At 39.4% G+C, this 72089-nt stretch overlaps 1 protein-coding gene across 2 annotated transcripts; it reads left to right on the forward strand.

Annotated features, from left to right (window-relative positions):
• The first annotated feature begins 22650 nt into the window (after positions 1-22650).
• On the forward strand, positions 22651-52031 carry TES (testin LIM domain protein). 2 transcript variants are annotated; one of them, XM_064656032.1, is made up of 7 exons: positions 22651-22726; positions 34659-34744; positions 43548-43800; positions 44957-45292; positions 48544-48759; positions 49268-49426; positions 50673-52031. In XM_064656032.1, the coding sequence occupies exons 1-7, from the start codon at positions 22700-22702 to the stop codon at positions 50862-50864; spliced, it is 1269 nt and encodes a 422-aa protein (XP_064512102.1). In that variant the 5' UTR covers positions 22651-22699; the 3' UTR covers positions 50865-52031. The 2 variants fall into 2 exon arrangements, with proteins under 2 accessions (XP_064512102.1, XP_064512103.1); XM_064656033.1 differs by lacking the exon at positions 22651-22726 and adding an exon at positions 23296-23318.
• Positions 52032-72089: the final 20058 nt, after the last annotated feature.

Below are 72089 nucleotides of genomic sequence, written 5' to 3' on the forward strand. Positions count from 1 at the left end.
GAGAAGAAAAAGGTATAAGGGAAGAAATAGTCACTTTGTACTCAGGCAATCTTTGGTCATGTATTAACAAGGAAGTTTTTAATGACAAATAATAAATTACATCACAAATAAGTTTTTCCTTTCTGGTAAATAACTGGGTGTCAAGCTAGAACAGGAACAGTAATTATTTCTTTAAAAATTGTTGGAGTGAAAGCTATACAGTGACATACATGTTATCCCGTTTTGGCTTGCAGAGTTATTCATGAGGCTTATCATGTGACATACATACTCCTAAACTCCCTGAAAGGAAAAACCCTGATTTTTGCAATTCATACTGCTGAAGTATAGCTGCATACAAACCACCCTAACACCACTGTCTTCAACAAGCACAACCTGCCGCAATGAAGAAAACAGTAAAAATGCTGGGTGAAAAGGCTTAAGGTTCTGGCTTCACGCAGGGAATAAGGTGTGATGCAGTGTGCATTGGTCCAAGCACCGCCAGCAGCCCGCCCTACCCCGCAGTCTGCCACTAGAGGGAACATGGACATGCTAGAATTAGGAGTGTAGGAAAATCAGACATTTGAATTTTCTTGTTCATATCCCTTTTAGAATTCTCTTATCAAAATCGTCACTTACATAAAGTTTCTGAAATATGCTCTACTGGGCCATTTCAATTCCAAGAAAGTACAGTATTAAGGTTTAAGTGAAAGTGAAAGGGAAATCTTTTGAAGTGAAAAATACTTACCTGAAATTCAGCTTTCTGCAAGCCAATCTGCCCCATTTTCTTTCAGACTTGCAGAAAAACTCAACAATATCACTGAGTTCTTTGTAAGTAAATCTGAGTGAGAACTTTTCAAGGAAAACAGCCCAACAGAAAATACAGACTCACTAAAGAAATTTGTAGCTTTTAGTTTAATCTAAGACAGTACAGATAATTTTAAGATCACAAATTTCTGTATAACAGAAAATCTTTGCCATATTCAGATCTGAATATGGCAGTCACAACAATGTCATGTTTTGGGGTCGTCTTCTTTAATGGGAAGCATACTTATAGAAATACAAGAATTCGATTCTGCTTGTAGTTGATCTTCCCTTGGATTTAAAAAGTAGGCAGTTTTAAGTCTGAGATTATTTTACTCATGGTTTCAACTGGACCAGCTACTTCTATGTTAAAGAGTATGGGAAAACCTTATTATTTAATATGAGTATTTGTTAATAATGTGAAAGAAGTTTTACACAGTCTTGATCTCTGGTGAGAGAGAAGGGCATTCACTATGTATGGCACTCCAGAGTACAGGGCAAGACCAACATATCTTCAGTAGACATAGAAGCCATCAACAGGTAAGCCTATGAATGTAAAGCAGTAAGAGAGTAGAAAGTTAAATGTCTGTTATCCAGACTTCTAACTGGGTTTTTAAGTAGTAATTTAAGATCTTAAAATAATTTCCACAAAATAATAAATAGGTTATATAATAGACAAAAATATACATTATCTGCAATTAATAAAATATAAAAATGTGTATTGGGGGTGTGAATATCTGCTGAGAAGACTGAGCTTTAAAGAACTAAATGAGGCAGTGAAATAGGGAAAAATATGGCAGGTTTTTGATTTTTTTTTTTTTAACTGAAAAGCAATTAGTAGTTAGAATAAAAAATTTAGACTCGAGACAGGACAGGCTCCCCCAAGATCATCTACGGATTAAGGAAAATAATTTTAAGAACTATTCATAATAGTGTTGCATTACTTTTAGGAAAAAAATACTTGTCAAGCCCATAAGATGGCAGCAAACTCCTTTTTTAGTTGAGAGCGGTAACTGTCCACTGTTTTGCACAAAGTTTATATTTTTGATGTGCTTCAATACCGCCCCCTCATTGTCCAATTAACACCAAAAAATTAGTACACCAGTAGTATATGTATTCCTCTAATTTAAAAAGTATTATTTCTCACTGTGAATATCAGATGCTAAAGTAAAACCAAATGCCACTTGGAACGTCAGGTTAAAAAAAAAAAGGAGAGAGGAAGAATAAAACCTCCCACAATGAAGAGACAGAATGTGCCCCACTGTGAACTGACTGGTAACTTCATGACACATCAGTTGACCTCACTGCTCTGGCTATTGAAAGAGCAGAACTAACAACATGGCTTATGCAACATCTCACTGCAATAAAATCCCCTTCTCTAAGTTTTCACATTACTGAGCCCCATACCATTTTAATGCTCAGCATCTCCAGAAGGCATACATTTACAAGCAGAGTGGAAAATATATTAACTTTGACAGTCATGTTTACAGATAAGAAATCTCTCTCTCTGTGGGCTAGAGAGGTTCACTGTCAGAAATCAGTAAGCTGTATTGTATATGAAATACTGTCATTGCTTCTACAACTCTATGTCTGAAACATAGTATCTGTAGTGCTAACAATTCTATAAGCTCGGTCCTGTTTTTCAAATCTGGTTGCTGCTGGAAACAAGGCGCCATATGTTTGGGTTTCCACAACTATTTTTTTTTTTTTTGCACTGAAAATGCATCCAGGTAGAGAGAGTGTTACTGTACATCTGTCAAGGATTGCAAAGCACAGATTAATGGCTAGACTGCTGACCTCATAGACATCCCAGACACAGATAGCTAGAGAATCACAGAATCATTTAGGTTGGAAAAGACCTTTAACATCACTGAGTCCAACCGTTAACCCAACACAGCCAAGTCCACCACTAAACCATGTCTCTAAGCAGCACATCCACATGTGTTTTGAACACTTCCAGAGACAGTGATTCCACCACTTCTCTGGGCAGCCTGTTCCAATGCTTGCCTACCTTTTCAATAAAGAAATTTTTCCTAGTATCCAATCGAAACCTTCCCGGCACAACTTAAGGCCATTTTCTTTTGTCTTGTCACTTGTTACTTGGGAGCAGAGACCAGCCCTAACCTGTCTACAATCTCCTTTCAGGCAGTTGTAGAGAGAAATATGGTTCCCCCAATAAGGTGTTCCCCACTCTGCATATGCATTTCTAATCTCAGTACACATAGTTAGCCTGGAACTTCTGCCAAGTATTTGATTCACTGAATCTATATTGCACAAATAGTTTCATAATTTCAGCATACTTTCTGATCCTGTATAAATGCTAGCACATTAACCCACTGCACATAGGCCACACTAACAAACACACACAAATAACAGTTAAGTGTATATAGCAGACATTTAATTTTGGTCATTGTATACATTAGCTTAACCACATTACTAGGGTCTATATTTAAAAATGGGAGCTTGTTTCTTCAATTTCCAAATAAAGATTATTTTTATGCATGTTACTCCTCACAGTCTGGGCCTGGAGTTTTGCAAATCAAGCTGTCTCCTTTTCCTTGCCTGTGAAGGAGTGAGAAGGATTGAATTTGCTGTTTCCTGACATTCTCACAGGTGTTTCCTATTTCTAGGCCTCATCTAACTTAGTTCATTTTCAGTTCAGTAGGCACTGTTTTCCCTGTTTCTGCTTCCATAAACAATCACTGAAGATTCCGTTTTGTCAGCTGAGACAAAACAGGTCAGTGCACACTAGGTTGATACAGAATTACCCAGTGTCAGAATATTTCTCTGATCTTCAAAAATAACATCCTTTTTGTATGCATTTCATGAATTACTGTGAGCCATCTGTTTTTATGATTGCCTGATTCCATAAGATCACATATTACTTTGTCATAATTAACGCACCAATATTAATGACTATACATTACTTTAAATCAAAATAGAGGAAAAGAATTAAGCAAGTCCCACATCTGCTCATGAAATTAATACAATATCAGCTGTGAGCTAAACTTGTCAGAAGACTGAGCTGGTTTAATCAAGATTTATCAACAGAGCTTCCAGATGGAAGAACACTAACTTTTAGTTAGCACTTTCTTCTTTGGACTTCGTTCAAAAGCTAAACTAACCTTGTCTCTTGGGGCAATGCAAAATAAGCAATAAAATGTCTTCTCTATGTAACCAAGAATAATTCTTCGTGTGACTAAAAGATGTTTGTGCTTTAACACATACATATTTTGGGAATGGTTTAATAAAACCAAAACTACGGTGGTCTAATTCTGAAATGTTTTCTATATTGAATAGACAAATATTTATACATGTAACAAAATCATGGCATGGGAAAGACATCTTTATTCAGCACTTATATGAATCAATGACAGGAATAAATTCTCTGATGTCATACAGTTACTCCATTCCTTCAGAGCAAGAAACAGCTTTTCGGATTGCCTTCTTGGGAATGGAAAACATGGACCATTCATACTGCTGCTTCTTGTATCAGTGGCTACTTCTTCCTTTTCTCTATGTGAGGTGTAACAATCTGAAGTTTATTTATGTAAGAAAAACCCTTAGGAAAATTGAGCTTTCTAAGTAAGGCACATCTTGTTTTTATTTGTATGTAATTTCAACTGAAATGGCTAGTACACTATTAGAACAGAGAAGAGCACTGCCAGAGCTGTTCTGCCTTGTAAGAATTTATCAGCCTTACCCTTTTATTCTGTTTTACTTTCTGAGATACCTGCTGAGTTGAACCAATTACATTGTTTTCAGAGTCACATGTTAGACAAGACTGCCGTGATCCATCCTCGCCAGTGTGGGTACAGAAATGGTATGTGAGCGCAGTTAAGAAGGAAGGGAACTGCTTTGTGAAAGTCAGTGGTAATTTAGATGTATCTCCAACTACAATCTGAGGTGTTGTTTTGACAGCTTCAGGCTCTCTAAGGTAAAGGTGTCACACTTCCCTGTGGTCCCTCTGGTCACTTGCTTCCTCCCACCCCTTGATGTCAACCCTGGCAGAGTGAACTCATCGTAACAGGTAAACCAGCAGAATATTATCCTTGCCTAGGTTTCCTGCTGGCTTAGACAGTAATATTGCCATCACTAACTGATTCAAGCATTGAGAAAAACTGTTGGGGGATGGGGTTAAACAGGATGATTTGGAGAAAAAAGAGGCAAAGAAACCAAAGTCATCCATGCAAGATGAAACCCACTGGCAAAAGTCCTTTGCATTATGCCACAGCTCGGTAAATCAAAACACTACTGACTGAGCATCCAGATTGTCTTTGGGTCCTATAAGTAATTTGGTTTAGCTATTTGGTTGGGTCTCTACAACCCAAAGGGGCTTTCAAGGTTATTCTCTTCTGAGGGTCTACAAATAGTCTTGCTTTTGATGAAAAACTCTAAGAGAAAATTGTATGCTTAATAACAGCTGAGACAGCCAAAGTGAGCAACATTTCTTGGAACCTTATTTAATGGTTAAACCCACTGGAGAGGCCCTCCTGCCACCTGTGCTTGGCTCCAACAGATGTCCAGAGACCCTTCCAAGCTCAGCTGTTCTGTGATTCTGTGAAAATGAGTTAAACTATTCTGGCCGCAAGGCTGTAAATACTCACCAAGCTAGAGGTGATCTGGCCAGAAGCAGTGTGATTAACTGTGTATCAAAGATAAAAAGAAATTGCTGTCTCTAAAGGATGAATCACATCACCCTAAGACTGGTGTGTAAGTAAGCCAGATGAATTTTGCCATAAAGGGAGCTCAGAGTGACTAGCTGTGACTCATGCATTTAAGGCCTACACATCTAAAATTAAATGATGAAAAGCTCTTGCTTAATAATGAGAGACAACTGTATCTGCCTTCAGAGGATCTTGCTTAATAATGAGAGACAACTGTATCTGCCTTCAGAGGAAGTACAGGAAGTTGTAGACTACCCTACTATCTCCCTTTATACCTGAGAAATAATGATGACTGGACAGATTTCTGCTGAGAATGATCTGTGGTAAAGCAGTATCTGTTACCAGCAGCAGCACTGCTGTTACACCACTCACACCTCCCTTTGTAGCTCTTTTCTCACCAGTACTTGTGTTTTGTTCTTTTATTTACCTATTCTATGTTTGATGTTTGTTCTGTTTATTATTTTTCTTCAGACTGCTGCTGCTTGTCAATTCCAGAAACATCCACAGTCTCTCTGACCAAGGCTTTTTTAGATTGGTTCAGAAATAAAAATTGCCTACCTCTTTAGTCATTAGCTTCCTACTGATCAGAGAGCAACCTGCTGTTCATCCAAAGTGAGGCACATTGACTGCTGAATAGAAATGCAGCAAAGAGATTGGTAGTTAGTAGAGCAGGTAGTTTAGAGAGGCTTAAAAAAGCCTGCTCCAGGCTGTGTGGAACTGTGCAGCAATGTTGGTGATGTGCCATGTGACACAGTCTTTGCCACCAGCTGGAGGAAGCACATAGAAGACCTCAACCCTCATGGCAGTCTGGAGGGCAGGTGGACGCATCGTGGCCAGGTGACAGGCTGAAGGGCATCTGGGATGGGTTTAATGCTGGCCTCACCTGTGGGAGGTGTGCTCTGTTCAGGCTGACAGGTGAAGGGGTCATGAGGTGAGCTGACTGACTGCACACCATCATGGAGGAAGAAAACATCACTGGCTCTTCCCAAACACCTTATAGAGGCAAAAGCCTGAGCCACACAAAGAGTCAGCATGGCATGAGGCTATACCTGAACCCATGGTGGATGGAGACTCCCACAGAGGGGAAAACTGGGAGTTTACGCCTTCTGGCACCAATAGAATGGGTCCTCTTCTGCCCTCAGATCTGAGCTTACAGTGCCCTGAGAGTCAACAAAGGGGCACAAGGTCCACTGAGGAGACTCTAGAGCTTAAAATATGCATTAGCACCAAGATGAAGTGGTAGGTGATAACGGTTGGAGACCCCCCTGTGTAGAGGATGGAGTTGCTGTCATAGGAGGTTTCCTGTTTGCTGTGATGATTCAGGACATTGTGGAGAAACTGCTGGGGTTCATAGTGCCCTCAGGCTGATATTTCTCATTGCTTATCCAGAGAGGCACCAAGGGAGACCTGGAGCAAATCTAGGAGGTCTAGTTTGCTGAACGGACAGAGGTGAAAGACATGGGAATCCAAGGCAAATTTTCCACAATCCTACAGGTGAAAGGGAAAGGTCTAGGAGGATTAAACATACTCTGATTTACCAGGAGGTTGCATGGATGGTGTCATGACCTTTAGTTTTTATGACCATGTTGCAAATTCCTTTTTCTCTCATGGGGGAACAAGTCAGAGGAAAATGCAGGTCACAGTCAATATTTATTAGAGCATTTATTAATTAAGCTATTGTTATTAACAGAAGATAACTATTCACACAGTACATTTCCCTCACACAGTTCACTTAAACACAAATACTCAGCTACTAGTCAAAGCCAACCTCGGCTTCTCACTCAGAAGCAGAGGGTTATATTGATGCATCAGTGGCTTGTACGTAGGCGTTGAGAACGGTCCCTCCAACAGTCCTTTGTTCCACCAGCTGTATGTTGCCACGGCCACAGGAGTTCTCCTAATATAGGAGACCTCAACTGGGCCCCACGTTGGGCGCCACTTGCCACGGCCCGCAGGGAAAAGGGAATGGGGACACGGCACTGCAATCAGGTTCGGGACACAGCTGAGGTGAAGGAAGCAATGCCTACTTTATTGAGGGTAACAGCAACTTAAATAGGGTAGGTTCAGGGGGTGGACTCAGGCTTGGGGAGGAGCAAGAGACTGACAGCTCAGGGAAGCATACGATAGGATAACAGGGTAAGGGTGGGAGGAGTGCTGGTGTCTCTGGGGGAATGGGCCAATAGGAGCTACCTCTGCACTGCAGCAAACCACAGCCAATCGCAGGCAGAGGAGCAGGAAAACAGGGGAGAACAAGGAGATAAACAAGTTTAGGCGGGAAAATATGGGGAAGAAGGGGAGACAAAATGGAGGACACAAATTTTTAACAATAAACTGGGGTACATGGAACTTCATAACAACATAACAATAAACTGGGGAAAACTGGGGTAAAACTGTCTGTCCAGTGAATGTCTAATCCGGTGTAGGAACGTCCATTTCAGTAATACAGTGTCCTTTCTGGTATAAAAGTGTCCATTCAGGGTTCATAGATCTTTCTCCATGCTTGATATTTTTCCCATTCTGTCTCCTCTCCTCCAACAGTATGTGCAGTCCTGTAGCACTCATCTACATACAGTAGCCTCCACTGCTTCTTGATGTCATCTGAGCTACACAACCCATTGTTGATTCTAGTACAAGCTAGTGGCCAAATACAGATTCAAAAAACTCGTGTCCCAGGTTTTTCAGTCATTGTGGATTCAAAAGGATCGCTAGACTGTGGAGATCCTGAAATATCTTCTTCACATGCTACTTCTAGCATGTACTTTTCCTCTCTTCAGATTGCTGTTTCCTGGCTATTATTTCTCCATCCATACTCACAAATACCTATAGAGCCCATCCACACAAATTCATACAGAAAGGGTTTTTATGACAAGCATGGGTTCCTGTATCAGGAATGGGGACTGCTGGCAAAGATCAGGCCCATTTTGAGGTGGCGAACTTGGTGGCACCTCAGTAAAGTGGTGTAGGAGTTTGCAGCTGAGGAAACAGAGGTCAGTAACTGTTAGCCCAAGAGGCAAGGTGGTGGGAACAAGCAAGCCCTTGTGAAGGATTAAAGAGGGCAAGAGTTCCCACCCATACGCAACTGCACACAGTTTGGGGGAATAAGAAGGGCTGTGCATGCAGACACAGAACTATGGCATCACTGGAACAGTTGCTAACTGCTGGGACAAAAATGACAGGACATCACTGATGGATGGACACAAGATCTGTAGAAAAAACAGGAGAAGAAAAGAGGAGAGGGCATTGCTGAATACGTGAAGGAGTAGTTTGAGTGTGTAGAGGTCTTTGGAATAAGCAAAGAGACTGGGTGAGGACTTATGAGTCAGGGTCAGAGAAGAGACCACTGAGGGTAGCACTGTAGTTAGGAAGTGAATGAACCTTTTTTAAGCAACTCAAATCAGACTCCGGTTCTTATGGGAGACTTTGTCTTTTCTGAAGGGGGCAACGCAGCGGGATCACAATCTAGGAGGCATCTGGAGGTTGTCAGGGACAACTTCTGACCACATATTTTAGGGGTACCAACCATGAACTTGAACAAGAAAAACTGCTTGGCAATGTGATAATCAATGGCAGCCTTGGTTGTAGGGACCGGAAAACAGTGGAGTTCAAAATCCCAAAGGAGGAGGAGAAAGGTGAATATACAGACCTCATCCTCAGGAGACCAGGTTTTGCCTTCTTCAAGGAACTGATACATGGGATCCTGGGAGAGAAATCTCTGAAAGCAAAAAGGAGTTCAAGAGACCTGGCAGGTCATTAAGGGAAACTGCCAAGTGCAAAACCGGTCTATCTTAATACTCAGGAAAATGATCAGATGTTTCAGGAGACCACTTTTCCTAAACAGGAAACACAGCTATGCTCCAGTGTAAAAAAGGCATTATACAGATTATATAGGAGGTAGAAGCAAGGGCAGGCTACTAAGGAGAATACAGAAACATTGCCCGGACATGAAAGGATGGTGAGCTATTCAATGCTACCTTTGCCTCAGTCTGCACCTGGCCAGGTGCTTCACGCTGGCCTCTGTGCTTAGAGCAAGGATTTAAGAAGAGAACCATCAACAGTGGAAAGGAATAGAGTCAAGTATCTTTAAGAAATATTTTTTCATACAGATCCATGGGATCAGGTGATATGCATTTGTTTGCCTGCCATCATCACCGTAAGGCTGCTTCACACGATTTTTGAAAGACTGTAGAAATCAGAAGAGGTCCTGATGACTGAAGAAAGGCTAATGTTGCATTCATCATAAGATCTTGTTGATTGGAGGAATGGCAATCTGGTCAGACACGATTTGGTCCCTGGGAATATCACAGAACATGTCCTTTTGAAAGCTATTTCTGGTCACAATAAGGTAAAGAAGGTGATTGGGAATAGACAGCATGGTTATAGCAAGAGTATACCATAGTTAACAAATCCAGTGCCAAACGCCTTTTACAATGAAAGAACATCTGTCGATGTGGAGAGGACAGTGGATGTCATCTGCCTTGTCTTTAGCAAGGCCTTGAGAAGATCTCCCACAGCATTCTTGTATCTATGAGATACAGTCTAGGTGTTTGACAGCTGTTTGACTACCCGATGTTTCTACTCCTCGGCTGGGATAGAGTCAACTTTCTCCACGGTAGCTGGTATGGGGCTGTGTTTTGGATTTTTGCTGAAAACAGTGTTGGTAACACAGGAATGTTTTAGTTACTGCTGAGCAGTGCTTACACAAAGTCTTTTCTGCTCCTGACACATTTCCCCTTTCAGTGAGGAGGCTGAGGGTACACAAAAAGCTTGGAGGGAAGGAAGCCAGGACAGATGACCCCTACTGACCACAAAGATATTCCAGATCATATGATGTGCTCAGCAATAAAATTGGTGGGGCCTGGCTGAGCATCAGTCAATTGGTGGTGAGTAACTGTTTTCTTTTACATCATCAAGAAATAATTCTTGGATTTTATTTTCCTTTCTCTTTGTTTGTTTTTTTTCCTTACATTTTTTAAATTTGCTTTTAGGTATTACGTTGTCTTTATGTCAGGTTTTCTTCACTTTTACCTTCTGATTCTCTCCCCATAGCACTGATGGGGAGTGAGTCAGTGACTGCTTGGGGATAAGTTGCCACTTGGGGTTAAACCACAACAATTGGTTAAAAAAAAGTCTGCTTCTTCAAACTAACTCCATACTGGGTTGTGAACTCCATCCTTGGAGGTTTCCAAGACCCAAGAGGACAAAGCCTTGAGCAATACAGTCTGATTGTTGACCCTGATCTGATCAGGAGGCTGGAGTAGATGAGCATGACCACCCTTTCAATCTGAATGATTCTGTGAAATATTCTTTTTCCCCTCCATCATTTGAATGCTGTGACAAATCATGGGTAACGTGAATGAGAGTGAACATAACTGCGAATGGAGAGGCTCCCACTCCAATCCATGCAGCAGCAGTTCCAGAAATCTTATCTGGCTTTTCAAACTCAATTCTTACTTTCATTTACAGGTGGGAGCCTTAAAAATACTTACAAAAAATAAGCATTTTGAGAAAAGTGTCACTTTCCCTTCGCTGACACTCAAAGTATGCCAAGATTACAACCTGTGTAATTCTAAGATCTCACTGTAGTGGGATGATCTGCTTCTCACAAGGTTCACCTTCCTTTCAAAAGAGAAAAGAAAATCATTAATTTTCCCACAAAAAAAAATAGTGATGGTAATCATGGTAAAATTTCATCCCTAGTTATACTAGAGTTTCAAAACAGAAGATATATTCCAGCTATACTATGCTTATACAGGGTTTATGGTTTAAATTGTAATTATCTCTGAAACCTAATTTAAAATCACTGGCATTTTATAATGATCGTCCAAAGACATGAAAGTCTGCAAAGCAACTGGAGCATTCTTAGGCTTTACAATAAGACTTCTTTTAATGTAATTATAGCAATTAAGATCCTACTATTAATAATTTTCTTTTCAGATTAACAAGCCACTTATGTAGTACAATATAAAGAGGCTTCTAATTACAGTGACAACATTGTGATTTTTGAAAACTGTTTAATAATCCGTGATAAACGACTGCCAACTTGCATTAAGATGTTTTAGGAATCCTGCATAGATCTGATGTTTGATAATCCTATTTTGAAGACATGATTTGAATTGCAAATTGAATTTAAAGGAAAAAATACAGCATTCTTCTGCCAAAAGGAATCTTTATTTGCAGTGCTGGGCAGACCATTAAAAGCATAGCAGCAGTTGATTAAAAAAGTCTGTAATTTGTTGCTATTTGATTTATCTGGCCATGTGACACAAACCACACCGGTGACAGAAAAACTTCTCTTAATAATCTCAGTGTATCAAAATCTTAAGTGAACTATCTGTTTTAAACAAAGCATCCTCTCAATAGAGAAGCTAATCCAGAAGAAATAAATAAATATAAGTTATTTGACTTAATTAACATCAGAAAATAACAAAATGTTGGAAATGAGTCTCTTATTTAATTGCTCCAGAGCAATGTATCTATTTTCGGTATTTATGAAATTACCTTGCTGCATATGAAACTCCTGGATTCTTGATTTTTTTTTTATTAATTTTTTTTCAAATGTCACATGGGTTTAAGGAAGAGTTATTCTTCAAATTTTAGACATGAATACTGAGATACAGAAAGGTCAGATTTTTCAAAAGAGTAAGGTTTAAAGAATGTTAGCTGACTCTTCTTCTGAAATTTTTATCCCCAACACATTATTCAGTCATGTAACCTTTTCAGGTTGCTGAGCCTAGGGTGAATGGTTGCTGAACTACATGGTATAGACAGGCTTCAAACTGAGCTACCAAACTGAGAAGCTTTTGAGAACACAATTTTTCAGAAGCTTATATTACTATAAAATTACAATTAAATTCACCTGTTCTTTAAAAAAACATGAAAAGAGAAACTCCAGACTTACTTTCTGCAAAAATTCAAGTATTCATTGCACAGATTAGGAATATTAGGAAAAAAAAAAAAAAAAAAAAAGACCAGCCATTTTCAGAGGACATCTACAAAACAGAGGAAATTTACAATATACAAGGGTATATTTTCTTCCCAGACCTTATCCACTAGTGAATAATAAAATTGCCAGGAATTATAAAAATTGCCCAGTTTATATATTCGAAGTGTGACTACACTCACAATTATCTCATATTAAATGGAATGGGTAATTATACATAAGCAGGAGTTACTCCTTCAGAGCAGGGTTTCTGCACAAAAAGGGATATATCAGAAAGAGAACGTTTCTTGTCAAAGCTGTTCTGTTCTATACAAAATATTTTAAGTACATACTTGGTGAGACAGAATGCTTCCTTATCCTAGAGGTTATAGGATTTGTGTGGGAGATTCACTATAAAAAGAAAAAATATTAGACAAGGATGTCCTATATTTCACCTACGGTTGAAGACCCTAACCTCAGGACTATCCAACAGGAGACCGACATATCCACTTAGGTTGAAACACCTGAATTATCTGGCATTAACAACAAACCAACTCCTTTCTCTCCTCTACCATTCCACCTCCATTAAAAAAAAAAAAAAAAAAAAAAAAAAAAGCAGTAACAATAAACAACTTTTAAAAGGAGAATTATGCTGCGTAGGATGTGAAGGAGCAAAGTTTTAATCTCTTAATAAAGATATAACAAGGTAAAAATAGACCCTGTACCAGGAATAGCCTTGGCTATTGTACTGTATTTTTGTCACATTTTTGTAGGGGGAAAACAAGCAAAGAAGTGAATGAAAAAAGCATTGAGAGGTAGGCGTGTACATGGGCACACTGAATGCTGGCTTTCTTTTCTTGTGTACTTTCTTGTATATACTCCCTTAGTAACTGACAAATACAAAATGCTATGAAGCTATATTAAAATATTTTTTTTGAGAATGGAAGGCAAAACATGGATGGGAAAAGTAAACTAAGACTTCAGTCACTCCATATAAGGGAGTGAGAAGAAGACAGAAACCAAATAACAGAGCAGCAAAGGGTAAGAAAAGGCACACGTAGAAAAGAAAAAGGAAAATGTATGAAAACATCTAATCTGATGAACTCTGTTGTTCATACTGTTTCTTTTTATTAATGTCTTATGAAACCTTTAGTCTTTACCAGTAAAGGAGTACAGCTGATGTATATATAAAACAGCTGTAAGAAATTGTGTTGTAATATTTCATACCTAATACACACAGAAGATGTACATCATTCAGACAATGAAGTCAAAAACACAAAATGAGATACAACTTCAACAGTTTCTGTTTTCTTCAGCACTCATGTATCATATTCTATCCAACAGCTTTTGAAACAGTAATATACCCATTGTTCATTAGATGTAGATACTTGACCAGTGAGCGATAGGGTTTTCAGTGTTTAGCTTACATACTGTAAAAATTTTACTACTTTCTATTGAACAAGCAGAATCTAGACAGTACTGTATTTCAAGACATGCAAACATGCTGATAATCTTTGGGATTCATAGACTTCTTTCTTGGTCTGTACAACAAACAGCTTCCCAGTTATACAGTATAGAAGACATGAATTCTAGTGTCTCCTGAACAACCAGCCCTCCATGTTTGTCTCTGCCTATCCACCTTCAAGACCCAATCCCTAATCCCTTCTGGCATAATTTTGTTGTAAAGCTGTCTCACAGCTCTATTTAATAATCCTTCCAATTCTGCTTCTACAATGACTTCTCCTGTTATCTGGCTCCCTCACTTTGAAGTGCCATGAAAACTTCTCTGCTCCCAGCTACACCATCGTGCCCTTCTCCTTCTGCTCTCTCTGGTATTTGATTTCTTTCACAAGTTCAGCTCACTAAACTGACAGAAAACTAAATAATCAAAAGATTAATACATTTTTTCTGGTTACAGAGTTGAGCTGTCTACTCAAGGAATTGGAGAAGGACTAGAGATGGCACAAGGAAAAGTCATAAGACTGGACAAAGGGCAAAAAGGAAGGAAGGAGCAAAAATCAGAACTGCTGCTTTAACCAAAAATGGCTGATAGTTAGGATCAGATGTCTTCTCTAAATGCTCCTCAGTCACATAACTACTGAATGATTTTTTTAGTCCCATGGGAACTGACTATTTCTCCCCAAAACACACTTGTTAATGGTATGCAAGCCATCAAACCACTTGAAGTCAATGGCACTATCGTGGCTGTGTAAAGCTAAACACATAGACAAAGTACTTGTAGGACAAAGCCTAAGAAAGACCAAATGCAGTAAGCACATATAAGCATCTGCCTGTGGCTGAACTCATGCCTTTGTAGGCTCTTTGCCCCAGAAAACAAAAATCAGGTTTTCTGAAAGCCTTTGGAAAATCTTTTTTTTATTTGTTGAAAATGCAGTTTGCTTTACTTCTCGAGACAATGTCACCTTTTTTGCAGTGAATACCACTCCTGCAGATCAGATCTGTTGAGCCACGCTTTTCATCTGTTTCAGAGCTAGCAAACCTCTACAACAAAGGCCTCTAAGTCAAACAGCAAAATGCAACATCCAAAGTGAATTGCATGCCACAGATATAAATTACACCTTTTCATTTTAAATGAAAGCACAAATGTAGGGAAATTCTCTCTGTGGTTGATTTATTAATCTCAACTAGCATTCCCATCTGCTGGATTAGGGCCTAAACTTGTATTTCAATAGAGGCAGTAAGTTCTAGACTCATAGCAAGGCCATATTACTGTATGACATTATTATATGAAGAAGGATTAGAGTGCAGTAGAAAATCTTACAGGACTTAAAAAAACAGAAGTGGCAAGCCCAAGCAGGAAGTTTACTTATTGTAGTTTAGATAATTGTCCTAATTTTAATTTTTCTTCCTTAATACCATACATACCATCAGAAACTATAAAACATTCCCACTGAGACTAATCCTTTGACAAGATGTAAGTTACCGGGTAAGATCTCAGGTAGCTACCTTTTCAGCTGGGCTAAGAGTGGATTTGATCAGCGACAAAAAAAGGTGTTTGACCTATCAAAGTGACAACTTGGAGACCTATGACCCTAATGACAACCAAAATTCATTTAAGAGAAAAATTTGTGCTTGCAGAGTCAAGCCAGAAGATTTTTTGATGGCTCTAAAAGGAGTCCATTATGCAGAAAGGCTGATGATCAGTGCCTGTTTCCTAAGACTTAACAGGCTTGCTTTTCTCAGAAATGGGTGGCAAGTATCGCAAGATACTGTAATTATGAACAGACATATAAAGAATTCAATTACCTATTAATGTTCCTTGGCATTTGTAGTCATAAAAGCATGATCTCATATACTGTAACTACTTTCTTTCAGCAGTGTTAGACATCATCTCTGCAAGCCTCAGCTGAAGTTATTAAATATACATTATAGCAAAAGAGTTGCTATGATTCTGTCCAGATGGTACTTAAGTTATCCCTCTCTAGACATATACAATCTTTATGTAAATTATTACTAATGGAAAATCTGAGAACCACAGAACCTTTGCTGGAGCTTTCTTGCATGGGAAAGAAGCCAAACAAGTGTTCACAACATTATATGGTCAGCAGAGCTCTATAGGAAATTAGTTCCCATCTCTTAATTTTTTGAGAGTATAAATAAAAAATTCTGTTGCTTTGCATTGGAACGAAACCAAGAATGTTCCAAGTGAGAAACCTGACAGAAACAGGCTTTGCCCTTTACTGAACTAAGTACTCCCACAGTGAAAGAATTCACCAAGGTTACATTCTTCTAGTCTGAGCCAGGCAGAGCAGGGTCTATGATTCTGTGATCAGATATTGGTCTTCTGCAACTCATGTAAATACCTTAATCCTAAGTGAGATGGAAATTATTTTCCTGTGTTCCCTACTGTGATAAGAAATTCCATTCCTAGTGTTTGAATTCCTGCAGAAAGTTTTGATTTCAAAGAAATGGTCTGTTCTCATGACAAAATACAAAACTGTTTGTCATAAAATTTCTAAATAATTCTAGTTTAAAAATTTTGCCTCTGGACATTGAGAGACCTCTGACGTAATTCACAACAATAAAAAATGGTTAAACTCACTGACTTAGATACCATGCTAATAGATAAACATCAAATTTTTGATCTCTCTCCAGATGGAAAATACAAGTATGTAGATAGCTGTTCCAAATCAAAGTAAAATATTCAAATCCAACTGAAATTATAATAAGGAAGAATGGCGGCAACAGAATTCCCTAAAATAAACCTGTTTTTGCATTTTGCTATTTTTTCATATCTTTAGATGACATATATCTTTAGATGTCAAAAATCAAATCACAGAATATACAAAATCGTTGAGGTTGGCAATGACTTCTGGAGGTCATTGTCCAACCCCCTGCTCAAGCAGGGCCACCTACAGCACATTGCACAGGACCATGTCCAGCCAGCTTAAGAATATCTTTGGAGACTCCACAATCTCCCTGGACAACCTGTGCCAATGCTCAGTCTCCCTAAAAGAAAAAAAAAGTGATTTCTGATCTTCAGATGGAGCCTTCTGTGTCTCATTTTGTGCCCATTGCCTCTGATCCTGCCTTTGGGCACCACTGAAAAGGGCTTAGCTCCATCCTCGTTTCACTCTCCCTTCAGATATTTACAAACATTCAAGACTCCTCTGAATCTTCTCCAGGTTAAACAGTCACAGCTCTCTCAGCCTTTCCTCATGTAAGAGATGCTCTAGTTTCTTAATCACACATGCTGTCCATTACTGGGCTCTTTCCAGTATACCTGTTGCTCTTTTGTACCAGGGACCTCAGAACTGGACATAATACTTCAGATATGGTGCTGGATAGAGGGCAAGGATCACCTCCCTCAACCTGCTGGAAACACTCCTAATGCAGCTCAGGAGATCATATGCCTTCTTTGCTGCATGGGCACATTGCTAGTGCACGATCAACCTGGTGTTCACCAAGACCCCCAGGTCCTTTTCTGCAAAGCCACTTTTCAGCTGCTCAGCCCCCAGGAGGTACTGGTGCCTGGGGTTGTTCCTCCCCAGCTGCAGAGCTCTGCAATTCCTATTGTACGTCCTGAGGTTCCTGTCAGCCCATTCCTCCAGCCTGTCCAAATCGCTATAGATGCCAGTATGACCCTCTGGTGTGTCTGTTACGCTATTTTGCATCATCAGCAAACTTACTCTGACCCAGCACCCACTGATGAAGATGCTTCTCTCATCTACCAAGCCAGTCATCTTATCATAAAACGCTATCAAGTTGGTCAAGCATGACTTGGTAGATCCATGCTAACCACCCTTTTGTTCTTTACATGCCTGAAAACAGTTTCTGGGATTAGCTGTTCCATCACCATCACAGGGATAAAGTTGAGGTTGACTGGCCTGTAGTTCCCTTGGTCCTCCTTCTTCTGCTTATTTTTGAAGATAGGAGTGAAATTTGCTTTCCTTTTCTCCAGGCATGTCACCATGTAACCATGTCTCCCTGTCACCATGATAGATCCAAAACTATCAACTGGTCTCACAATGGCATCATCCAGATTCCTTGGCAGTCATGGGTACCTCCCATTAGGACCCACAGACTTACATATGTCCAATCTGCTTGTGTATGCCCTGACCTGATCCTCTTCCACCAAAGTTATGTCTTCCTTGTTCCAGTCTTTCCCCTTGGTCTCTGGGATCTGTTAGGACTGTGGCCTAGCTACTAGACTTTGGGTACATAGTTAAATGAGATGTGTTAACTATGCTTTTGAAGTAGTGCCACTGTACAGAAGAGAAAAAAGGCTCCACCGAAGTAGTGACAGTGTAGGTCTTCTAAGTGGCTATGCAGTCCCAAGACCGACATTGGCCAGATTTTGGATAAACTTACAGTTTTACAGCTGAGACTTATTATCCAAAGAACCTTTAGCACAGGCTGCAGTCATACTCTTCCTTGTTCGCCCTGACTGTCCCTGTGACTTTTTGGTTCTTGAAATAGTGGGAAAGCAAAATGGTGGAAAAATGGGCTGTAGCTTCATGATTATGGCACTTGCTGGGACAATCAAATGACTGTAGTTTGATTCCCCATCAGGCTGAGGAAAGTTTGCATCCTTGTAACCCGACTTGGGGGAAAGTTCACTATATACTTGGACTTTATAGAAAAGCAGGGCAGCCTCTTCTCGCTATATTCTTTTTAAAAAGCAATAGCTGTTACCAAACTTCACAAGGTTCTTAAATCAGCCTTTATTTCATGCATGATCTGAAACTTGCTAATAAATTAAGCCTCTTTGAAATACAATGAAGTTTAGTCTCTAGATCTTGAATAGGCCAAGCACGAAACAACTATCAAATTACTCTGTCAAAATTCACAGAATCTCAAATCTGAGACAGTAAAAATGGAAAACTAAGTATACACTTACCTGGGAAGCAGATAGTCAGCAATGCCCCAAAACTTACAACTTTTGATTTCTGCACCCAAGTTCCCTTCTGTTTTTTTATTGAACCTGCCACACGGCATTCCACGTAACTTTCCCTTGTTTTATTCAAATAGATATAAAAAGGCAAATGTTATTGCTTTCTCAAACTGAAATGTTTTCTGAACACTCATATTTATATTACATTTCAGATTATACTTACAAAAAAAATCTTAAAAGCACTTCTAACATATGAAGCACTAAGTAAACAGCACAACTAGAAGAATTTAACTGGAAGCTAGTCTGAAATATTTGCTTCAAAAGTTTAAACAGAAGAACTGTTTGTTAAATAACAGCTTTTCTAGAAACAAATTTTCAGCACTGCTAAGTCATTATGACACTATCCTTTCTCTCATTCAAGGATGGACTTATAAATCATCTATATAACCTACATAACTAATGCTTGGAGAAATATAGTTACTCTAAATACATTTATCATAGTGGTATCTGAGTGCAAAGGAAATTGTAAAACCAGAAAAATGATCCAACAAATCATCCACTCCCTATGTTCCCAGAAGTGTGCATCGTAGAAGTATTAGCCTTTTCCCATCTTCTGCCTGTTGTGTTCATTAACATTGTTGTGGAAAGTTAATGCTGGGATGCATCTTGCTCTTTCTTTAGAAAACACTAATATTTAAATCAGGTATTCAACAGTTCCTAGACAGTTATGAGAAATCCCAGCTCTGTGCCCTGGCACATGTCAATACTGTGCTCCTGGAAACTTCTGAATCCTTAAGGAGAAGAGCCATACAGGATCACATTCACAGGACAGGAACTTATTTCTGCCAGACTAATTAAAGCCATAGAAAACACAAAAAACAGAATCTTAAAATGTACTCTTTATTGATCCAGGTCTCAGAGGAAGTGTGTTCCAACAGCAATCTGCTGGTTTGCAAAACAGAAGTCTTATATTACTGCCTGCATTTTCCATTATACATATGAATTTGTAGGCCTCATACAAAGTCATAGATAGGAAGGTTGTTAAAATTTACTGTATTTCAGTACTAAATGACACAACTGAAAAATGCACAAATCACAACCAGAGCATCTCCAACTAAGGAGGTTTAGGAAAAACAGCAGCAAAATTATTATTAACTAAGCAGTGTCATAGTTTACTAGAGAAAAAAAAAAGAAAAATGTCACGATCATTATTATGCTCTTATACTTAGGGAGATAAGAATAAGCAAAATACACTTAAATCATATGAGATTTTCTTTCACTTTTTAGCTTCCTAAAATGAAAATATGCACCTACATCCATTCTCATATGAAAAACATATAATGAGGACTATGATAGTTTCAATTCTCTGCTTACCACCGTCAAAGGTGCATAGCTAGTCTTTGTAATTGCTGGTGGTTTTCACTATTACATCATCTGACAGCACATTCACTGAAAAGGAATAATGTCCTGCTTAGTCCTTTGATCTTAGCCTGAGAAAGTTATGAGCATTGTTGATATTCAGACTATATGGTCCCAGGTACACCAACACTTCAGGCACCCTAACTTCCCCCGTCTTTTACCCCCAAAACCAGCAGGAAGTGACCACTAAACCAAACAAAACAGAATGAGAACAAGAAAAGAAAAAAAAAATTTCAAAACCAACCAAACAAAATACATGCAACAGCTCTTATTATTCTCCTCTGTTCAGAACAGACCTATGCACTAAGCACAGCTGCATTACTTGATAGTCTATGTTCTCTCATTTTTTCCAATGTTACAGCTTGAGCCCACCCTCTATTAGTTGCAAACTGAACTTCTTGGCCAAGGTCTGCTACATAGACTCATCTGTAGGAGCAGTTGGCCCACAACATACACCTGTCCTAGCAAAAAGTCAGAGCTTTGCTTTTATCAGTTAACAGACAACAAACAGACCTCATTTTTGCTTTGTTGCCAACATCTTTCAAAAAGTGATGCCAGAAAAAAAAATTAAACACTGAAAGATAAGCATATTTGGCCTCTGGGGAAGAAACAAGATGACCTAAGACCTACTTGAGAAAAGTTGGTATGTGTGGAGAGAATAGATTAGATTCTGCAGATGAATGACCAAATAATCTACCAGATTAATCACCACCAATGCCCAGGGTAGCTCTAAAATCTATATGAAGGTTTGTTACTTTTTCTAAAAATCAAAAGAAATATGAAGCATTAAAATATTTATGGAAGTATTCAGTCTTGCAAATACTTCGTTTTTCTGTCATTTTACATTACACATACATTATAGGTAAAATATATATTATCAGTGACATTCCAGGACTGAACACGTGCATATGAGTTTGAAGACTGGGATCAGAGCCTAAAATTTTTTCATAATATTCTCACAGTGTCAACAGGAGAAAAAAACCCTGCTGTTCAGTTCAATGAAAAGAAAAAAAAATCTGTTATAAAATGTGTGGTAACATGATGAGATCAGGTTTTGGAGTATCAAAACCTCTTGACTGGATTCAGGTGGAAGAAAATCCACTTTGGCAAAACCACTTAATTTCCTGCAGATGTAAGGGGGGTGAGAGGGAGCAGAATTAGGCCACAGAACCTGCATCAAAGAGCAGTTCTACTGTAATCTCAGGTGACTGGGCTGGGCAGAAGGTTGGCAGGGTGGTCCTGTCCCAGTCACCACGTGCCCCAGCTGCCATAACTCTGCCAGGGCCACCACCTGCACACAGCCCCTCTGCAAATGGGCACAACCACTGCTTCTCCACGGCCTCGATGAGAGCTCAGCCCCTGCAGGGTGACATTTTAACTGTGTTTCCAGAGATGTGCACAGCCTGTCCCCAGTGTAGCCCAAGCACCCGGAAGCCTCCTGGGCGCTGGCAGGAAGGTGGAGGCAGCCCTTGTGGACACGGCACTGCCCAGGAAGTCACTGTGATATTGGGACCAGTCTCAGCCAGGCGAGGCAAGGGCGTACCAGCTGCCGCCTCCCACTTCTCCTCATGTCAATAAACCACAGAGTAACAGAATCATTAGGGTTGGAAGGGATTCCTGGATCCTACTCCAACCCCCCCGCCAAGGCTGGGTCACCTAGAGCAGGTCACACAGGAACACATCCAGGTGGGTTTTGAATCTCTCCAGAGAGGGAGACTGCATGACCTCTCTGGGCAGCCTGTTCCAGTGCTCTGCCACTCTCAACATAAAGTTCTTCCTCATGGTGAAGTAGAACTTCTTGTACTTTAGTTTATGGCCATTGCTCCTCACTGTCACTCAGCAGCACCAAAAGAGTCTGGCACCATCTTCTTGGCATCCACCTTTCAGATATTCATATGCATTAATGAGATCCCCTCTCAGTCTTCTCCAGACTAAACAAGCCCAGTTCCCGCAGTCTCTCCTCACGGGAGAGATGCTCCAGACTCTTAATCACCTTTGTGGCCTCTGCTGTATCCCCTCCTTGTCTTTTTTGTTCTGAGCCCAGAACCGGGCACAGCACTCCAGATATGGCCTCACTAGGGCCGCGTAGAGAGGCAGGATCACCTCCCTAGACCTGCTGGCCACATTCTTCCCGGTGCACCCCAGGATACCAGTGGCCCTCCTGACGGCAAGGGCACACTCATTACAGCCGGAGATTTCCTCTCTTCTCATCCTTCGGGAGGCTTCGCGTTTCCAAGCGCCTGTACTCCAAGGCAAGCGGCTGCAGTAGCGCTCACCTCGCCGTGCCCTGCCCTGCCCGTCCCGCCGGGAATGACTCACGGCCGGGACCGGGGGCGGGGCGGGGCGGGACCGGGCGGCGCGGATTGGCTGCGGGGCCGGCGCGGCCGGGCGCGGATTGGCTGCCGCGCGGCCTTTGTTCGGCTGCAGCCACTGCCCCGGGGCAGCGGAAGTTTGAGCGCTGCGGAGCGCGCGAGCCGCCTCACCTCCGCGCCCCGCGGGAGCCGCCTCACCTCCGCGCCCCGCGGGAGCCGCCTCACGGCCGGACCGGCCGGCCCCGACATGGACCTGGAGGGCAAAGTGAAGAAGGTAAGGGAGGCTGCCCGCCGAGTCACCTGCCGCGCCGGCCGGCGTCTGCTCCGCGGGGAGCGGCGGACCCGCCTCGTTTCTGCCGCCCCCCGCGGGCGCTGCGCTGGGGTCGTTCCTCGGCCTCCGGGTCAGCCCTTCCCATTGCCCCGCCGCCCCGACTCAGAGGTGGGGCAGGGGAGCTGCCTGCTAGGTGACCTCCTGGTGTGGAGACGGTTGAGCTGCCCCGATGCTCCGACCGTAGGTAATCGCCGCAGTTTGTGTCCGAGGTGGTCATGTGGGGACGTACCATTATATGCGAGTAAAAACATGTATTCTCCCCTCCCGCCCCAGTAAACCTCTCAGAGCTGATAGTTGTCTTCAGGTTTTGCTCATTGTATGTAAGTATGAAACTTAAATTGCAAGCAGCCAAAGAGCTGTTTGTGGACAGGCTGAAGGTTAGTTCCTGACCGATGATGTGACTGGCTCCTTACAAGTGCATTGTCAGCGTTCCTGTGGATTACCTGCCTGAGACAGAGACCTAGGATTGGTTTCTCTCTCTTTTTAAAGGCATATTGACCAGTTAGTTTGGAGTCAAACTGGCAAGAAGCATAAGGTAAGTAACAAAAACCAATAGGTAATCCAGTTGTATTAAATCTCTCTCTAAAACTCGCTATTTAAAGCTTCCTATATAAAACTGACTTCATATGGGATGCACATATAAATCTTTGCTTCTGGTACTTTTGGAAATTAAATGCAGTGCTAAATCACTGACATTTTTCTTTATAGTAGCTGTTTCAACACTATTTGATAATGGCAGAAGGAATTTTACATATTAACATGGGTTAAGTCTGTGCATAATAATATCACTGATGTTTGAAAACTAGTCTTTTGAAATGCATGTTGTGTGAACACTTGTAGGTTTTATTCCTGGATTTCTGTATTTAAAGGTAGCAACTTGTTTTAAAATACACATATGTACTTTTGTATACTTCTGTGCTCTTCCAGCTTGCAGGTCAGAAACTGACAGAAGTATGGAAGTAGTTGTGCAGCATGGAAAGCTACTTGTCAAGGCTGAATCCTAGGGAAAAAGTTAGAGCTTGCTTCAAGCCATAATGTCACCTGGATGAGGATCGTGGTTTGGAGAAACTACATATATCAACCCCTTATCAACCTTAGGCCGTCAGTGTATAGATGGGTGTAGCTAAGTACTATCGCTGTCTTTAGAAGATAGTTGTGTGCACAGGGTTGTTCCCCTCATATGACTCCTTGTATGTAATGAAAACAACCTTACTGAGTAGATTTACTTATATTATCAAAGCACTATTTAAAACTTAAAATTGATGGCATCACAAGGCTTGTTAACTGATAGTTTTTTGAACTCCAGGAGGTGAGAGATGCATATTTGTGGAAGATAGAGCATTCCTACTCAGAATTTCTCCATCTAAAGTGAAATGCCGTGAAATGACTGATAAAATTCTGCTCAATGTTGTTTTGAGTGAACTTGTAGTTGCTGAACATCTGCTTTAAATTACACTGTAATTATTGGGCAGTTGTGTGTGTTGTAAGTTTATTTGACTGTTTTTGCCATCTTTTTCTTTAGTCATCTTTTACTCTTCTTCATCATCTTCAAAGTTTCCTGAAGAGTTTTCTGAACCTGCTCAGACAGAGGCAGAAGCTAGCAAAGCTCTGTTTGTAGAAAGTAATTTGTCTTTTTGTTCTGTTCAGCTTTAGTGTTAATACACAGAGATGTCTATGCTGGGAAAAACTTTACATTTTCTTTGTGTCTACTATATGTATGTTCAGAAGACTGCTTCTGTTCTTCCCCTATGTCTCCTCTCCTGTTCACATCTCCTCCTCATCTTCTTTCTCTTTGAAACTTGGGTGAAGCTCATTTCCAAGAGAACAGACAAGGATCGGTGACAAGTCACTGCAGGGAGAACTGGGAAGCTTTGTTATGTACCAGTGCATTTGGTACCAAATCCTTTCCTTCTTTTATATCTACCAATATTTACTTAATCAAAACTTCCTAGATTTTGTGCGCTGGAAAAAGAGTGACAGCTCACATCAGCTCTGAAATAACTGTCTTCAATTACCATCCTTTAATTCCAATTCCAATTCTCAACAAACCTTTTTGCTTCTCTCTCTTTGTTTTTTTTTTTTTTTGGCCAACTTCCCTCTTTCTTGAAAGATGGAAGAACATTCTGAGAAGTTTCCAGTCAAGTTTATCAAAACCAGTAAACCATTTGGCTTGAAACTTGTCCTGAGCTGGAGATGTCCGTGTCAGATTTTTTTAGTCCATCAGCAGCAATGAGTTACTTTACCATGTGTTGTAGTTCTCACATATCTTTTGCACCCTTGGGCAAAATAACTTGAGTGCTTTTACAAAATGTACTTGCAACCTCATGTAACATTTTATTTTGTAGTGACTTGTGCCTATTTACTGCCTGGCAAATAGACGTAAGGGTTAGGTCGTGGCTGACCTGCCTGTTGGGTAGAAAGTTCCTAGAACACTGGACAGAAGAAAGCAGGAATTGTCACACTGTCCAGAAATAAGCTGTCATTCCCTTGCTTTTCTGAACTCAAAGTCTGAATTTAGAAGTTGACTATTGGGTAGCCCCAGTGTTCAATGGAGCAGAGGGAAATTAATGCCTGGTGGAGCAGTGTTCAGTGTAGGCACTCAGCTGATACTGTAGAAAAATTTGTTTCCCTGCTCACAACTGCTAATGTATAACTGCACAGGATAATATACTGGGGTGTTTTCTGTTTCTGGAAAACTCAATAGATGAAGTTTCCAAGGTGACATTTCTAAGGTTTCTCTAAGTGTCAGTAACCCATGAATCCATTCTTTAGTTGTAAACTGCTTCATTGTCTCTTTGGAAAACCGCTGCATACGTTTATATCTACAAGTCTAGGTTTGTACAAAGGAAAAAAGCACTCGGTAAAAGTCTATTTTTATTGTTGATATCAGGTTTTGGGGTTTTTCCCCTCAAATTTAACAGTTCCTCTGACTGGAATTGCTTCCCTCTAGTACAAGACCCCTAGGGCTCAAACAACATACCTGTCTTTCAGCAGGAAGAGTTACTGCCCCACCTGACACTATTTCTAACCCATCTTTTAGCAGTGGATACCTTATATATTTGCTCTTACACAGTAGTCCTGTGTAACATACCCTTCTGTAGTGTTTATCTGTGAGGAATCTGAGGACACAATTACTTCAGCTTAGACTTTTAATTCAACTTCTGTTTGGTTTCTTTTATGTGCTGTAAAACTCATCTTGCTGTCTTAACAAGTGGCTAAAGGAACCAATACTACCATGTAGCCAGATGTCTCTCCTAGTCTGAATCCCGGGCTCTGGACAACCACAGTCTGCCAGAAACAGAAATTTCAGCATGAATTTTATGCACTGAGAAATATATATGCAGAACATATGCAAATATTTGGAATAACATTTAATTTTTTTGTAATCAGTTCACCAGTCTTCTTAGACACATGAGATGACTGGCAAGTATCTAGGCAGTGAATACTGTCTTTTTGGCTGCTTTGTGAATAGTAAGCCTGATACCTTACTGTCTGTTATAATTTCCATTTAAAGGAGAAGGAGCGTTTAAGGATTACTGTACAGTTTTCTCCTTTTTCTCACAAGGAATTGGATTTGCTCTTGCATTTGAGGATCATGAAGATAGTGTTTTGTATAAAAGAGATTGCACAGCAGAGCTGAAGGGTAAAAACAGTAGCTCCAGCTTGAGAAGTACTTGTGCAACAAACAGACCACTGTTTCCCCCAAACACAATATATGCTGTGTTCTCAAACCTTGCTTTGAGGGTATAGGGAGAACGAAGACTTAATGCTTTGTGTTGAAGACTCTAGCAGAACTTTGTTCTAACAGTCTGGATTCCTGCCCTGTCTGTCACCTCTGTGAACTTGGTAAAATGAATCAGCAGGTCACAGTCATGCTTTGCAGTCCTGCTGGTAGCATGGTCTCATGCTTCATTAGAGAAAATAAGAATCTGGCAGTGAGTCTGTTCTGTATAAGCTTTCACAGTATAATACTTGCTTTATAAAAAGAACTTTGATTGCGATGGAGAAGGGGTGGGGGAACTTGGGGGGAAGAGTTGCAACTTCTCTAATGTGAAATTTCTGCGTGGTTCTTTTTTTATGGTGTGAGACTTAATTTGTTCTATTACAGGTGGAAAAGCAAACATGGAATACTTTAGACGTTAAGTCAACAACTGTAATGATCTTTTATCTGATAAATGAATGGTGAATAAAGTATGTATAGGAGCAAAGTCAACTTTTTTGTGTTTTGCAAAGCATGATTTAGTAACCTGCTGGACTGCACTTCCTGTTGAGATCACTATTTGTTTTGGTGTTACTGCCATGGGAACCCTTTATAGTAGAGCTTTTTTTTGCTGTTTCTTATATGTAGTAAGATCAAAGAAATGTAGTTTTATTCATGGGTGATTTTTGCCTGCAAGTAGAAGTACGAAAGTGTTGGTGGAGATATAAGAGGAACTACTTCAGTTTTGTTAACAAGGAAACTGAGTAACTGCTTCCTGCATATGCTGTGGTGTTTTGCTTGGGGTTTTTTTTCCCATCAAAATTTGAAAAAAATATATCATGTGAATAGTTTTTCTGAAAGACCTATCTGAATCCACATCCCTAGTTGGTTTTTTTTGTCCAGCATCCCTCCATATCAGCTTGGCAAATATGGCAAGGCTAAATTAAACTTTTTGAGTTTTTCTTTTTCCTCTTGTGGCAGAAGTATTCCCCAGGTGTCTGACCATAAAATATCATGAAATGCCTGAATAGCAAGTCAAAAAAACTCTTTGAATGCAGGACTATATGGCTTCTAAGATCAAGTGAAACTTTCTTTGATATGGCATAATTATAAGCCAAGTACCTAAGAGTGAGGTGGAAAATTAACTTACTTTGAGTTACAGTATTCTGCCATTAAAATAACAAAGATCTACTTCTGAAATTGTTCCTGGAAAAAAAAGAAATGTGTTTATTTCCCTCTAAGTAAGTAATAGTGAGTAGTGATTGTCAATGAAATTTTATTGGTAAAAGTTGCTTAAAACCACATTTTTTTTTTTTTACCTCAAGAATTATACTCAACATGTTATGCAAATTAATGGCTTCTTCCAAGCAGATACAGGTTTACAGATGTAAAGGCATTGATGTAAATATCTATAATGTGTATTTTAAAATTGTTTTACAGTCTAACCTAAATAGATATGCATGTTTCATTTATATATATAACTAATATGTATGTGTATGGGATGTATGCATATATATATGTTTTATACAGGGGTATATGAACAAAACTCCCTAATACATACTTTTTGCTAATGTGCAGAGTTGGTCAAGTTCTTTTAGGTGCTGGAGACCTGCAAGAAGAGTAGAGTTGTGAAGATGAAAGCTTGTCACACCTGTTTTCTAGACTCTTAAACTTGGTTAAATGAAGAGGGCGAGTGTCAAGGGAGTGAGGAGGCTTCTGTCATGGCATTCCAGATTACACAAGATCTAACTGTAGTCATGTACTGCACTGTGTGTGTTTCTGGTTTTTTTCATTTTTAAAGTCTTGTTTAACACTTTTTCTTTATGCCTGGTTTTTAGTTTGAGAGCATGCACTCTCCTGCATGGCTAAAGATCGTAAAAAGTGAGTCTGTAGGTTTCCAGGTCCACTTCTGAAAACCTATTGGTAAAAGATGCAACTGGGTAAAAGCGCTGATGTCAAAACAAATACACAGAATATTGTGAAAATGCCTCTGCAGCATTGGGTGATGGATAGAGTTGTATTGGAGGTTTATAGATAGTGTTAGATAGTGTGTATAGATAGTATGTCAGCTGCATTCAAACTTAGCTAGTATGATGCTGGACTTTGTGAATAAACATTTGTTTTCTATCCAGCTGAGGTATTTTTATTACCTGTTAGTCTCTTGATGATACTCTGTGTAGCAGTGTCTTAAATATTTAGATCCTGAGCTGTATGATATTTTGTTGAAGACATCATAATAAAATAAATTCTTAGTACTTGTGTACTATCATAGGCTACTGCAGCTCCTCGATTTATTCTTCTGCTTGTCCTGCCCGGATCATCTTTCAAATATTTTTCTTGGATGCAATCACTTTTTGGTATCCTTCTTTCTGTGCAAAAGGGGCTTTCATACCCAGTCTTCTTAATTCTGGTCAACTTTTCCCTAATTCAAAATGCGTATTTAAAAAAAAAAAACACAACAGGATCAAACTTACCATCAGTTTTAATAGACATGTTAAATAATAACAAATATAGAGTGGTTCATGGGATGCTGCTCTTTGCTACAGATCTGAAATTTTTTCTTTCTTCTCAGTGTCTGTCACAGTTTTATAAGAGCATTGTCCAGATATGAACATGTCTTTTGTAGTGGTGTGGTTTTGTTTTTTTTTCATTCTGGAATCATAAGAAATATTATTTTTCTTTTGTTTCTAAAGTTTAAGTGCTGTAACCTATTTTAATTTTCAGTTTGTCTTCTCTACTAGAGAAGACATCTCATAGTACAGAATATAGTAGTACAAGATCAGGTCTCAGCAATTAAGCAGGCACAGCGTATGAAATTCCTAATGTGTCTTGTTCTCATGGTCTCTTTTTTTCCCCTCCTTTTTCATTCTTGCTTTACCTTCCCTTCTTTGAAAGTCCCTAAAGCACATTAGGATGTGCTAGAAATCTGTTGTGCTATGCAGGTGTTTTCCCATCTGTTCCTCAAATAGATCAATAGTTAGGTAACCTTCAAATCAGAAGATTCCTGGGATTTTGTAGTAAATCTAAGAATAGCTTTAGCATGGATCTCTTTGCTTCTCCCCTTGGAGTAATGAAGAGCACAGGAGAAAGATCTGCAAAATGATATTGAAGATTTAATTTTTAAGGGTTTAATCTGAGGCTCACTGTTAATTGTTGCAGCCCATTAATAACAACATTCTCACTGTATAGCCACATCCTTTCAAATTCTGGAGATATCTTGAATGTTGGAAGGGCCCTATCAATCTTCTGCAAAGGCTGAGTAACCAGTGTTGTGTCTTACTGTCTGTGGAAGGAGAAGGAGTAATGCAATTCACCTGTCTGGTGGTTCAGAAGTCCCCTTTGGGGAAGGAAGGAAGGAAAAGCAGCTGAGACCTGAGTTATCTCTGGTCTCTTGGTGGGTAAAGAAATGTTGTGGGGGGAAACATGGAAATGTCAAGTGGCGCTTCTACCTTTTGTTACAGGTTCCTCTTTTACCACATTCCTACCATTGCACCCAGGGGCTTCTTTGTAAAGGGCACGGAGATCAGAGCAACTAACTTTATTTGAGGGATGTATTTGTGTTGGGTGTGATGACTATTGAATACTAACTATTAAAATAACTAAAGACTTCCAAGGGGAACTCTGTCAAGATACTCTTTCTATTGTTTGTGCCCAGCTGCTTAGGAGAGAATAGACAAGACAGAACCAGACTAGTCAATGTACAATGATAATATTGAAAGACAGTGGGCAGAAGCTGCAGTGTGAAAAATACTAATTAAACAGAGATTTTTTCATTCATCTGTGAGGTCCAGTGTTGTTGGACAAGGATGTTGTACCTACATCTGTACAAGACCCTGGGCAAATACAGTTTTGTGGCACCTGTTCTTTGTGAGCAACTGGGTGACCTTCAGACAGCTCTTTGAACTTAAAATAATCTATACGTATTAAAAGAAGTACAGGCAAGCTTTAAAAACTACTGCTCTGCCTTATGTTTTAATTAATCTAAGATTTTTCAGGGCTTATCTCTGTTTGTCCTGTAACTGTCAGCAGTAGTCTTTTTCTGTGTCATTATACTATTTAACTATTAAAAAACTAATCCTTTGTTCATCAGAAAATTAATTTTTTTGCTGGCACTGGGAGCTGTGGCACAGTTTATTCAATGTAGGAACAAACTTCTTAACAAACTTCTCCATATTTTACCACATAAGAGAAACTGTAGCTGACAAAATGTAATTGCATCTGTTTTAGCCTGCAGACTAAAATGGCTATGTACCTCCACATGCATAACCATTTGCATCCATGTTTTTTTTTTTTTTTCATAGAATCCCATGTGGGGAGGTATTTATTGTCTGATGGTCTCTGAAATATACTCTATTTGCAGGAATGCAAATTCTGAAATTGATATTCTAAAACTGCAACAAGGCAGGACTTCCACGTTTGCTGATAGGTTTCAGTTAATAGGAGGGGGAAAGTTGGACTTTGATTCTTGGTAATGTTCAATAAACTTAGTTTAAACCTAACTTATTGTTATTGCATAGCAACTTCTCTGTTAACATATCTGAACAAACTATTAGATTCTTGAATATGATCATTTGGGGTTTTTAAGATGACAGTAAGCTGCCACATATGACTCCTTACTGTAAAGACAGCCTACTTTTGTCACTGGATTCCAATCTGAACTGAAACAGGATGGTCTGTCACTAATTCTCACTTAGTGGTAACCATTTAAAATTCTTTGCCCTTGAGGTACTATTTAGTCTTGAAAGCAGCATGTAAAAGATGATCTCAATCATAGTTATATCATCTTCTGTACGCAGAGTATTTAAATCCGTATTGAGTATTTTAGTAGTACCAGTTGGTTTGGGATAGCTTTTGCTGTTAAATGAAAATTAATGGTGGTAGACAGACAGGAACCTTCTTCTGGCAGTATTCCAGCTGACGTATCTGCCATTTCTCCCATAGCTCCATTTATGGGGAAAATGGATTCCGTCCTGTTCTCAGGCATGCATTCCTGCTCCAGTGGGTGCTCAGCCAGCTCTGTATCTCTGGGTGCTCCAGCATGGAGCTGACCATGTCTTGCAGAAGACATGGGGATAGATGCAGGCAGCAGCAAAGCGGCAACACACTGCAGCTTTGGGCTTTCTGAATTTCCCAAACTACAATAGAATTGGCTGCTGAAGAAGAAACAGTCACTTCAGAGGCTGATGCTTCTTTACAGCTGAAGGATGTCCCATTACAGGACTGTGGAGGAACATGTGACATGCACTGACTTTTAGATAGCCAAACTTAAAAGCACTGTGCTGTTATTTTATATCCTTATTTTCAGCAAACACCCATGTAGTTTCTCTGTCAGAACAAAGGCTGAGGCTGTGTGTGCATCTGGAATCTCATCTAATTTGGTTTTCAGTGTGCCCCTTAGTTGTGAGCTCAACCTTTTCCATAAGGTGACCAGACATTGTGTATAGAAAGGTTGTCCCCTTTCTGTTTCACAATAAAATGAAAAACCTATTTCAAAACAAATCAGTCTCATTTGCTAATTCAATTTATTTGTCTCAAGCTGCACAAGCATTTACTTAATAATGTTCTCTGTATTTCTAGCCAGGGAATATGGAATCCTGCATTTCTGAAGAAATGTGCATTTAGACTGCTGGTTGTGAAGGTGCAAGTAGGCTTGGCTGATGGCTGTCTCTGTAGTCTGCAGAGGGAGTATGTTCTGGGTGGAGCATTTAGACAGCACAGATTTCCTCTCCTTAATTTGTTTCTAAAGAGGTATTTTTAGCTTTTAAAAAACCTTAAATGTTAAGACACTTGAAAATATGTTAAAAAATTGAAAAAAAAATTTGTTTTCTTACTTGCATTTCAGATTGTTTTGGGAATTCTTGAAACGTCAAGGCTATTTCTCTGTGCACTGTAAAAAAAGTACACTCTAAACAAGTGATCCTAAGTTTCTAAGTCTTCTAATTACAACATTAAGAAGATTATTGTTATTTCTTCCCCTTCAACTCTTTTTAAAGGAGGAGAGAGCCAAAGCATAAAGAAGTAATGCCAGTTTGTAGCTGAAGTAGTAGCAAGAGAGAATGGGTTTAATGTTGTCTTTGGGGTTTTTTTGGGCGATGAGGGTTTTGTGGGTATTTTGGTTGTTTCTTAGGGTAGTGCAAGCATATTTTAAGTTTAACAGCTTTTAGGGAGGATGATTTTAAAAACCAACCAAACAACTCCAAACAAAAAACAACCTGTCCCTCCCAACAAAAAAGGCAGCTCTTTTGTGTTGCTTTAGCTTCCTCTTTCTCTTCAGAGAACATCCTGGCCAACATTTTGTTCTAATTGAGTGTGACTTGACAAGAGCGTTTAGTTGTTTTGTGTATGTGTGTTCATGAGGTACAGTATTCTTATGGGGGAGCTCTGGATTCCAGATAAGACCCCTGTAAATGCCCATCTTCAGTGGAGGCAAACTTTTATTAACCTGTTAGCTTAGACAAAAGTGTAGCCGATGGAGAACTTAATCTTTAAAGTTATGTTTATTTTGCATGTCTTCTGGTAGGCTTCAGGTTAGCACTTATAGCATGTGAACTTCTTGAGTCCTCAGGTTGATGATGATGTCACCAAGATCACAGTAGGCTTGTATTTTGTCTTGCAGATATGAAAGAAATAATTTTATGTCCCTCAGTCCATCCCTGCAGTTGCAACAGTAGCTTAATAGCTGCCAAAGTATTGCTTTCCTCTAAATAGACCACGATCTGCAGACAAGCTTTGTAATTCCTCAGGGATGTCTAATGACTGTAAAGGCACTGATTCTTTAAATTATAAAATAACTGAAAATGTGGTATTCCCTGCATCTTACCACATATTCTTCATTAAATAAGTGGTATATGAATAATCTGTTCCTTCGTTTTGGACAGAAACAAGTTGAAAGTTGAGCTGTTTACATCCTTGTATATACAACAATAGTAGTACAATTTCTCAAATTAAATGGCAAACTTAATAATAAAACTGTATCACAACATCTAATCAACTTTGGCATTGTGCTATTGTTGCCAGAACTAAGATTCGTACCAGAAATTGTCAGCTTTAGCTTGGTTTCCATTTGTGGTAAAAGCTAAACTGTAGGTGAGCTGTCTCCTTCACAATGACCATCCCTCACACAGTGTCTACCCAGAAAGCTGGGAGCACTCCTCATGCTGCTGGAGCGGTGGCTGGGGATGTGGGGATGGGTTCCTCTCTGCGCGTTGGGCATGAGCCTGCATACCCTGCTGTGGCCACAATTCTGTGGTCCTTCATCTGTCTGATTTAAGAGCAATGTTTCCTAAAGGTTTAAAGAGCTGGAATGATACATTTTAAATTTACTGTGTTATATGAACACATAAGTTATGGTGCTTCATGTCTGTTTTTCATCTCAAACTTCAAGTGGCTGTTACTCAGTTAAATTTGTTGATGTGTTGATATATTATGTGAATACCTGGCCTTCACTCTGCACTGTTTTTTTTTTTTTATATTCTCTCATATTTACTCTGCATTAAGAATTGGTCATCTGTCCTTTTAATTTTTTCACCATGAAACCCTTTACTTATCACTTATGGTCATTGCTTTTGCTAACTGTGCTGTTTCCATTTCCCCCAAAAAATAAGCTGGTATGAGTCCACTATCAGAGTGCAGTCTCAAATATACTGAGAAATATTAGACTAAATGCTTCGTTGTTACCTTTATTCCTAAATAAATGTAAATGTGGGGTTTGTTTATTTCTTGATCTCCTGTATTTTGCCAAGTCATATATTTTAAATCACTTGGTCCTGACAGCTGGATTAAATGTCCTTTGACTTAAAGTCTTCTGGCCTCACTCACTGTGGTTTCAGAGCTTCAAACCTAAGGAAGGGATGCAAAGAATCTGCTTCTTCCCTTGTCTGATGCTTGTAGAGCAAGCTGGGCTGGGGAGACAAGTCACCAGAAAAATACTTGCTTTTGGCTAAAGCTAGCTCTGCCTGCTAGCTCAACTCTATGAACAGGCTGGTGTGAACACTGTTAGTTATGCAGATACAATAGGAAGGTGAGTGGACCCCAAAATGCTGTCCTGATGTCAGCTTACTCAGGTGCTTAATCTTTTGCTTTAACTGTAGATTGCAGATTATAAAGGCAGCAGTAAGAGCACTCATGCAGTATTATTCTTGAAGCTGACTATAGTTATCTTTGCTCTGTACACAGATGGGCTTGGGCCACGAGGAAGGGTTTGGTGCCCCCTGCTTAAAATGCAAGGATAAGTGTGAAGGATTTGAGCTTCATTACTGGAGGTAAGTGACACCAGATGTATCCTATACTGTGACTCAGCACTGTAGACCTAAGTACATGTATGCAAATGTCTAAGTGACTGCTTTTGTTCTCTCTTTTGATTAAACTATTGAGATGCTTTTAAAAAGCTGACAAGGTTTAGGGCCAAAGCTTCTCAGATGCATTACAACAGAGTGTTTAAGTATCTTGTGAACGTACATTTCATCTACACTGAAAAAAAAATGGTAGTACTTCTACTGAAGCATTTGCTTTAGCTGACTAAACATGTGAAGTAGGTTTGTAAAAACATAGCTATCCTTACTGTAAGAGAATTGACAGGGAAGAAGTGTGTTTTATCTCAGTGATAAAATGCATTCTCAACTCCTGACCAAATAGATAAGCTTCGATCTGAGACTCAAGGTAAAATTATTTTGAAAATATGTTGAAACTTTGTATGCAGCTACAAATGACTTAAAAGGGGGAAGAGGTGGCACAATTCAAGTAACTTGGATAGTACTCAACCTTGGATAATGCACTGTTACTGTACAGTGAGTTGATGATAGCAGTAAATAGTCTGTGTTATGATCTGTGCCATTTGGGCAGAAACTTTGTATGCCATTAAGACCCTTCTTGTTTTATTGGAACAACATCTATGTATGTATATCAATGCATATATATGTAGCTGACCCAGTTCACTCATTGTACTGGGTATGCTTTAAGATGTAGCTTAGTGATTCTGATTTTTAAAAAAAGTCCTTCTGAAAAGGAAAACACCTGAAAAGGACATAAAACCAGATAATTGTTAGTAGCGCTAGCACATGCTAACATTATTACATATTGTCATTATAATAAAAATTATTACATATTGTCAGCGCTGTTTAGCTAGAGCCATAACTGTATCTGCAGTAGAGCTTTATTTTGTGGGGTTTTTTGAAGGTAGGCTTTGTATCCCAGTCATGGTGGCATCAGGTGCTAATAAGGCCTAGGAAATTTTGTCTTTGCCCAAATATTTGACTGCAGATGAGACTCTGTTTAGAAAATAGCCAGGCAAACAAAAACAAAACACAGCAAAAGCTTGCTATAAGTTGATAAGAATATAGCTTGTTGATTGTGTATCTGTAATATGTAGCTATAGAAATAACTTAGAAATAATGATATGGAGCAAGAAGTGGTAATGCACTAATAAGTAAATGTGATCATCTAAAGATAAAAGACACAATTTATGGAATGACTTTTTCAATATGCACTGAGTCACTGAAGGAACTTGTGTAGAAGTACTAGTAAAATAAAACAGAACACACTTAATGTGTGGAGGTAATGCAATAAAAGAGAAAAAATGCAAGAGTAAATAGTGTTTATCTATGGTTAGATGAGAAATGTATTGCTTTCTACTTGAAAGCTCTTTGTTCACAGTCACCATGATAGATGGGGAAATCACAAGTGTGGGAGGAAAAAGATTAGTCCAGTGAACTTTTTTTTCTCCCTTTTTTTTTTCTTCTTTTGCTTAGCTCTCAGTGTTAGACTTTGTAATTGCTAGCTTATTTTTTAAAAGGGAAGAATTTGGTGTAAAAAGAAATAAAATGACTGAAGTGATTTAGTCACATATTAGTATGATTGCCAAGTTAGGAAGCGTCTGCTTTTCTTTATATGTGTTTCACTGTCTTCCTGTGGTTAGGCCTCATTGTGCCAGGTCCTAAATTCATAGCTCATCAGAACACTGCCTCTCCTAGAAAGGAAGAGCTTGTAGACAGCAGTGGACTAAAGAGCAGGTAAGGAAAAAGATGTAAAAACAGTGACAATTTAAGTAAGATTTCATTTGGAAATTGAATCTATATAGGATAGACCAGATAAATAAGGTGGCTGGAAGTGTTCTGAGAAGCTTCATCTATGAGTCAGACAAATGTGGCACATACCTCTGAAACAGCTGAGAAGTTAGCAATTGGGACAATTCAAGAATAGGTTAGAAAACAGCTGTTTCTCCAGCAGAGCTGCTACTGGGGACTGTAAGGGTATGCATTTGAAGTCTTAATTCAGTTTTGTGTAAACAGTTTTCAAAGAAAAAAATATTAAGATACTTTACATGATGCAGGTATTTTGGGAGTCTACAACTTGAACAGAAAGATTCTTTTCACTTAGTCATTAGCCTTAAAATTTGAAACTGAAGTAGAAACAAACTGTAGCACAAGTGAACAGAATATTGTCTTTGTAGCATGAATGATCAAAATCAGTTCAAGTTTAATCACTAATTGTACTGTTACTCATTTGTAAAAGACAAGTGTTGAAGTAAGAATTGTAGTTAGAGAATCTGTTACTCATTGGGGGAATAACTGGGGGGGGAGATCGAGGCCAGCCAGCAGCCAAGCACCCACACAGCTGCTTGGTCCCTGTCCTGCGTACACAGTGTGGGACCAAAAAGCAAGAACAAAAACGAGAACTCATGTGTTGAAGTCAAGTCAGTTTAATAGGTGAAATGGGGGGTGAGCAAGTGATGCAAAGGCAATCACCGGCCACCTCCCAGCAGCAGACTGATGCCCAGCCAGTCTCCAAGCAGTGTCTACTCTAGAAGTCAGAAACCCTGCCTTCTTGACTCTTTACCTCTGTCATACTACTGATCGTGACATTATATAGTATTCAGCATTTCTCTCGCCAATTTGAGTCGGCTGTGCCCCTTCCCAGCATCTTCACTTGCTGAGGTAGGGGCAGAGTGCAAAAACAAAGGAGCCTTGACTTTGTGCCAGAAGTGCTCAGCAACAGCAAGTGCTGTCAAGGCTGTTTTAGCTACAAACACAAAGCACAGCCCCCTACAGGCATTAGAAAGACGGTGGTCTCCGTACGAGCCTGACGCAGCACGGTAAGTGAGGCAGCCGCGGCTGCGGGCGGTGTAAGGGTGACACTGCCCTCTCCTGGGGGGAGCCGCCTCACACAGCCCTTGGCCTGATCCGCTGAAACGGTGTTCCTCAAACAGCTACCAAGTAATTTCTTTCTGTATTTCCGTACAAAAGAGTCTCAGCTCTTCCTCTGGGGGGTCAGATTGGAAAGAGCACAAAAAAATCTAAGTACCTATCTAGTGGCAGAGTTTTACACAGAGTTGCTACACCCTTCTTCTCTGTACTGGGAGTGTTTGGAAAATATCTCTTCTGGGATGGCAAGTTTGTGCTGTAAATTTTGAGACACTATTGTGTGAAGGTTTTATAGGTGCAGAACTGTAAATTGAGGGTAGTATAAAAATGGTGGTAAACAAAGGCTTTAGTAATTTTTTTTCCTGAATTTTGAAATTCTGGTAGCCTCAGTGTTGTGAGCTGAACACAAAATGAATAAAATGAAAGACAGGGTCTACAATGTAGATGAATGATTAGAAATTATCTACTTTATCTTAGTGAGCTCATAGCTTTTGCTTCCAAAATTGTCCTCAGAATCATACTTCTGTCCAAGTGTAGAAGCAGCATCAGGAAGGGTTTTCTTAATTTTGGTGTTATACTTTGTTCAGTCTGCAAAACAGCCTCCACGCACATGTAGCAGGGCAGGCTGGATGCAAGACTGCTACTCAGTTACATGTTGCTCTTTGGGAACATATTTCCCATTAGAGGGAAATATGGGACAGGACTTAGAAGTTGTTAGAAGTGGGAGGGAAGGTTCTGATTTATCTTGGTCGTGTATATTCCAGACAGTGATAATGGTCTCTGCTGTGGCTTGCCAAGATATGAAGAAGCTTCTGGGGATAAGAATCTTAAGCTTGGGAATGACCTTTTTCAGCGTCTGGCTTCTCTGCACAGATAAAATCCCTGGAAGGCAGGGAGAGCTTTAAGTTGACTTTAAGATTCTCTGATACTACCACTGACAGGCAAGTATGAGATGCAGTTCAAAGCATTTGCAATTACTATAGCTTCATAGATAGCAAGGAAACATAACAGAAGGAATCATAGAATTACAGACCTGAATGAAGGGACAGATGCTTTCTCAACAGGTTCACTGCTGACACAAAGCTGGAGGAGTGGATGATAACGAGGGTTCTGTGCAGCCCTTCAAAAGCACCTTGACACGTTGGAGAGATGGGCACAGAAGAACTGTCTGAAATTCAGCAAAGACAAATGCAGGGTCCTCTACCTGGGGAAGAATAACCTCAGGTACCAATACTGACTGGGGCCGACCTGCTGAAAAGCAGCTCTGCGGAGAAGGACCTGTGGGTCCTGGTGGACAACAAGCTGTCCATGAGCCAGCAGCGTGCCCTGGTGGCCAAGAAGGCCAATGGCATCCTGGGGTGCATCAGGAAGAACATTGCCAGCAGGTTGAGGGAGGTGATCCTGCCCAGCCCTGGTGAGGCCACATCAGGAATGCTGTGTCCAGCTCTGGGTTCCTCAGTACAGGAGATATGGAGCTCCTGGAGTGGTCCAGTGGAGGGCAACAAACATGATTAAACGGACTGGAGCATCTCTCTTATGAGGAAAGGCTGAGGGAGCTGTGACTGTTTAGCCTCAAGAAGAGACAACTGAGAGGGGACCTCATCAATATCTATAAGTATCTGAAAGGAGGGCGACAAGAATGAAGTCAGGCTCTTCTCGGTGGTGCCAACAATGGGACTGGAGACAACAGACAGAAACTGATGCACAGGAGGTTCCACCTGAATATGAGGAAGAATTTCTTTACTGTGCAGGTGACCATGCACTGGAACAGATTGCCCAGAGAGGTTGTGGAGTCTCCCTTGCTGGAGATACTCAAGAACCACCTGGATGCAGTCCTGTGCCATGTGCTCTACAATGGCCCTGCTTGAGCAGGGAGGTTGGACCAGATAACTCACTGTGGTCCCTTCCAGCCGTACCCATTCTGTGATAGGAAGAGGTTAGTCTTTCCATGTGTAGGGCACAAGCCTCAGGACTTGCCAGGTATTTGTTGAGGGTTTCTCTGTGCTTGCATCTGCTGCCTCCTGTCACTAATAGCTAGCATAGGAAGGATCATGGTCAGAATGATTTTTCCTCTCCATGCACCAAAACATAGGAAAGCAGGAGGATGCAACCTTTGGTTGGATGCAACATTTGGTCCTGGAGAAGGGACTGGAATTGTTTGATCCTTGCAGTCAGTAGACTTCCAGGACAAAGGAATTTACCACTTGAGAGAGAGGATGGAATTTGTATACCTTTCTTGCTTCTCTGTAGTGACTCAAGACCTGGAGGCAAGGCGCTATCTACTAGATCTCTATTTTACAGATATGCAGCTTTTAATTCCATAGATAGGGAGGAAATTTCACAGTCTTCCATGTTTTGAATGGGAAGACCTTCCCAAATTGTTGAGAATTGTGTGGAGGAACATTTCTGCTCTGAGGTCCTGAGAGCTGTGAACATGTAACTACGAGTCCGTAACATCTCCTTCAGTAGGGATCTTGCCAAATGCCCTCAAGTGGAGGGGAAACATTTTCAACAGTACAGGTGGAGAGAACAAGAAATTTTCACTGCCTGTTGTTGTGATAGAGTCAAAGGAGATAAAGTTGCCTATACATACATACGTGTTTATATATGTGTACGTCTGTGTATGTATATAACAGCAACTGGGGTTTTTTTCTGGCACATTTGAGGTGTTAACATGTTAACGCCAAAGATGAAGCACCAATTATCAGACAGACTTGTGAAGTATAAGTTTGAGGTAACGGCATGGGGTCACTTCAGTGAGATAGCTGTATCGTAGCCAGAAATGTGTGCATAGCCAGAAATGTGTGCGTAGCCAGAAATGACCAGTCTGTCTGTTCTAAAAAGAAGTAATTGGCCATATTCCTTCTGCAGAGGGGACTGATAATGAGCATGATTCTGATGTGGCCCTAGTTGTCCACAAGTTCTAGTGCCAAGGCCACTACCCTTGTAATTTTGCAACATAGCCCCTGTACCAGCTTCTTCCAGACTCTATGTTGGCAAAGAGTCATTCACTTAACCATGAAAGAGGAAGGAGATGGCATTATACTGAAATGTACACGCTCAGATTCTTAATTTCAGTAGGTGCAGGGGCAGGAAAGATTAGTATCTCGTTATTTTCAGTGCAAGTACAAAGCACAGTAGTTCTATGCCAGTTTTCACAGTGGGTCCCAGGAAGGATCTGAGGACAAATTGTATGCTTTCACTTCTTTGCAACCACCTATTTATGAGGAAAACAAAAAAATAAAATCTCTCACGGATACTGAAATTAGTGAAACATATTAAGCCTTTAAGGTAGGACAGAGAATGATAAGAGCAGTTATTGAGTCTAGGCATTCACATAGTTGAAAATAAAAACAGGATCTCTAAGCTGTTCTGCATTCTGAAAGAATGTCATGACACTGCATATCTTTTCCTAATAGCATAATGTGAGCAAAAATAAGGTGCCCTTGTGGCTCTTCCAGCACATGTGAACGTCTTGGGAAGAATTCCACCACAGCTTATGAGGAGTGGTCTGGTCTCTGCAGGCTGTCAGTGCTGCCTCTCTGTAGTTGGATGCTTTACAGATGGGGAGAGCTGCACGGCCTGTCACATTGCAGTTGTGACTGCACAGGCAATAAAACAATACAAACTGTTCTTATTGAGGTTTGTCCTACAAGCAGAGCAGTTCTGGACAGCGAGATTATACTTTACTTGCATGAGTCTGTGCAGGTTACTTGGGAATATCGGTTTGCTCACCAGTGTTATTAGATCACATTCTGTCAAGCGGTAAGAGTAAAACCGGGGCTTACTATTGCTTAAAGATTTAAGTTGAAAAAGTAAACAAAATATCTGGTAGGATGTTGTTCAGATGGACTAAATTCTTCAAGTCCAGTTGCATGTATGTGGTGAGGCACAAAGCTGCATTATGATCATGATATAATAATCACTAAATTTTTGAAAAACAAGGTCTGATTCTGTCACCTCGTATTAGATTTCAAAGAAGATATGATGAAGAGTTGGTAATAAGGTATAATCACATGCATGCCTTAAAAGATGAGCAAAGTGAGTATGAATTTCTTTATTAGTTTATTAAACAATCTCTAGGTATTAGCTATGTAAAGGGCTCATGTTGACTGATGCTGAAGATCTTGCAAAACTTTGTTTCGATTGCTTGAAATGCTCAGTACAGCTCTTATGCTTAATGGGCGATGCTGGTTCATGTTTGAACATTTTGGTAAGCTGGAAGGTTGCAAAGGTACTTAGTGTTTAGTAGCTATTCAGATAAGTATCAGCTTTGACATCGTGCATCTTTCCTGTTGTGGAAATGAGTTGGAAGCTGTTGGACAGCCAATTCTTGATCTCTTTAGATATTTCTGTTGTAAAGTGAAGTCCCTTCTGCTTAACAACCTTATTTTGCATGTTATTAGAGTGGAGTGGTTCATTTTTATTGCAGTTAGCTATTATTTTTATTTGTAGTTGGCGTTATAACTTATTACCATAATTTGTGGTTGCTGTATAGCCACATGACCAGGGCAGCATCCACCACACACTGAACTGATAGTACCCCACATCATAAACTGGTGTACATATGGAGGGCATATATTTGAGGCTGGCTGTGCATCACTTCACATGACCAGTTAAACTCAGGTCCTCCTTCTTCCTTCCTTACTTATCCCCTCAGAGGCCTGCTGGGGTCAGTGGCATGTTCTTGTCTTGTACCTGTGACATACCTTATCTTAAGGCACCTAACTTGTTTTCAAGACTGTAGAAAGCAAGATGCAGAATAAGGTTAGAGTTCAATGGGTTTTGGCATGCAGGGTTGAGAAGCAATTTATAGGTAGTAGTTTATGCTGTTTGAAGGATAACTAATGGGGTAAAGGATAGATAATGGGGTAAAATATTGCTCATTCTTCTTCAAACTCCAGAGATCCAGAAGGTTGATCTGTTTTCTTAGTCTATAATAAGAACCTTTAGTTAACATCCAGCTTCACTAGTTTCTGTATACAGTGACTGACTACTTTGAACTGAAGTTCTGGGGAAGCCATGAATAAATAATAAACTAGCTTGTCTAATCCAAGGTTCTGCTCATTATATGTGAATTGTTTAATTATGCTTAAGGTAATAAATTGCTTTCTCATATCCATTAGCCAAAGCAGTTGAAGTGTCTTGTATATAAAAGAATACCATTTATATCTAAGTAAGTAGATATGCTTCTACCTTTTAAGGCTGTTATCCGTGAAAATTCTCTCTACAGCGTGTGCCAGAGTACTTCTGACTTGGTTCAGAGCTGTTCGAAAGGCTTTGTCCATATAAGCCTTACACTTTTCTTTCATCTTCTCTTTAAATGGTATGCTTTGAACAGAACTTGGTGCAGTTACTCTGCATATATGAATGTATGCACTTTTTTTCCTTTCTAAGAAATACTTGTTTCCACATGATGGCAACTCTGTGATAACCCAATATCATGCATACAGTGAAATGCATATGAACAAAATAGTATGGTGTATGTAACTCTGAGTGTATAAAGAGCAACTGAAAAACTAAAAGCCCAAATAAGTGATTGCTGAGGGAGTCATGTAGATGCATCAAGGCAACTTAAAATAAATCTGGTAGGTGGCTGATAATGGACATGTATGTGTGTGACCAGTGTTGAGATGTAACTGAAGGAATGATATGGCATCATATTCAAAATGCATTAGTGTAGTTGACTGGTATCTATCTGATAACAATATTTGTAAACAATGTAAATAATACAACAGGAGAAATAAAGAGGTGTTTAACATGTTATGGAATAACTTGTAAAAAGCTTCCTAATTTTTTAGGAAACGATATTTCCTAATCAAAACACTGGAAACAAGAGGTTAGGTGATGTTACTACACACACAGCTGGTGTGAGATGTCATTTTGATTGAGATGGTAATTTTGTTGCTGTTTCCATGAATTTCAGAAAAATATGCCGTAACTGCAAATGTGGCCAGGAAGAGCATGATATCCTCTCAAGCAATGAGGAAGATCGGAAAGTGGGGAAACTCTTTGAAGATACAAAATACACGACCCTTATTGCAAAGCTGAAGAACGATGGCAATCCCGTGTATAAACGCAATGTAATGATACTGACCAATCCAGTGCCAGCCAAGAAGAACATATCCATCAATACTGTGACTTATGAGTGGGCTCCTCCTGTTCAGAATCAGACACTTGTAAGTCCAGCTTGCTTTTTTTCATGTTCAAGGCAGGAGTTGATGGGAAATAAAGTAGTAGAGCTTACTGGAAGGATAACTTTACCACTTGTAGCCTTCTCTTCCTCTTCAAAATTGAAAATATGGTGCCTTTTTAATGAGTCTTGCCTCTGTCATCTTGCTTCATGGATGCTTGTATGTGGAAGTTCTTAAAATCTGGGGAGATGAGATGGTTTTTAATAGCAGATAACTCTTAACTATAAGTCCCTGGAGTCCTGATTTCTCTAACCTGCCTTTTTTTGAATAAACTTGAAAAATTTTCATGGAGTGTGGGCTTAAAGGAAAAAACAAACCAAAACAAAAAACAAACAAATGGAAAAAAAAAAAAAAAAAAAAAGAAAAAAACAACACCAAAACCAATCCCCATCAATTTATGTCATTGTTTAAAGTTAAGGGGAACACAGTCTTGCTTATAGCTTTTACTGTATATGGTAAGAATAAGGTCAGTGTTGACATCTAAAAGAGCAGCTCTCTGCCAGTATATTTTCAGCTGAAGTAGATGAGATGGTAGATAGCCTTCTGAGGATTTTGCTTCACTTTTCAAACTCTGATTGTTAATTTATTGTACTGCAGGATTGTGTGATCCATGCCAGAATCACGTTATCTCTGACCTACCCCTTTTCAGTGAATTAATCAAACCTTGTGCATCTAAATTAATGTTCAATTACTACTTTGATTTTTTTTTTTTTTAGACTTGTCATTGCTTTATTAAAACTAGAGGGTTGGAGGGGTTTTACCTTTATTTAGCAAGAGTTATTTTTTCAATGGTCTATATCCCCCAGGCAGACTCTTTCAGATTCTATTTTTCTAAGACTATGTTGATGATCAGTAGTTATAGATAGAGACAAGGTGCTGTGTAAGTGTTACTTACTCTGAGAACTAATAACTCTTTTCTGTATGTTATAAAAGGTTTAAAAGCAAGCCTTTGTCTTACTCTGGGAAGAAGTGAATTAATGCATCTGTGTTACAGTGTTTCTGGAGTTTAATGTTTATGGAAAGAACTTTGTTTTTGACAAATTCAACTGTCGCTAACAACAGTAAAGATTATTTTAGTTGTGTGTTTGCTTAAGAGAATGGGTCAGTAGTTGAAGTGCTATCTGATTCCTTCTTTATTCAGGCTAGACAGTACATGCAGATGCTACCAAAGGAGAAGCAGCCTGTTGCTGGCTCGGAAGGCGCGCAGTACAGGAAGAAGCAGTTGGCTAAGCAGCTGCCTGCTCACGATCAAGATCCTTCAAAATGCCACGAGCTCTCCCCCAATGAAGTTAAGCAGATGGAACAATTTGTGAAGAAGTACAAAAATGAGGCACTTGGCGTAGGAGATGTCAAGCTCCCTGGTGATGTGGAAGCGAGAGCTGCTGACGAGAATAACCTGAAGGATGGTGACAGAGGCACCTCATCTGCTGTAGGAGCAATGGAGGACAAGTCCTCAGATCAGAAAGCATCTCAGTATGTAAGTATAAGAAGGGAAAGATAAAGCAAGAAGGTATATTATCACCAGAGTGCTCTATTTGGTCATTTTAACCAATTAAATTGTTTGTTAACTTGGAATAGTGAAAATCTGGGGAGGGAAAGAAAGAAGGGGAACTGGAAAATGCTGTGAGTGTCTGCAGAGAGCCCTGGTTTCTGACAGTATTTAATGTGTTGCAGCAAATAACTTCCTAGGTGTCATTTTCATCCTTGATGCAAAAACGTTAGCTTGGAGATAGTATAGCAGTGTGGCTTTTACAGAATAATAATCAAAAAAACTGGTGTAGTCTTAACAGACTAATTCCTACATTATTCTCCTGTTAAAGAGTTTAGTTTAATTTTAGAAGCCTGTTTTCTCTTCTTTCTTGGAAGAGCACCAAAATTACCCACTTGACAAACTGTGTTTAAAATTAAATGAAACTAAGAAATAATAAAGTAATGCCTCTCCATCCCATATCTAACAAGTCAAGCCATATAATGGCTGTTTTCACTAGCCCTCTTTTCATATTCAGATCCATTTTCTTATCTATTCTTTGGCATCTGATTTCTGCCTGGTAATAGTTCAGCAAAAATCAGTTACCCAGTTTTCACTGATATTTTGAAAACTACAGCCTTAATCAAGTATTTCTGTCGTAACTTGCTGATTTCTGCTGTGCATGTCACAACTACCAATTACAAATACAAAATAGGGGTAATGTTACTGAAGTAACATTAAATTAGTTTAATGGAGGTAGACATTGATTTAAGAGTGTCAAAAGCTACTGTAACTTGATTTCTAGAAATGTTGCTATTATACGTATGAATCCCCAAAGTTATTTGTCTGCAGGTTACTTACAGAAAATGAATATACAAGTTCTAGGTAAAGAAGAAAGTTTGCTTGTTAACATGGGTTATAGAATATGGCTTTTGATGTTATTGGGGAGTGTGGTATGATTTTTTTTGGTGTGGTTTTTTTTGTTGTTGTTTGTTTTTCAACTGACACAGTATATGACTTGTGGTGTGAAATACAAAAAATACTTAAGTTTTAGCTTTGAACATGTACACTTACCCTAATCAGTCTTGTTCTGTGCCACTTGGCTACCTGTAACTATTTTCTAAATTTTTTTTTTTCCATTATCTTGTCCTGGGAAATCTAAGATACTAAAAAGTTATTTTATCATGGCTTTATTAGGCTACTGTCATTTTGGTTTAAATCAGACTTTCCTACTGGCTTACTTTAGTTTCACCACAGCAATTCTTCACTTACCTCCTCAAGGGAGACCTACAGAAATACACACATTGCAGTGTACCCTGTAGGCCAACTGCCTTGGACTACATTAAGTTAATGGCAGGAGGCACTCCGTCCTCTTGAGTAATCATATCAAAAAGTGCTTTGTTTTTACGTTACACCTATTTATCACTTCCAGACTTTCCTTACTCCAGCACCTGAGTATTCTTCCTTCAATTTAAGCCAGGCATGTCTTATCACTGTGGGCAATGATAAAGAATAAGGCTCAGAAGTGTTAAATAGTGTAAGTGAATATTTGAGTTGCTTATCTGTTGTCAGGTACTGAGTTTATGCTGAGCTAAATAATCAGAATTCAGATAGGTTGGTTTTAAGTATTTGGGGGAGGGGTCTGATTTCTGCAGTGATACTTCTGTATACTTTATCTTTACTTCTTTTTAACAATTCAAAATAATACACAGAAGAGCTCTTAAATCCTTAACAGAAGAAATGCCATCTTTGTCTATACTTTTTTCGATTGGTTCTACATCTTTGGTCATCAAATTTTTTTCTGTGTTGTCTTTCAGACTGAGTCTGAAAGCACGTGTTCCTGTAGCTGTGGAAAATTTATTTTCGCTACAGGAATAGATTGCAGTTCTTTGAAACCTAATAAAAAGAAAAAAATAACAGTAAACCACTAACAACCAGGTCTCCACTATTAATGTAAATATACCTAGAGTAGTTGTCTCTGTATTTAAAAAAAAAATAAATCTTTCACCATGCCTGAAAGCTGAATAAAAGGAAAGTAGATATTCAGCATATTTTCATGTTGTAAAGAAGCAAATTTTTATGTACCTTTTAACCACCTAGGCTGGAGATGTTGTAAATGGTAGGTTAATGAATCATGTTGCCTTCCTCTGGGTCTATGCAGCTACTTAACCTTCCAATTGACTTCTCTTGGAGTATGAGGTCTAAAGTAGAAAGAAAAGTTGCAGAGCTTTATATACATATATTTACACTTTCCCTTTCATTAGTTTCCCTACATATTCTGTTCCAAGTTGTTCTTCCTCCCCTTTTGGTGTCTTTCTGTGTATATTTTGAAACTGCCTCAGATCTGATCAATATGCCTTACAGCCAAGGCACTTCGTATGTATTTTATTTTTTTATGCACACACAAAGCCTTTTGTGGCTGGGCTTGTCATGTTGTGGGTCATAGAGGAAAACCTTCCCAGGATGTTCAGCCCAGTCCACAGACCAATTGGAGTGCAGGAAATGCCAAACTGGTGATTAAACTGTAGATAAAAAAAAATTGGGGTTCAGTAACATAAATTACCTGCCTTTTTTGACTTAATGACAAAACCCTCTCTGTAACCAGGTATAGAGCAGAAGACTGACTACAAACTCTTTGGCACTATTTGTAGTGTAGATGTGTTCATGTGCTTTGTAGTCCCTTTTCCACAGTCACTCTCCCTGTCCTAAGATCATTAATCACAGTCTGTTGGACAACAGCCATGACTGACTAGCATCCCTAGAACACAGCTTTGTTTGAAATATTCACAGTTTTTTTTCTTCACCAGTGATGCAGGTAGGGCTTGATCTACTCATGATGTATAAGTACAGCAATTTTCCTGTCATGTGTGCTAGTCATGGTCTAGTTGGTTAACTTTGATGGAGGCTCATTATTCTCTCCTTCTTCTTGAGAATGTAAGACTAATAGAGCATAACATAAATTTTAATTGCCTGTTGGTTTTTTTTAAACACCGGACTGTAATTGCAGAATATGAATATGGCAAAATACAATATCCTTTTAAGCAGCACTAATGCTATGCCAGTAGAATGTGCATCATCTTGAATTGCTTAGTTAAACCTCAAATATGGCATCCTGTACCACTGCTGTCTGATCGTGGGAGTAAAGTAATACTTTAATTTCAGTCTGGGAAGGTGGAGTTTATTAAATATATTGATAATATGTAATTTCTATAAATGTACATCTCAAAGACGTAATTAACTTTGTAATAACCTCTTTCCAGTCCTGCTATCACTGCAAACTGAACATGAAAGAAGGTGACCCAGCTGTCTATGCAGAACGTGCTGGATATGACAAATTGTGGCACCCAGCTTGTTTTGTCTGTTGCACCTGCAGTGAACTTCTAGTAGACATGATCTATTTCTGGAAGAATGGTAACCTGTACTGTGGAAGACATTACTGTGATAGTGAGAAACCCCGCTGTGCTGGATGTGATGAGGTAGGAAATATTCTAGTCTTTTCTTGTAGGGCACAAGTTTGTTCCCCTGGGAAGTGATTAATGTTTTTAGTAAAACATTTCAGTGCAGGGATAGGATATCCCTTCACTAGCCTTAGCTGATAGTAGTTGCAAACAACCAAAACTGATACGAATACTGCACATTTAGGAAGATCCATAGTTTGCTTTGGATTTGGTGGGGATTTTGCACGGTCTGCAGGGACATAGGATGTGGAAATGTGAGGGGAAATGCTTCCAACAAGTCCTATTGTGCAGTTCTTTGCTCATGAGGGGCACTAGAGGGCGAACCGACTCTGGGCAGCACACAGGAAACACTCCTCCTGGGCCTGCTGGCAGCTGCGGGCTCTTAATGAACCGCATGGAGGCTTTTGGGAAACAAACAATGCTGGAACCACCGGGAATTCCTTGAAAATTACAAAACATCCTGAAGCTAGATGTAGTAAAAGAGATCCTGTTCAAATGAATGTATCTGTTTATATCTTCCTCATAGCTAATATTCAGCAATGAATATACTCAGGCGGAAGGTCAAAACTGGCATCTGAAACACTTCTGCTGTTTTGATTGTGATTGTGTTTTGGCTGGGGAAATCTATGTAGTGGTGAATGACAAGCCAGTCTGCAAATCCTGCTACGTGAAGAACCACGCTGAGGTAAGGTCCTTACTGACATCTTAGTGCTGAGAAGGAAGGGAACATATGTCTATGGAGCTTGAAATTCTTACTTTTTCCCAGTGTGGGAATATCTGAAGAGTATAAATTGAATGTATGTTTAGGCTTGAGTCAGTGATCTTTCTCAAAACCCTTTGTTTAAAAAAAAACCCAACCAACCAAAAAAACCAAACAAACAAAAAAACCACAACTTAAAATCAGGCAAGTATTTTGTCAGCTTATAAACTTAAATAAAAGCCACTGCCAAGGGAAGAAGGTTGATAGAAAAATACCTTGATCTTAGCCAGTGGTGAAGGAGGACTTGATAACAGAAGGGGCAAGGTAGGTAAAGATAAGTGATGCTGCTAAATGTTTAGTTCTTGTCAACTGTGGTTTATTGAGACTGGTGGGAGTCAACTTCAGCTGATCTGGTAAAAGCCTGTAGTGGCAACTGCAGTCTAGGTACTTTGTTTCTTTGTATTTCTGACAACATGAGATATAAAGGAGAGTGAATGACAGGATAAAGCCAGAATTTTGGAACAAAATGGTGGTTCTTGATTCATGGTTATGATGGAAACTAATCTGAGATGAGGGTCCATTCGTATCATATCAGTTAACTAGGTGCTAGTTGAGAGTTCGACCTAATGTGCATTAGAGTGTTTATATAGTGAATGGAGAGAAGAACTGTTATCTCTAGCTGGCAGTTAATAATCACCTGAGGTAGGTATGAGGAATTGTCTTTTGGAGAGGCTTCTTTTTTTTTCTTCTTAAAACATTAACTTCCTTGATCTGAGTGATAATTTATGACCAAACAGATTTTAAGATGAATAACATCCAAGACTTTCTAATAGCATTTAATTATTGGGCATTGCTGTACAGCTGTCAATGCATATGAAGATTTGTAACTAATCTCTTCAGATGTATAGGTTAATATATAAAGATCTATGCTGTTTGACATAACAGGTTTTTATGAATATTTGGATATTGGGAAATCCTAACCATCCCAACTATCTAAGTTTAGTCCCAACAGCAAATAATTTCTTATGTCCATTTTATTATTTTGTGTCCTCAACTGAATTCTAATCAGAATGCTGCTTTAAAAATAAGGAAAAAACCAAAAGCTGGTTTAAAGCTTTAAAAGGCTTCTTTCAACACCTCTTTTCCAAAAACATTTAAGAATTCTAGCCTTTATTGGACTTGAAGAGAGCATGTGTATGCTTCATTTAAGTGTTGTTTTATTTCTAAGCAGATCTGCCAAGGCTGTCATAATGCTATAGATCCAGAAGTTCAGCGTGTGACATACAACAACTTCAACTGGCATGCTACTCAGGAATGCTTCCTGTGTTCCTGTTGCAGCAAGTGTCTAATTGACCAGAAGTTCATACCTGTGGAAGGGATGGTTTTTTGCTCAGTGGAATGTAAGAAAAAGATGATGTCATAACACATGCACAGAACCAACCAAGCATTGCTGTGTTCCAAAGGCTCTTGAATTTCTACTGTAAAATATATAGTATCAGGGCATTTGAAGTTATTGAAAGTATTAAATAGCAATTCCCAAAGATTTTTTTTTTTTTTTTTTTATTACTAAAACTTCCTATGTAATCTTCATTTCTCAGCTATAATAATACTTTCTCTTTTGGAATACCGTTCCTGAGTTTTATTTCAAATTACTTCACATCCCAGAAATGTAAGAAAAAATGCGTTAGGAACTACATACACTTTAAAGGAGCTCTTCACTGTGAAGGATCTTTTTGCTGCATCTTGTCTAATGAAACAAATTTTGAAAATGCTCCAGTTTATCCTGGTTTGTATGATAAATGTAACTCTTACACCTCTGGTTTCACTAATTTATCATTTTTATAGTTTCCCTGCTTTCATCAAGCACTTTAGACAAAATGATCAGTTTTACTGGCACATACAGCTTTGTTCACCTGACCTCAAGTATGCAGGGAGAATGACACTTGAAAAAAAGTTTACCTGTAATCATTTGCTTGTTTTTGACACATGGGTTCTTGAGGGGTAGTGACTACTCTTGCATCTAGTTTTGAAAGCAACTCCACCAGCAGAAAACTCTGTTGGCTCATGTTTCTCTCTTACAACTGTTCGTGCTTGGAAAAGTTTTAATTTTATGAATACTGAAGTTAGGTTATGGGAGGGGGAGAGTGTTGGTGTTAGAAAATAAGAGCAGGTCTTGCCTAGATTTAAAAAAAAAATCCACCAGAAGTAGTGTGTCACTCTTAGCCTTTCTGAACTGGCTTCTGTTTTATTTCATGAATGTTCTTTTCCTAAATTGTGCCTTCTATCAGAGGGATGTGGCACACAATACTGTATGCATTTCCAAGAATGTATTTCTGCAAAAGGATCCTGCTTAACCTTTTGATTTTTAAGTTCTTAACCAAAGCACAAAGAAGCCTTTCCCAAAAGACTTCAGTATTTGAGTGAAAAAATTCCCAGCTGTGTATTACCTTTGCTTACTAGATAAACCAAATGTGGGCTATTTCTTTTTCTTAAGAATTACAGATCTACAGTGAAGCGTTTTAGTTATCTTTGTGCCAAACACTGAATGGGGAGTCTTTGGCCTAAAAACATAATAAAATAGCTAATTTTTTTTTAAAAAAGCCGTGCAAGTCTTATGTTCAGCTCTTTTATGTTTTACGGTGACTATATTGTAACATTTACAAATAAAATTAGTGTTGTTCACTTAAGTTGTCTCCTAATTCTGTTCTTATTGAATCCCCTTCAGGGGAGGCAAAGAGGAGGGGAAATGTTTCCATACTTTTCTTTGATTTGAATGTTATTTTCAAATAACTTAAGGCCTGTGTTACTGTACAGTGCTTACTGTCTTGTGTAACATTGTTGATGTGCTTATAGGTCTTGTTCCAACAAATACACAACTCAGAACTCAGTGTTAATTTATTCTTTGTTCACATAAACTATTTTGAGACATTGTATGGGAAATTTTTAATTCACACAGGTGAGTTAAGGTGCTGAGAAAGTAAAGTGCATTGTGATCCTTTGGGTACTGCAAAAATGAGAAAGTGGTGTGAGATACATACTTAATATGTTGCCTAAGTTAAGAATCAAGTTTTATGTCCATGTTCTGGAAGCCTGTACAGCTTTTCTCAGAGTTCCTCGGAATGTACAAAAAAAGTATATGTATTTCAGCTCATACCAACAGGGCTGTATTCTTGCCAGTTTTGCAGTTTTAAACCCGGGAAAACCAGGAAGTCTCAGTAAGAGAAGGTTTTTCCATTTAAGTGCTACTTAACCTGTAGCAGGTTGTGTACCTTAACCTGTACAGGACATGCTGTGAGAATGCCATTTGGGGGATGAGATAAGGTCTTCTTTAATTATTATATATAAGGATGGATTAATAGTGACTGGAGTTTATGTGTCTTGAGTACATCTGTCCTCACCCACTCACTAACATCTATTCTTGAAGATGAAGCTGACCTTTATAAAGAACTCCAAAAAGCTGTTGTGCACCTTTCCCCACCCTTCCCTCGCCACCTCATGTAACAGCTTTCTCCTTAACGTGATTGCTTGCACTGATGGCACTATTTTCAATTTAAATCTTGTTTTCTTTATTAAACATTATTATCGTGTAACCTTCATTTACAAGGGTGAGCAGGAGCTACCTCAGGGCTCACTCATTCCATCAAGATAGAATTGCTAACGAAACTGATGTCAAACGAAACATCTCAATAGTCCATCAGCTTCTGGGACTGACTTTTTCCATGCCCCTCCTGAAGCATGTTTGCTTGCTGGCTTTATTTGGCTCTCTCCTTGAGAATCCTGCTTGCTTGATCCCTTCTGGCTCTCCTCCCTGGAACCTGATGCATGTAGGTGTTTCTGCTGTGGGATAGCCAAAGTTTAATTTCTGTTCATGCAGTAACTGGAAAGGATCATGTCATAGGAAGGTCAAGTGTAATGTGCAGGTGATATGGAGAGGAGACAAAGATACTGCTGTGTGACTACACAATAGATCAGGAGATGATTAGGAGTGCAAAACTGTTTTTATAATGAGCTTGGAAGGAATTTATGTTCCTGCAGATAACACTTTTTGTGTTAGCTGAAAGATCTGTCAACATACTGGAGTTTGAAAACAAGCATTAAGGAGATTTCATTCTGTCACTGTCATAATAAAAAAAATGGCAGTTAAGTGTTGAGTTTGTTTCTCTTGTATTTTTTGGCTATTTCATTAGAGGTCCCTTTGGATCTATTTATCTTAGTGAGCTAAGAATAGAAGCTGGAAGCTTTTACAGAGTTCAGTAATAAAAATATATACTTTGCAGATGAAATTTTGAACTCTATGAACATTGAAGTTATTTGCTTAAGAGTAGAATTTTATTGGTAAGAAAATCTTATAAGAACTCATTTTAACAACAAAAATCTCTTTATTTAAAGAATAGTTATCCTGTGGGTCTGAAAAAATGAGACTGGTAAAAGCTTTGCAAAAACTTGGAAAAAAAACAAAGCCAAATTAATGCATCTTTGAATTAGTAACAGATATTTATATATGGTGGGCATAACCTGTAACACTTACTGAGTTTTGGATTGCATCTCAGGTTATACATATGCTAGAAATAAAAGAAAAACATACTTTAAGCAGCATTTATATATATGTTTTATACCTCTGGAAGTCTGAGGTTTGTGTCTTTTAAAATACATGCTAAAGAGCAATGAGCTGAGCAACTTATCCTTTGCTTGCAGAATCCTAGGTTTTGAGTTTTATAGAACACAGTTAATGGTATCAAGCAAAATTATCTGGCTTTGAAGTAATGACCATTAGCACACTTGAGGTGCTTGGACAATCTAGACCATCTGTTCCCAGAAGAACTGGTGAGGTGGGAGTGGCAGAATGTTACCATTTTGCTCAACAGCCTCTGCCAAATTTAGTGAAGAGGAGATTGGCAATCCAGAAAAGGGTCAACATTTCAACAAGCAGCAAGCTCTCTAAGGGCTGTACTAAGAGGACAGGAGGAAGGGAGCTTATATGAGTATGAAGCAGTTCAAAGGCAGAAATTCATAATTTGTGCAGGGTGTCCTCAGCTCTTGGGCATGCTATGCCACCAAAGTAGCGTCCCATACCTTGTGGCATCTCAGTGGAAAACCATCTTAAAAATCACCTCTACAAGAGCAGACCTGTGAGCCAATGTGGTCTCCTTTCCCAGCCCAAGGAAAACACTGTCAGGGAAGATTACATATTCACGTCAATATGTAGGAATCCTTTTGTGAGGTGAAAAAGGGTGTGAGAGGCCAATAGAAAATATTTTGCTGGGTCTCCACAGTTCTTCACGTGTCAGGATTGTGGAATGCCCTGTTTTATCCTACAACAGACAGGAACCCAGTCCAACTGCTCCCCAAATACCCTCCAAGCTCCACTGAGCATGAATGTTGTTTTCATTATAGTTTTTGGTGTGAAACACAGGGGGGTTTATTCACCTTCTTTTGTGTCTCTGGATGAGTGAAGTATTTGCTTCCTGAAGTGGGAAGTCTGGATTCAGGGCTCTCCTCAAGTGTTTCAGCTCTAAATTCTGCCTCACACCTTCAGGGAGAATGTCCCAGCCATCAAGCTGTGGTGTCAACTCCAGGTAAGCACCCTTCATGCCATCTGTTGTATGTAGACTGTAGCTACACATATGCAACTAATGATTTTTAATGTTGGCTGAAATGCGCCATTAAAATTGTATTCCTGTGCCATCAGCAGCAAGTAGGATCACACAGAAGTAGATTTGGTGATTTTTGTCTTGCAAGTTGCTGCTTGCTAATGGTATAAAGTTGGAGCCTCTCTACACTTAAAAAGGTGGTAACTGATCACCCACGTTCATGTATTGCATCCAGTACTCTGTTGCTTCAAAGTGCTAAGGCTCTAAAAAGTCTATAGCCCAGGGCCTTCTGACTGTGCCTTTGCTCAATCCTTCACTAAATAACTAAATTGAGTTTATTAATTAAGCATAAGGCCAAAACATAGCACTTAATAAAGGTGAGTGCGCTACTAGAAGTAGGTGTTAAATAGAAGGCATGTCATCTATAGATCATCAAGTACTGAAATAACATGTTCATTTTTTCCATGTCTTTATTAACAAAATGATGGGTAAAGGAGCTTTAGGGAATAACAGTCCAAAACCATATGAGCCAGACTGGGCTCAGATTGTGGATGTGTTCACTGTTCACTCAGATGTGTTCACTGCCTGACTCACAAAAACTGACCCAGGTAGGTTTTGCCTCTGGTGAGCACCCAGGGAGTACCTGATTGACTGTGCTGCCACCAGAGCAACAGTGTTGAGTTAGGTGTTTGCTATGAACAATCACAACAAAATGTAACTGATCAGTTTGCCCCATTGCCTTCCCCATGAACAAGTGAAAATAGAACCAAAGGAGAGAATGTTTCTGCTACAAATTAAGCCCAGCATTGTTGTAAAAAACCTTTGCACCCAGTTTATGAGAAACTAGTCAAGCTTCATGTATTTAACTTTTCATTTGTTAAAAATAAATTAGTGTGACAGTAAAGCATCGAGAGTATTTATTGGTTGCCCTGGATGAGTTGTTTACATGAATAAAGACTTGTTTTTTCATGTTGGTAGTAATTGTACTATTGGAAGCAATCACATGATGTTCCTCGGTTCCCCAGCAGATGCCGTCTGTGCTGCACTCAGCACATGGTCTGCTTCATCCACAGGACAGGGTCTGGAGAAACAGCAGGAAAATAAGTTTTGGACTGAAAGAGAAGAGATTTTCTGAAGGCTTTAGGAAAGGAGCAAGCTGAGGACGGGGCCATAAGTTCAGGTCACAGTGCAGAAGTGGAAAACAGCGTGATCAGGAATTTGGATAAGAGGAGGAGGCACAAGAGAAGTATTTTAGAATGAGCATGAGTAGAGTAAGAAAATAGAGGGGGGAAAAAGTGCAATAATCCAGGTGGGATAATGCTGAATCATGGAGACACTCTGAAATAATTTTGACTTACTATAAAAGGTAGAAAACATAGAGTTCAGTTACTCTAAAAAAGAAAAGGTTGGTTGGTTGCTATGGTTAGAAATCAGAACATGAGGTAGGAAACAGGCTGCAATAACCAAGGTTGTGAGATAAAGAGAAGAGGATGTCCAGGGGACAGATGGTGAGGAAAAGTTGTTCTTCAGGCCTTGTGAGGCCACATCAGGAGTTCTGTGTCCAGTTCTGGGCTCCTTGATACAAGAGACGTGGAGCTCCTGGAGTGGGTCCAGTGGAGGGCAACAAACATAATTAGGAGACTGGAGCATTTCTCTTACAAGGAAAGGCTGAGCGAGCTGGGGCTATTCAGCCTCAAGAAGAGATGACTGAGAAGGGACCTCATAATTGTCTATCTGAAGGAAGGGTGACAATAGGATGAAGCCAGGCTTTTTTGGGTGGTGCCAACAATGGGACTGGAGACAACAGACAGAAACTGATGCACAGGAAGTTCCACCTGAATATGAGGAAGAATTTCTTTACTGTGCAGGTGACCACGCGCTGGAATAGATTGCCCAGAGAGGTTGTGGAGTCTCCCTTGCTGGAGGTACTCAAGAACCACCTGGATGCAGTCCTGTGCCATGTGCTCTACAATGGCCCTGCTTGAACAGGAAGGTTGGACCAGATAACTCGCTGTGGTCCCTTCCAGCCTTATCAATTCTGTGATTCAGCAGTAATCCATGCTCCTAATGCTGTACGCTTATGATATATCTAAAATGTCATCAGTTACACTTGTATGGTGATTAATAGATGTGCCTCACCTAAATTGAAAAAGCAAAATGTTTTTTGTGTGATAATGGTCTTATGCACTATGCTGAAGTCTGCTGTCTGAGGTTAACTTTGTGACACTTCCTAATAAGCAGATCTGATTTGGAAGAATTTCACTTCTGATTCTGAGAAATCAAATCAGAAATGAAACGCAGGGATAGAGCCAGGCCAGATGTTCATGCCCTGGTAACAGTTAAGCAACACAAAAGCAAAATCAATTACCCATCTTTTAACTATGAAATCAGTATTTGAGGGCTCATAGGATCACAGAAAGATTTAAATTGAAGAGACCTCTAGGGGTCATCTAGTTTGATCCTCTGCTGAAAGCAGGATAAAATTTGTGGGTACATCAAGTTACTCAGAGCCTTGTCCAACCAAGTCATTGTCACCAACCTGCTTATTCCAACAGCAGATGTAATTTAGTTCTTTGTACCCCATAGCCTGCTCTGGTTTTCACTGTCACACATCACTGAAAAAGTACCTACCAGGTGCCCTTTCTCCCTCTACTTGAGATCATTGCTCCATAGTGTCTTCTTTACTTAAGTCTAAAGCCCCCAGTACAGAGATGCAGCTGGATCCTGGGACTTGAGCCAAAGCAGCTTAGCTCCCAGAGATTTTATGATTAATTGACAATCTAATTGTATTATATTAAGCTGCAGCAGTTTATCCATTACAGACTTCAGAGAATCTAAGTGGGAAACTATATTCAAAAATGTATTTATGGCTTCTATCATCATCTAGATTTGCTAGGCAGAAGAGACTCCATACAGGCAAAAACTGCAGTCTGAGATTTTTCTGCTGCTTAATCCATAAACTCTGACTAAAGCATTTCCCATGGTTAGAGAATTCATTAGATCTCATTTGCCCATGTGAAATTTCTCTTGCCTTTTAGAGGCTGAGGCTCAGCAGAGGTTCAGCATTAATAGACAAAACTTGTTTTGCAAGTTTTTCAGACCTTTTAGGAACTTAATATTAGATCTTCATCCCTCTGCCAAGTTTGGCTGTGGTTCCAGGAGAAGAGACTGCTCTGTCTCTCTCACACACACAGACCGCCTACACGGAAAACACATCCACACATGACTCACTCTGAAGAGTCTTTCCAAAAGTACCTTGACTAGCATTTCAGTGTGGTCTGCACCCATTTCTATGACACTAGTAAACTTCGGAACAGGCAGAAAAATCCATGTTCAGCATTTGGAGCATTTCCTACTGGTGTGTTTTGGTGGAGTGACTGTTCAGCATGTTGGTATTTTGGCACTAGTCTTTACCACATTTCAAATTCTGGACCCAAAAGTTACAGATTCTGACAGCTAAGTTTTAGGTACTGGCATAATTTTGTTAGATTGTGTAGAAATTTGACTCAGTGGAAGCTATTGAGGCTTACCTTGTCTCAGTTGGACACATATTCATCAAAAAAAAATGGAAAAAAAGCCAAAATCATAGCTTAAATTTCCAGCTGAAACAAGCTGGGAGGCATTTTTATTGAATAAATTTGGTAGTGTATTTAGGAGAGAAATCAGGAATAATCAGTAAGAACAAAATCAGTAAACAGTTTGTCAGTTCTTAGAAAACATTTTAATGACCTTCCAGAGTAGGAAGCCAGAACATTGTGGGCAGAATACAAACAGCATCTCTCTCATTCCATGAATTCAATGCACTTTTTTTGCTTTAAAACTCTCTGTATGATGGGCATTCAGAAGCTTTTCAGCTGCTTTTGTGGAATTTCATCTATTTCATTGCTTCTTTTTTTATTATTTTTTTTAATATGTTGGGGAAATTATCTCTAAAATGAATATTCCTCTACAAATTTCTTAATAGTACCAAACAAACAGACTCTTAGCCCCCTCTAATTTAATCATAATGCATGGAGAGTATCAATATAAGTTGTTTAGAATCCTTTTTATGTAATACTTTCTTCCTGTCTAAAAGCATAAGGAATCGGCATAGTTTAGGGTACTGCAGACTGACTGCAAAGCAGAAACATCTGATGTCTAATTCCAGTCTTCTGCTGAATGCAATGGGACATTGTCTAAATTCCTTGGTAAGTCTGTTCCTCAGCTAACATCCTATGTGAGATGAGTGTAATAGCAACGTCACAGTGATATTTTGAGCCTTAGTTCGCAGTGCAGTTTATACAAATGGTCTTAATAGTCTTTTCTGAAATAATTTTTATCTTCATTTTGACATTCCCATATGAAACTGCCAAGCAGAATCTGGGCTTTATATTTATCAAGCCTGTAATTGTTCCATGAAGTTTAAGAAATCTGGCAGTGATCTGAAAAACTTAGGAGGCAATAAAAGGTTACTAGGAGGAATGCAGAGCTGCCTTGTATGGTAATGGAGAGTAGAACCAGTACATATTTTGATAATACAGCACAGCTCTTGTCTTTGGGGTGGGCCTTGGTTGTATAGCTCTGCCTGCATCTGAAATGCATGTCAGTGTAAACATTCTTCTAATAACACAGAGGTTCTCTTAAACATTTGTAAATAGTCCAGCAATTTTGAGAAACTGGGTGGGGCCTGGAGATGGCTAAAGAAAGAAACGTTATTCTAGTGCTTCTTGAACTTACTGTCCCAAGCCCAGTTCTGATCCTAATGTAAACCACTGCCACTTGCCTTCGGGCACAGTTGTACAACGCGCATCTGAACAGACTTGGAAAGCACACACTGTTCCAGAGAGGGATGGCTCTGTGCTGCATCCAAACCTGACCCAAATGTGATACCCTAAGCTGAGGATTTGTTTCTACATAGCAAGAAAAGGTGCATTATTGGGTACATTGTAGGTGATTTGGAGGAAATACAACTTTTTTTACTAGGAAGTAGTTATAGTGGAAAATGTAGAGGGAAAAAGAAAATTGTAGGATCAAATTCAGTAACATTTTTGCCAGCTTTGATTATGTACAAAAGCAATTTTGCAATATAAAGTGTGAACTCTATAGAGGATAGGAAAGTCCTAATTTCAACCATGCTTAGGTTAGTTAACCAGTTCATTAATTAATTAGTTTCATTAGAATTACAGTAATACACTTCTGGGGAAAGATAACAATACCACCCTGACTTCCAATAATAGTTTCAAAATCAGTCGTGTTCATGCAGGACCAGGACTCCTCTTCATTTTGAGGCTGATTTTTCTTCTTTTCATTGCTAACCGCTCATAGAAAGCCACTACCTTTTCTAATTCTGTGCTCTCATTTTTTAAATGAGGATGGCAGGAAATTGTCTCTGGGATCTTCTGGAGCCAATTAATAACTTTAAAACAATTTGAAGATGAAAGGTGATAAATGTTTACTCCAGGTGACTGCCTATGTTTTCAGCATTGCAGTTTCACTGAACTCAGTATAGAATTTTTCTTGGCCAGCAATACCTGGCCATTACACATGGGCCTTGAGGCCATTGTGTGCTGCCACTCAGCTCCTCTGCTCTGAATCTTGGCTCAAGGTGCAGTATCTTGTATTTCAGAAATACTCTCATGCTGTTACTGTGGGTAACTTCTGCTGCTTAGTTCGGCCAATTGAACTCGTATACTGAGTTAACTGCAACTATTTATTTACTTGCCAGAAGACAACATTTTAAAGAGATAAAAAATCAAATAAAATCAAATTTTAACATCCTTTAATCCGAAATAATCCCAAATAGTCTCATTAAGCTTGCCTGATTCTAAGTAGTGTTTGCTATAGCAACACTATTACTATTATTCTCATTAGTGCAGGAAAAAGTTGCATCTTTCAAATTGATAAGAACAGGTTCCTACTGACAGAAGTCTGCGGGAAGGGAATAGGATGTGGAATTTTAGACTCCCGCCTCAAAGGAGCCTGCCAGCATTCATCATTCATAGTGGTACACAGGTCTCAGTCCCATTAGCAGAGCTAATAGGAAGACAGAGCTCTTTGGGAGTGGTCTCTAGGGACTCCTGAAACAGGACGGGAATTAGAAGCCTCTGAGGAATGTCAAAGTCCCACCCAATTAGCTGGCCCTTATCCTTCACTTTACTTCGTAGTGATAGGCTGACATCCACAAATGAAGCAACAGTAGATCTGAGTCATCTAATCTAACAAATTATTTTCACAGGATTCTCCACATAAAATGGACAAGAAATATGAAGATATAAGTTTTGTTCAAGCACAATTCTTTTACACCAAGCCAGTGCCATCACCTCTTCTATTGCTAATAGACCCTTACAAGAAAACTAGAGAGGTACAGAAGTGAGACTGGCCAGCTGCATGCATGTACCAGTCTGAACCCAATTCAACTGACCAATAGAATCATAGAATCATCAAGATTGGAAGAGACCTTTAAGATCCTCAAGTCCCACCACCAACCCAGCACTACCACTGTAACCTCTAAACCACATCACCCAGCACCAGCTCCAGACACCTCTTAAACACCCTCAGGGATGGTGACCATCACCTCCCTGGGAAACCTATTTCAAAGCCTGACCACTCTAACAGTGAAAAATTTTTTTCTAATGTCTAATCTGAATCTCCCATGTATTGGCTTAAAAAAAAGATTTTATATTTTATATAAGCTGCAAATAAATCAATATGTAAGAGTCTTCAAAATCTGAAATGTTTTCTTTCCTTTGTTTTGACTAGATTTGTAATAAGTCAAACAGTATAATGAAAGTCAGAGCAGAGCTTCTAAAGCAAATCTCCTCTTTGGCCTAAAAAACCAGTAATGTAGGCAAGAGAAGTATTTTACTCTTTCAGGTCATTTCGGAAACTAAATTGGGTGGCTAAGTGAGTCAAAATTTAATTTTCTGAATATTTGTCACAGGATGATAACCTGCTATATTCACCCTGTTCAAAGTCAATGTATAACATTGTTCAGACACTTCTATTTTATCATTGTGACATGTACACCAATAGAGTTTAGCCTTCCATACTCAAACTGCAACACAGTTTATGCAGGTCACTTATCTAGATTGCTGTGAAATAGTACTGTAAAATATGGTAAATACTGTGTGAAAAACATTTTTGTGTTGCTTCGACACTGGACATCAGTGAAAGCAGGGTTTTCTTGTTAATTTACAGGGAAGTTAAATGGGCTCAAAAAGATGCTCTGTGTTCCTGCAATATCTTATTTTTCCATGTGTACTTTATACCTTGCCAGGAAACAACCAGGCACTAATGTTGCAATTAAATAGCAAAATGGGTAACATTGAAGATTGCAGGAGCTAATGCTGATGTTACCGTCGGCACTTTCAGTGTCTCTCCCATGGGTTTTAAAGGAAATCTGGATTCCTAAACTTGCATTTTCTTAATTGAATCTAAGATAGATGCCTAAAGTAAGCTTAGTATATCACTAAGTAAATTTAATAATATTATGTTAAATCTATTCCCACTTCAGTGTCTCCTTGTGCTTCTCCTTTTTCCTGACTGTTCAAGATCACAAAAGAAAATAACTTTCAGATGCACGGTATTCAGATGTGAGATGTGCAAGCTCTTTTTTCTACACCTTCACTTCCCTTCGGTAAAGTCGGATTCATGGACAAGTGATAAACAAATCCTTTCAAATCTGGCCCTCACATTTTGAAGCTGTAACTGCACATTAGAGCAATGGTATTGATAGGAATTTCAAGTGCTAAACACCACTAGACGTACAGTATTTAATCCTGCAAACTAATGAGCACTCTTGACCTGATCCAGCAATACACTTAGAAAGATTTATGGCACTTATCTTACATTTAAGTATAGCATTGCTATTAAATACTTTGCTGTATTAGATGAAAATGCATAATGGCAAGATGAGGTTTGTGCCACCTAATTTTAGCCATTTAACAGTAAGATGTCAAACTGAAGCTGATCGTTAAAGCTCAGCCTGTTACTTAAGAGAGGAGGTAAAAGCATCTCCAGAGGGTGATGCTATTTTAGACATTTATTTCTGGTCACAGCCATCACTGCTTCATAAAAAGAAAGTCCTGTTATCAAACCTGATTTCCTTTTATGACAAGGTAACCCTCCTAGCTGATCAAGGGAAGCCAGTTGATGTGATCTTTTGGATTTCAGTAAAGCTTTTGATACTTTCTCTCACAGGATCCTATTGGACACAGCTGGATAAACAAATCATGCAGTGGGTGAGCAATTCGGTTCACAGGTCAAGCACAGAGGATAATAGTGAATGGGTTAGCATCAGACTGGTGACCTGTCACTAGTGGGGTTCCACAGGGCTCCATCTTGGGCCTTGTGCTCTTCAACATCTTCATAAATGACTTGGACATAGGACTAGAAGACATACTGAGCAAGTTTGCAGACAACACAAAACTGGGAGGAGCTGTTGACTCCCTTGAAGGAAGGGAGACCCTGCAGAGAGACCTGGACAAATTAGAGGACTGGGCAATCACCAACCATATGAAATTCAACAAGGGAAAATGCTGGATTGTGCATCCATGACAGGGCAACCCCGGGTGTATGTAAAGGCTGTGGAATGAGATGCTGGAAAGCAGTGCCTCAGAAAGGGACCTGGGGGTCCTGGTTGATGGCAAGTTGAATATGAGTCAGCAGTGCCCTGGCAGCCAGGAGGACCAACTGTGTCCTGGGCAGCATCAGGCAAAGCATCACCAGCCAGTCGAGGGAGGGGATTGTCCTGCTCTGCTCTGCACTGGTGAGGCCTCACCTTGAATATTGTGTGCAGTTTTGGGCACCACAATATATGAAAGACGATAAGCTAGTGGAGAGTGTCCAAAGGAGGGCAACAAAGATGGTGAAAGGCCTTGAGGGGAAGCTGTATGAGGAGTGGCTCAGGTCACTTGGTCTGTTCAGCCTGGAGAAGAGGAGAGTGAGAGGAGACTTCACTGCAGTCTACAACTTCCTTGTGAGGGGAAGAAGGGGGGTAGACACTGATCTCTTCTCTGTGATGATCAATGACACAACCAAGGGAATGGCTTGAAGTTGTGTCAGGGGAGCTTTAGGTTAGATATTAGAAGGAGGTTTTTCACCAGAGTGTGTTTGGGCACTGGAACAGGCTCCCTAGGGAAGTGGTCACAGCACCAAGCCTGACAGAGTTTAAAAAGCATTTGGATGATACTCTCAGGCACATGATGTGATTCTTGCGGATGGTCCTGTGCAGCTAAGAGTTGGATTCAATGATACTTGTGGGTCCCTTCCAACTCAACATATTCTGTGATTCTGTGTTTCTGTGATTCTCTCAATTGTACCTGCTCATTCCTCTCTCATTTTCTCTTGATGGTAGCCTTTTAGCTTAGACTACATGTCTGACTTTCAGAGAGTCAAAGTAATTCAGGTTAATTACCTATTCATTTCTTCAGAATTTGCACCAATTTCACATTTAAGCTATGTATTTTACAGACCATATTTAAAATAGTAAGTCTTATCAGCTCAAAACCTTAATATAATTTAAGTGCAAAATTAAGGCCTGCATCCCTCAGTTATCACAAGTAAGCAGAAAGAGAAAATAAAAGCAATCAGCCTCTTGAACTCTTTTTTTTTTTTAATATTATACAAGAGGTGAAAGCACTTGGCCACGAAATTGTCAGAGAGGAATAATTTCTTCTCTTCTTATCTGTTACAGGATCTGAAGATTGCTGTCACACCCATGGTGATAAATTTATACCTAGTTCTCTTATGGAAAGAATTCAGGGAGTGAGAGATAGGTGAATGTTAGGAGTGGAGCTCTTATCTAGATGTGGAGTATCAGCTAAAAATGAATTAATAACTTGTTGAAACAGAAAAGCACAGCACTTCAGTTCTTATATATCAAAGCATTTTCTGGAGCAATGAGTCACTACTGAAGCTAAAGATTCCCAAAAAAAGCACACACAGAGCATTGTGGAACACTGTAGTTGACCTCTGAGATTAGCTCAGTTGGTTGGAGCCTGGTGCTGGTAACACCAAGGTTGTGGGTTTGATCCCTTGGGAGGCCATTCACTTAAGGGTTGGACTTTATGATCTTTGTGGGTCCCTTCCAACTCAGAATATTCTGTGGTTTGCCAAAGACCCTCTTGTGTGGTCTTGAGATCCTCTGAATACAAAATGAAAAAATGTGATAATATGTAACATCTTTTTCTCTGGAAGTACACTTGGTGCTGAAAGGAAGATGTGGAAATTTTGATTATAAAAAACAAGGTTGAGTGGATAAAAGTAAAATTTTGCATGGTACCTGGCCATATTTTTAATATACACGTAGTATCAATAAAATAAAACTTTTATCACAACCTTGACGCAATATATGTTTTAGTGTGGTGAAGTACTGCATAAGGCATTTTAATGATATGTTCCCACAAGCTCAAGTTAGCACATCTTAATTGCCTGTCAGTCAAATGGCAGTGACTGGTTGTGGGCATGGTCCTAGCCCATTGCAAACAGGCAGCTTAGCCAATCTTCATGGGTGACTACTTACAGACCCATTTTACTTAGCGTTTGCAACACTCTAGAAGTGTGCTTGAGTCACTTGTCAGTCACTACCAGGTCATTGAAAGCCATTAATGTCTTGCAGTCAAGAGAGCAGATGGAATTAGAAATGGGAACCTGAAGAACTACTGATTCTCTCACCAGTGGATTTTGGGGGGAAATGGTAAGATTTTCCAGTTTACTACATTTCTCTTTTTTTATTTGGCAAATAATTATATTACAGTGTAAGTCTGAGCTGCAGTTTGATTAAATTTTTTAAATCCACAAGTCAGCCTGCTGGAGGAATAATTGACACATGGTTAGTCACTAGGAAGAGTAACTCTTACCTGAGTAAAAGGCTTCAGGAAAGCAATTTATTTGCATCTTCCAGCTTTATTTTTTTAACCATAGATTCCCCTCTGTTGAATCAAGGTGGAAAATTAAAGTGTCACCTACCTTTTCTTTCTTCTGTTTCCCCCAAACATGGCAATATTTGAAATAACATTTTAATTTTTTTCATTTAAAATGCTTTGTATGTTTCAACATTCCTGGGTGCTAAATTTAATTTTCTCATTAGGAGAAGTAACAAAATTGAAGTATACCCATCAAAAAAAAATCTATACTAATTCTAAAAGGTATTGCACTGCCCTGTAGTGCAGCTAGCCTGTATGGATGCAGACAGACCACTAGGGTTCCTTGTGAATGCAGGAGTCAGTGTGGGATGGAGGGCTGGGGCGGAAATATCTGTTTGCTTTACCTAGGAGATGGATTTGAAATATTCCTGGGAGGGCATTCAGGCTCTACCCAGATGAATGTGTTCCATCTTCAAGATGGATTATACTGATAACACACAGATGTTATTTATTTGTAGAAACCCATTTCTTAGATTTTAGAAATGTCAGGGGTATACTGGGAAAAAAAAGATTTCCAGTGTGGTGCAGCCTACCCCTATTAACAAAGCATTTGACCTCTTCCATACGCTGCAATTCAAACAAGTGACTCACAGAGAGTCTAAAGCAGCTAAAACCATGCAGAATTGCTTTATTTGTGGGGCCAAGAGATTCTGGGAAAAGGCATCTCTGGAAACTACTTAATAGCCACAAAACCCACATAGCATCTAAGAAAACTTCCAGCAGCTGATGGGTTAGATCTTCAGCTGCTGTCAGTACATGTCACTCACAACATTGTAGCCTTGGGACAGTTGTAGGTAGGTCATAACAAAACCCCATTTACACCAACATCCTGTCTCCAGCAGCAACCACAAGTCAATGTCTAAGGAAGAGTGTGAGAACAAGAAAAACAGAAGAAACGTCACTGAAATGTATTCTCACCCTTGAGTCATTTTCAAATGAAAGTAAATTAGCTTTCCCAAGATCAATATGGGTGAGTTGTTTGGTTCAGTTTGGTTTTATTTGGCTTTTATTTGGTAATATTTACTGATTTCTTACCCATGGCCTTGCCCAGTTTTGCTATAATGCTGTGCAAACTTTTAGAATTCACAGCATCCTGTGTCAAACAGTTCCCAAAGTGAACTATTTCATGAAGAGTAGTAATTGTGCTCTTTTGTTTCACATCTATGTCCTTTAACCTAGACAAGAGCAGTACAGTTTGGCAGTCCATTGAGATTTTTCACAATGACACTCATTAAGAAAGCACTAAGCTTTGCAGCTGGTTTTGCACTGTTGAGCACTCGTTCATTTACAACTGATGCCACTTGTGTCTCCTCCCAAGGAGTAGCTGAGGTCAGTTCCATCCCTCCTGCAGGCTGCCTCTGCAATCTCTTGGGCACTGACCTTATCTGTATAATCAAGTGTTGAAAATGTTGGCAGTTTAATCTCCTTATGCTTAATTTCCACATTCTTAACAATAGTTTGCTTCCCCCACCCTTTGCTTATCTTATATATGTAGACAGAATGATTTGTCTGAAAGTGAGTTTGCTTTTTTCTTAGTATACCTAGCCCCCAAATCTAGAGGAAGGGCAAATAAACTTTTACTTTGACTTTAAAATTGTAAGACTTAACTGAAAAAGAAAAAAAATCTGTCTTCTTCCTTCTATTCTGTGTCTGGTCATGAACTCTTAAGGTTCTCCTGCAGGGTTATGTGGATTAAAATCTTTTTTTTATTAAGCTATAGTTGAGACTTCTATGGCATGACTTTCTCATGGCATGAGAAAATGGAGAAAAAAGATTGAAGAAGAACACTAAAAATCTTGAAAGCCATAATCGAATCATGGATATTGTTAACTTCAGTCACTGTAACTTTACACAGTGCCTAGCACAACTAATACTGAGTATTATTTTTACTGTTTTATTTTTGACAGTTGCTGGTCTCAGGAGTTTTATACTTCTGAGGAAAAGAAAGTGGAAAAACAAAGTCAACTTGCATGTCTGCAAGTAATTTTGTCCCTGGTCTAGTTGTATTCATGATCATTTTACTTGTAAGAGGTTATCTCGTAGCTCACACTGTCAAATTCAAGAACATTTGCTTTGCGGGTATTTCAGGTAAAGCCACACTAAAATTGTGATCACAGTGGTGTGTCAAGTTATCAGGTCAGAGTAAAGAATCTGGGAATGTGTCCTAACTAAGTTCTTCAAGATAAACACTTCTGTAGGTCTTCTCTAAAGTCATAAACACTATAGTTTTGAGAATGAATAGGGGTATGTTTAGAGACTCACTGACTTCCAACAGAAATCGAATTAATCTTCTTTCAGGTCAAATTGTGCATCTCTGAATTCAGATCAACAAACATGGTTTCCATCATTTTATCTTTCCTTTAATAGATAAAAACAGAGGGGTGAAAGAGATCTCAAGATATCGCTGACACACCTTCCACTGAAACCGTTCCCCACAAATGATTGTGTATCTGGTCTTCACAAATCCCAGTGAGGAGTAACCTGCAGTATCCCTTGATCATCTGATGTTACTCAGTGACCATACAGTGCTAAGCAAAGCATACTATTTACTGAAAAACACTCTCAGCTTGGTAATTTGGTAAGTGAAATCTTCTTAATAGAGAAGCAGATATTTCTTAGTATAGAAGCAGATCTTTCTTAATAAAGACATTGTTTGTAGAAGTTCTTATTGTAATGCCTCCATCCCTGCTAAAGTAATTGGGCGGTCATGCTTTTCTTATACCTAACAGACGTTTCCTCATCTCAGAGCCAAAGACTTTTAATATCCTAGAAAGTACTGATTTAAAAGAACTGTGGATTGCTCTGCAGTGTACTTTTTCAAGTATGTAGCTTGAGGAACTAGAGTTTTTGTAACTTTTCTTCCTAACATACTCTTCCTCAACTGAGGCTCTTAGTAAAACAGCGCATTTATCACCTTCACAGTATGGCAGTACCGAAATGCAGTGAGGACAAGCCACCCCCTCATGGGTACAATGTTCAGAGCCCCACAAACACCAGGGATGCCAGTATTCCCTTCATGGCCAGTGCATCCCAAATGCTGCCAGCCCATGCTGCAGAGCCCATGCTGCAGAGCCCCACTGCACCTTCTCTCAGCACCATGTTTTTCATGGCATTTGTAACCTTTTGCTAGCTAAACACAGAAGGGAAAAACATTTAGAAATAGCCGGCTTAGAAAACTATGTAACAAATGCAGCTGCAGTGAGGAATAATGTTTGTTGGCATTCCCTGAACATATTGCAGATCATTTACAGGTCTCAGCAAAATTCCTACAGAGTGCCAGGCCTAGGGAGTGAATTAGTGCGCTTCATGCTAGTGAAGCCTTTTTCTTTAAACAAAATGCAAAGTTTAGGAACTGCATGAACTTTCCAAATGGCATTTTCTCCTTATCTGGATAAGAAGCAGTAATCAATTAATCATTTCTGGTTAGGTATTCTTAGCTTTTTCTAATTTCTTTCAGCTCCACTGTCATTGAGCAATCTCTAAATGTATTTTACGTCTGTTACCCAGATTGCTGTCCTTGAGTTGTGTACCACAGTCCCTGCCTGCCATCTGATTTTTTTTTCTTGTAATTTGCATGAGATATGTCTGTAATCTGGCAGGAGGATGTTCTCTGTCCAATAGTCAAGCATGTTGCAAAAGCCTCTTATTATTTTTTTCCAGCTTAACGAAGCTATTCAAGGAACTTTCAGTGCCTTAATGTTAAATGGTTATCTAGGTATCCGTTGAAAGGGAACAATGTTTCCTGACTGACTCTAAAGCATATGGATTCTACTTTATTTGTCATAAATAGCTTATTTCTGCTAATGTAAAAGAGTTCCTCAGACCAACTGGAATAATAATGTGGCATGCAGCTACAGTCCAAGCAGCCAGCCAACCACAGCATGATCCTTTATCACAGCTTTGCATTGTTCTGCTAACTACATGATGCCAAAAAATAATAATAATAAAGAGAAATCCTTTGTTCCCTTCCACTAACCTAGAAGGTCACAAAACAGACAGTTCCTTCTTGATTACACTAAATAAATAAAAGTCTGATTCACAGAGGGGAAACAATCATCTGCCAACTGCCAAACCCTATAAAGGGTAAATCTGTTTTCACTTTGTGAGCCAGATTGATGAGTCACCGAGGCTATGACTAATACCAGCAAGAATTAAAATGTACCCAACAATATAACCTCCCTTTGTACTACACAACAGTGCCTCAACAGCAGTTCCCGCTCCAACAGGTTCTGGTGAGGAGCAGCAACCACCCCAGCATCTCCTCCCCAGAACCACTGGCCCTCTCTGTCACAGCTACTGACATATATTTGCTGTATTCATAGGCATAAACCCAGCATGGGAGATAAATAATTAGGTTCTTCATTTGGGAAATTAGCCACTATGGAAATAAACACCCACCTCTTCTCCCTCCCCCCTTCCCTGGGTAAGCCACCTTCAGAATATGCCATAACCAGAGGTTCCGCCCAGAGCGCCAGTGCCGTGCGCTTGAATGGAGACAGCAGGGTTTCCAATAGGAAAACCCAAGCAGGCAGGTTCAGAGAAAGACAGAGGTTTTTAAGGTAAAGATCAGGGTTTAATTGGGGTCTTCTTGGGAAACGTAAAGTCCAAGATGCTCAAGAAAACTGGATGAATTGAACCGGTCACTTACTATTTTGAAAATTATGTAAGAAAAATGTTACAATAATGGTAACAACAACAACAAAAAGGGTTTGTTCATTCATTTCATTTCTTTACATCGGTGAATTTGCAAGTCCAATGCAGTGACTAACAAAATTCCTGTTGATTGTAACTGGGCCAGGATTTCACCAACTCTGCTTATCCCCCCAATGCATGTCCTAGTTGCTCATCAGAACTATCTAATGCTGTAAGCTCTTACCACTGAAACACATCAAAACCCAACAGAAACTGTCTTCAAAGCAATAAAAAAATCTTTACTTAATACAACAATACGACTTCTGATTTGAGAATTAACTCTGCTGCATACTCAGCCATGCTGAGGGGCCATGGATAACACCTAGAAATTGCACAGAAGAGTTACCTAAATGAGGAACTGAGGAAAAAAACACTTTTGCCTATGGATGAAAGTATTTGTCAATCTGTAGATAAGCATCTATACTGACAGCCTGGCATTTGGGACTCTCTGCAGGAAGACCTAGCATGGAGCTGAGCCCCTAGATTTGGGGGTTGTTGATTAAAAATAGAAACTAGAATATCATCATCTATTAACTCTCCAGTCACCTGGTTAGAAATAATTTTGGTGAGGATGTGTCAATGAGAATGAGAGAATGACACTGTACTCAAACACTTACTCATGAGCAGGAAATAATGTGAATACCTGCACACTTTTTTAGGCCCTACATGAATCTAAAAAGCAGAAGAGCTTCAACCTATTCCAGACTGAAACAGCTGCAATTAATACTTACTGCTGGTTAGAGAAGGTACTTTTTTGTTCCCTATTGCACTGTAATTGAAAAGTTACCGGTGGTGAACTGGAAAACAGTACACCATTTTTTACTGAATTTTATTTGGTTTTATTTAAAATGCTATAAATTATTCATTTTTCCAATCCAGCAAAGTGCTTACTTTTATTCAAATATTTAGAATTAGTTTTATTTTTATTACCATTTAATACATGAATATGCTAAAGATAATGGGGTTTTGTCATTAGATTTTGTAAGTCAGCCTCTGAACAAAAGAAGGAACTATTTGCACAGCTCCATACTTTTGCTAAGTTTGGCTTGAGTCACTTTTCTAGAGAACCCAAAAACTCTCTATTAAAGCTACTTTATTTTTTTTTAATGCTTTGATCTTCAGTGGAATGGAGTTAAAAAGTAGGCTATTCCACTTTTTTACTGCAATTGCAACCTTTCATATTCAGTTATTGTAGCAATGATGACAGTTGGATATGTAATGAAATAAAAAGAAATATGCAAAGGACAGTCAGATATTTGACCTGTGCTGTCACAAAAAGGTGGAGGAAGCTCAGATACCAAAACCACCTGTCTTCCCAGCATTAGTTTGGATATAAATACCTACTTTTTTTCCTGGTGGTTCCATCAGAACAAATTAGTGTATGTCCTGTAGGAGAGAAGAGTTATAAACTGCAGTCATAATCCTGTCTATGAAACCTCTGAATAATACATATAATTTGTG

This window comes from Pseudopipra pipra, chromosome 5 (genome assembly GCF_036250125.1).
Source record: "Pseudopipra pipra isolate bDixPip1 chromosome 5, bDixPip1.hap1, whole genome shotgun sequence".
In the NCBI taxonomy this organism is placed as follows: domain Eukaryota; kingdom Metazoa; phylum Chordata; class Aves; order Passeriformes; family Pipridae; genus Pseudopipra; species Pseudopipra pipra.

Bases quoted from the DNA above. Each gene is read 5' to 3' on its own strand.
- TES (XM_064656032.1), top strand. From the start codon at position 22,700: ATGGACCTGGAGGGCAAAGTGAAGAAG. The intron at 34,745-43,547 runs GTAAGTGACACC...CATGAATTTCAG, and splicing joins TTTGAGCTTCATTACTGGAG to AAAAATATGCCGTAACTGCA. The intron at 45,293-48,543 runs GTAAGTATAAGA...ACCTCTTTCCAG, and splicing joins ATCAGAAAGCATCTCAGTAT to TCCTGCTATCACTGCAAACT.